The sequence below is a fragment of the Cimex lectularius genome, unplaced genomic scaffold, assembly GCF_000648675.2.
Source record: "Cimex lectularius strain Harlan isolate CLEC.00 unplaced genomic scaffold, Clec_2.1 scaffold44, whole genome shotgun sequence".
In the NCBI taxonomy this organism is placed as follows: Eukaryota; Metazoa; Arthropoda; class Insecta; order Hemiptera; family Cimicidae; genus Cimex; species Cimex lectularius.
In genome coordinates, this window is record NW_019392639.1 from 859776 (window position 1) to 931864 (window position 72089).

General features: G+C 34.0%; 2 protein-coding genes across 5 annotated transcripts; both read left to right on the forward strand.

Annotated features, from left to right (window-relative positions):
- The first annotated feature begins 6832 nt into the window (after window positions 1-6832).
- Window positions 6833-15013, forward strand: LOC106663135 (U1 small nuclear ribonucleoprotein 70 kDa-like). The gene is made up of 10 exons (XM_014387734.1): window positions 6833-7159; window positions 9491-9608; window positions 9684-9748; window positions 9823-9885; window positions 9948-10029; window positions 12538-12639; window positions 12915-13176; window positions 13241-13462; window positions 13535-13620; window positions 13689-15013. Exons 1-10 carry the CDS (start codon window positions 7016-7018, stop codon window positions 13880-13882), a joined length of 1338 nt encoding a protein of 445 aa, XP_014243220.1. The 5' UTR covers window positions 6833-7015; the 3' UTR covers window positions 13883-15013.
- A 2652-nt stretch (window positions 15014-17665) lies between these two features.
- Window positions 17666-49707, forward strand: LOC106661764 (carnitine O-palmitoyltransferase 1, liver isoform). 4 transcript variants are annotated; one of them, XM_014385400.2, is made up of 19 exons: window positions 17666-17965; window positions 32961-33122; window positions 36659-36789; window positions 36862-36971; window positions 37035-37201; window positions 38807-38928; window positions 39010-39211; window positions 39269-39468; window positions 39536-39740; window positions 39808-39915; window positions 39988-40013; window positions 44230-44295; window positions 44526-44582; window positions 46102-46216; window positions 46310-46444; window positions 46512-46646; window positions 46705-46854; window positions 48641-48850; window positions 48909-49707. In XM_014385400.2, exons 2-19 carry the CDS (start codon window positions 32982-32984, stop codon window positions 48999-49001), a joined length of 2373 nt encoding a protein of 790 aa, XP_014240886.1. In that variant the 5' UTR covers window positions 17666-17965; window positions 32961-32981; the 3' UTR covers window positions 49002-49707. The 4 variants fall into 4 exon arrangements, with proteins under 4 accessions (XP_014240886.1, XP_014240868.1, XP_014240877.1 ...); XM_014385382.2 differs by lacking the exon at window positions 44526-44582; XM_014385391.2 differs by lacking the exon at window positions 44230-44295.
- The last annotated feature ends 22382 nt before the right edge of the window (window positions 49708-72089 follow it).

The following is a 72089-nucleotide window of genomic DNA, read 5'->3' on the forward strand; positions in this document are numbered from 1 at the left end:
ACTAGTTTTCGTGGTCCGCTTGACCAATTAATATCTTTCAATTAATTAAGGTTTTTAGTTGGGATAAAAAAGTCAATGTCACGGACCTTCTGAAGGTTTTAATCGATAGAAAAATTTGGGAAGTTTTTTGTACGCAAACTTTTCCAGTGCCAAATTTAGCACCTAACGTATTATTCTACTTTGAAATTTTCGCAAACATAATTTTCATTTTTACTCTAAAACTTCATTTTTCTTATGTCTAAAAAGCCTGCTTGCTGCTCGAAGAGATCCGCTGAGATAGTGAGTGAACTTAAATTTTTTCCGGAATTTACAGTTAAGTTTGTTGGGTGAAAAATATGACCTTCACACCTCCCTCCTGGGGACAAATTTGGCGTAGTTTAAAAAAAAATCTTTTATCAAGCATGTCAAGCAATTCTGTGTGTCTGTTCTAAATGCTTAATGTGAGCTGAACCCCACCTTTTGAATTTGGAATTTGAAAAATGGCAAAAAGGAGAGAAAATTCAAAATAATTCAATTGAGATGGGAAGTTAGGGTCCGAGTAGATCGAGGTCATGAAAGCGCAAGTGGTAAAGCAGCGGCGTATTTAGCCGAAGATCGTGGGTTCGAATCCCGCTCGTGACACTGACTTTTTTACCTCAACTAAAAACCTTAATTAATTGTATTGAAAATGTTATCAGAAGAAAAGGATTTTTAAAAATAATAGTTTTTATTCGTCCGTGGAGAAGTTTATTTATGACCTATTTCATGCAATGTGGACGAGCTTTTTTGAACTTTTCTCTGTTGAAGGACACTGATAAATTATTATCCCCATATTATTAAATTACCTCCATATTTCGAATATGAAGAGATTATTTAAATATTTTTATTTATTGTTTTTTCAAAGTAATTGCCTAATTATGACCGATTATTTTTAGTAAGTATAGGCTAGACTATAATGGATTAGTCTTTTGCCTACGTCTGTCCTAGGGTGTGTTCCACCAAGAATGAGTGTATAGCATTCTTCTTTTTTTTCTGACAGTTTATAACTTTACAGAAGTGTTCTTAGGATCAATTGCTATTTTGACTTCCTATATTTTTGTATCACACCCTGCAGAAAAAATAGCATTACTTTGAAATCTGCTTTTTCTTCAGTCGCGGGCATAAACGCCGTGGGACAGCAATACAACTCAGTATTGCGGGTTTAGCATTACTTTACTTTTTCATTTGTTCTTCTATTAAAATACTGAACATTTGTAAATTTAGAGTTTAAAATCATAATAATATACATTATTATGTAAGCTCAACAATTATAAAATACATGATTATAAAAACTAACGTTGGTTTTATTCTTACAAACTGATTAAAGGCAGCCCATGGTAGAGTACATTCGACGCCTTTGGACACACATAAAACCTATCCTCTAGTATTAAAACTCTACCTAGGATGGTAAAATAAAATAACACATTGTATACTTTATTCTAGTATAATTTTTGTATAAACACAAAAATCAGGCGAAACATACAAAAAAAAAGTTAATAGGTGAAAATTCTCAATATCATAGGCCGTAACGATTATTTGGAGATCGTGAGATTAGGGCTGATGTGACGTAGGTTTTAGAAAAACATTTTCTTTATCGTGCCAACGTTTCGATATTTATTGAGATCATCTTCAGGGCCTGGGATTTATAAACATTGTTTAAATTTTACAAATAAAAGTAGGATGTGAAAAAAATTAATTTATACAATGCTAGAAATTTTAGAATCAATCAAAGTTGTTTTCTGTGTAGATGTGTCATTCTTGCGTGTGCCAGTGAGATATTGATGTTTTATGTTTATACATGTTGGATTTTGAAGGGGTGGGGAAGGAAGTCGGGATAGAAAGACTTTTTTTTTTATATGGGAAGTCGGCTTCTTTGAGGTGAAAGGAGCCGACAATGGGAAAAATGAGTAATTTCTGAGACAATGTTTCGGCTTGATTATCCTTTCAGGATTATAGACGGGGATAATTAAGGGAGGGAAAGCCAAATTCTTGAAGAATTAGACTATGTAGAAATGTTTGATGTGTGGAATGTAATGATAGTTTTATATGTTACATATATCTTTTGTGTGATGTGATGATGATATATGTATGTTATCGATATTGAATTTGATTAATAAATCCCAGGCCCTGAAGATGATCTCAATAAAGATCGAAACGTTGGCACGATAAAGAAAATGTTTTTCTAAAACCTGCATCACACCAGAATGCATCTCATGATATACAAATAATCATTAACTAACGGTCTCTAAACATCACACATAGGACATAACTTTCATAACATAAGTACTGTTAATAATGCAATTGAATCGGCCCAACATAATAGAGACTCTCAATTTTAGGCAATATGAACAAAATCGCTGTTTCACGAGCTGTAAGGATCCACCTAAAGGCCATGCTGCAAAGGAACTCCTGCACTTGCATGTTTTTTATTTAAAGCCACGAGCCCCCGCAAGAATGTACCTAAGCCCATTAGCAAGGTTGAATTTAGTCCTGAAGCCCTCCAGAATAAACCAGTACATATTTTCATCCAGTGAGAGGTTTGAGCCCAATTCACTAATGTGGTGACAGGCTCCAATAGCTAATCATCATAAAAACGAGCAATTCAGGTTTCGGGAGGAATATACTTAGAGCATACAGATGACCCTAACACCGACAATTGGTCAGTAACTGGAACATGCCATTGTCTTTCAAGAAAAGATGGTGGCTATTGCACACTGTGCCAAGGAGATTAGTCATAAAGTCGTTTGGGGTTGCATTAAGGTCATGTCAGATATTGAAGAAAACAACGAAATCACCATTCTTTTAGACACTAGGTTAAACAGGGGAGGACTATAAATTGTCCAAGGAAAATTCGAGTAGGACACATATCGGCCCTGAAGCCTATACCAAAATGCCAAAAATATAAATACACCAGAGAATGGGTTAAAAAGAAGTACTCGGTTCAAGCGGATTGTATCCCAGGAGAGAGATGCGTATAAGTCATTAAATCGCTGAAAATATCGGCACGACTACTAAATCTAAGTGTTAGGGACTACTGGAATGAGAGTAGGACTGCCGAGTGGATACGGCAGAATCTGGGGACATATGTGCAGACTCGAAGCAACAGACAAAAGGGTTGTTGATTCGGCACTGGGTCGCTTATTGTGTTCTTAAGTTACTCATACGCGTTTCGGCTTTTCCCAATCTTCGGTGAGACCTCGATGTCCTCTGGTGCCTATCAAAAGCCAAGGCCTAAAAGATGCAATCGTGAGTTTTGGGACCTGGTAAAAAACCTTAAGCTGAACGAACAGCTTTAGACAATAATGGAAATTGCACAGTAGGCCAATGGTCATAGATAGGACGTCTCTTTTTTAACTTTTAATTAGCTTTATTTTTATAAACATAAAACTGAGGAGAATCCTACTAAAATAAAACAGAATTGACGGAAATTCTTAATAACATAAACTGTAACTTTAAATTTAAGGATACTTTAGTAAATGTTTGGGCAATTTAACAGAAACTTTCTAACAAATATGAAGAATAATAACAAATCGGTATGAAACATGATTCTATGATAAAAGCGGGCAAAGAAGTAATGCGAAAATGCGTCCGTGGTTTTAAACAGGTGAATCTCTCGAAGCCTGTAATTACTCCCCGTTTTCCCCAGTCCTCGGAATTGGAACTCGTGACTCCCGGGCCATTTCGATCAGAAACCAAGGACCAGGGAGATAATTGTTGTTAAAAAGTAGCAACTATTTATTACGCGGTCCGCTCAGTGACAGTGGGCGTACGGGGAATTTCGCGGGTACGTACGCTTGACATATCTGGGCCAACGCGGACATGATAGCCCAAGGTGATCCGACGTCAATTGTGAAACTGAAATATATTCAGAGATCTTTATGGAAGTGCAATACCGCTTCTGAATACGACACGAGATTGATCGACTCGTAAACTCGTTCAATTTATCAATGCAAATCCATTCGAGTCAGTTTCATCTGATCTTTTGTAAATATTTTTATTAAAATCATAAAACAAAAAGCATAAAATACTATGCTTTATATACATGTTAAATAAATCATATCAGAACAAGATTGACTAGTTTAAAGATAAAAAGGATCATCAGTGGCTAAAATAATTAGGGTAATCAGAATTTGAATTAGACATGTTTTGACGAACGGTGAGTATCACCTAATCCAGGGATGAGAATCCGACATGGGCCCTGTCTATTTGTATTAAAGCTCCGGGGCTATCGATAAGCAGGTCATTTCAGCCCCGAACGTACAAATTATAAACTAAACAAACACCATTGTTAACTACACCTGCATGGCGATTAAGTCCTCTAGGTCTATCACTCAATACACTAAGTACATAGCTAATCTAACCTACCACTTACTTTGCAGATATACAGGAAGTATGGTACAAGACATCATAAATCGGCCAAACAATGTAAATAATACGTCAACGTGAATTGTCAATTTATCTCGACCTAAACTGGATCACAACCTCACCTCGTTATCGAAACTATCCCCATCCACGTCAAGCGCCTGATTTAGCTATATATGGCCAACTGCCAGTTCGATTGATGGACATCAGATTCTCAAAACAATAAAGTACAAACAATAAAGATCAGCCTCTTCGAATGGGCGATGGCAAAATGAGCTGAGCTCACCGCTACCTGAGGTAGGAGGAATGCCCGCCAATCCCGGATGTAAAAAGAACCGGCCAAAGAGAAGTGAGCTTTTTGCTCCGTAAGAGGACCTGAATTGACCAGAAGACACAGAGTTGCACGACTCGCATTTGCTCAAGAACACAACCATTGGTCTTTAGACGACGGTCTGCTGTACTTTTTTTTATCGATGAGTGTAAATTTGCTCTACGATCTCCAGCTGGGCGTGAAAGAGTGTGAAGAAGGCGAAATGAAAGGTACGAAGCCTGTAATTTTTCCCAGAGCCAACCTTTTCAACGTACCACAGTGATGGTGTGAGCGGGAATTTCAATGGAGAGTCGGACAAAGTCGTAGTTTTTTTTTTTTTTTTTTTTTTTTAACATAGTCTAAGAGAGATTTCTGCGAAACAAACGCGATAAAGCAATTTTAATTAAATTCTATATTTAGCCGTACTAAATTGCATATTCATTATGGTATATGCTGGGGAGACGCATATAAAAATATAACTAACTAATTTAAAAAAAAAATTGAAAACCATGTTTCACTGTCGTAAAGAGGAACCCTTCCTGCCTTTATTTTTTTTACCATAAACTTTTTCCATTATACATTTTTATTTTTCAGGAGGCTTCGTGAATTATTCAATAGAGGCAATTATATTGATAAATTCAAAAACATAAATTACAAATTAAGGAATCCTGCTAATGTTAAATATCCACAGCCTAAATATACACTTATGATTTTTTTTTTTTTTTTTTTAACGAGGGTTCGCAACAGCATAGGTCATATTAACCCTCGGGGTGCTGGTGTTTTTGAAAAAAGCCCATTTGTAAGTATGTCGGGTTCGATTGCAAGGCCGCTGGATTCGAACCCGAGACCTTTACCTTACAGTGATGAGCGCCGTGTCAACGCCTAAACCGTTGCGGCCACCGACGCCCCCAATTGGTTGTTCGTAGAGGGTCTTTGACGGCCATTCGCTATGTGAATGAAATTTTGGAACAATATGCGTTGTCTATCCTCGATGAAATCAGCGACAACCCTATTCTAATGCACGATAATGCCCGTCCACATGTCGCTCTCCTGGTATAAACGTAATTTCAACAGCATAACATCAGGGTCTTAGCCTTGCCAGCCCGTTCTCTGGACTTGAACCCCATCTAACTTTTATGGGATAACCTCGAAACACGAGTATGATCACGTCCATCGCTTCCAGATACAATCCACCATCTTGAAAGCACTCTTCGTGAAGAATGGACTAGCCTCCAGCAAAGAGACATTTCCAGATGGTATAAAGTATGCCGAGGTGTCTACGAGTTCATTAAGGCATGAGGACGATATTGAAATTTTAATTAAAAATCTAAAACAAATTTTATTTCTCCTTCTTTAATTTTTCGTTTTCCTTAACAATTTACATTTTTTTAAAACTTTTTTACACAAAGACTCAATTATTAAACGTTAGAAAAGGTACAAAAATATATACAAATCAAGTTATATTACAAGTGGGTGGAATTTTTTGCCTGTCAGTTTATATGATTGTTATAGTCTACAATATTTAAAATTTTAACCAATTCAGCGTTATTTTCGTAGGATTCGCCTCATTTTTGTGTTTACAAAAAATATGTCAAGTATAAAGTATGCAATGTGTTAATCTTTTTTACCATCGTAGATATAGTTTTAATAATATGTAGAGATAGGTTTTATGTTCCCGGAAGACATCGAACGTACTCTACCATAGGCTGCCTTTAATCAATTTTGTAGAGATAAAACCAACGTTAGGTTTTATGATTATGTTTTTTTTGTAACTGTTGAGCTTACATAATAACGCACATTATTATTTTTTTTACTCTAAATTTACAAATGTCCAATATTTTAATAAATAGAAGAACAAATCAAAAAGTAAAATAATACTAAACCCGCAATACTGAGATGTGTTGCGGTAAACGGCGTTTACAATACAACCCTGTAAGGGGTACCCCTCCTCGATTTTGCATTTTCAGTGACATTGCTTTTTTAATATAATTGTATACAAATTCTAAATGTATATGTCACTATTTATTATATTTCAATTAAAAATAAATCATTATTTAAAGTATTGTCGTGTTTAATCGTTTAAATTGTTGCGAAATTATGATGCGTAAGTTGGCTAGCTTGATTAGTTTTACTTCGTTCTGATTTGTCAATATGGCCGACTGCCAGGGCCGTACTGCTACCCGACGGTTGTAATCGACGGACTCGGCTCGGCGTGTTTTTTCCTCCAGTTTGTGCCGCTTTCGGCGAGTTTTTTCGCTTTTTAACCGGCTTTGACTCTTCGCGAAGAAAAAAAAGGCCGGAGCCAGGCTCGTTTCATGAGAGAAAATGACACAGTTTTTACCACCGAACCTTTTGGCGCTTTTCGCCCCGAGGGAGCCGATCCCGTTCCTGCCACCGGCGGCCAAGCTACCGCACGAAAAGAAAAACAGGGGATACCTCGGCGTGGGCACCTTCCTCGAATTCTTTGAGGTTTTTATTTATTTAATTTTACCTTATTCATGCATGTATTTCGTTATTGTTTTGTTCAATATTCATTTTTGAAAATTGACTTAAAAAAACAAGCTCTTCATAGCTTCAGGGTTTTGTGTACTTTCTCTAGATTTTCGTTGTTGCAAATAATCGATTAAACCAGATTATTTAAATCCTTCACAACATTAGATGCTATTATTACCTTTAAAACTTTTACAAGAGGCAAAAAAATAACCTATTTACTTATTTACTACGCATGTGAAAAATAAGTTTTTTTTCTTTGCCGGTCTCATTGAGTACCTGAAGTGCCATCAATAATGTTCATCCATATCCATAAAACTGGGATGTGAGGTTTTTACATATAAATTCAGCTGTGTGGAATATGAGTGGCTTTGGTATTTCTCCCTAGGCAATTCTGTGGTCTTTTTCACGTTTTGGCTTAGTGCTCGATTTTGTGTGAGATTTGGTACTTAAGCTGGGTTTCCACTGCACGAAAAAAAGTCACGAAACGCTATCTTGGGTTAACCATTTTCATGAGGCGAAACAACGTAAAGACATCATTTGCCTGAGAGTATGCGTTTATAACTATACAAACTACTGCATCGGTGTATGCTATCGTGGCGATTCTTTATGTAAAAAAGAAAAACAAACGAAGTTGAGTTGAATTTTATTATTTTTTATTATGAGTTTTTGGCCTCTCAGATGAGGCGGTTTGCTTGATTGAACTAAGTTGCCCGGTTGACTAACAACTAATTTACTACTGTGTAAAGGCTTTTTTTTTGCTGGTTTCACATCAGGCAACTTGTGAACTCAGCCTCTCTTCCCGAGAGGTCCGTACGATGTAAGAGAGGAAGCAGGAGCACTTCTTGTGCTTGCTCTTCTGCAAAAAGAGAAGCAAAAAAAGAAGGAAATCCAGTAAAGATTAAAGTGGGTTTATCCGTTGTTGTAAAATTGAGAAACAGGCACTTTTTCTCAAAAATCTAATCCTCTACTGCGTACCGCAAATCATTAAGTGCTTCATGCAATCGGATGAGTCAATTTCATTGATCAAAGTACTATTGTATGTTGTTGAATAATTACTAGGAAATGCATAGCAAAAGAAAAGTAAATTAATTTTTGTCATACAAGAAAGCCTGCACAACAGGTTACAGGGTATCATGGACGAGAGATCCAATCACATTATGATACTTTTTCAAAATTAATTTCAATTAAAATTCTATGAGCCCAGAAACAAAAACAAAAAAAACGCATTATGTATATATATCATGCTCCTTGGCTAATGTGCAAAGTTCATAAGGCCAAACATATTAATAGTTATATATGTAACTATTAATGCAGTTGGAAACATTTTTTCATTGCCACTCTTATTAATACAAAATTGTAATATTAGAGGCTGATATCAATATGCCGAGATAAATTTTTCTAATGTGAGAAAGAAATTGGAAATATTTTATGATACTTTTAAATATGTATGAAGAGTAAGGCTTAGTACACAAGGTGTGTTGAATCCTGTGATCACGTGTAAACAGGCTTGGGCAAGAGCAGTTCTATGATGGAAGTCAAAGAAGTCGTTCGTCTGTATCGCCGCTATAAACTAGGAAGATTCACTAATACTATGTTCGTTTCACTCTAACCAAAATTTTTCAATTGTTTTAGAATGTCAATTATCTCTTGATGATTTTTTGCACTTGATTAAGGGTGATATTTCGTCAAGACCTCAGTCTTTGAGGTATTCCATGCTGTCAGAGTTAAAACATCCATTATGTTGACATTGCAGAACAAGAGTTCATAAGCTTTGGACATTTTGGATCAAAAAGACATTGGAGAACAAGTTAAAAGCTCTAGACATTAAGGAAATTTAGAAAAGCTCTAGAACTTCCGTATCTTGATGCAATGCTGAACTGCTCGATGGTAAAACCACCTCTAAATCATTGGAATATGAAGAAAGATGTGATGTGATATAGATATTTCTGACGGTTGTGACATATGAAGGAGCTATAATAAATATAATAATCGCTACACTACACGTTCCACAATAGAGAGTTTTTTTCGATTAGGAGATCGGTGTCAACAAGGATTATTTCCCTAATGATGATCGAGAAAAAAAAAATCTCTGGTAAAACTCGTGTTGATCTCAATAGGCCGATTAGTTACTTTGTATCTTGACTCATGCGGTAAAATGTGCATAGTGGGGGGAATCTCGAATCTCGCATTACTATGTGTACGCTCTGCTTTGAACTAAAGTACTTCACTAATGCCTAAGTCAAAAGGGGTTGAAGACTATTGAGAAAAATTGTGACATGTAAAACTGATAGTTTGAACTTATTTTAGGATCCAACAGAAACACCACCGCCTAAGAAAGTTGAAACCAGGGAGGAAAGATTGGAGAGGAGACGTCGAGAAAGGGCTGAACAAGTTGCTTACAAACTTGAACAAGAAATAGCTGTTTGTAAGTTTTAACCTAGTTTTCTAATTACTTCTTCCATGCATATTTTTGTTTAACAAATCCTTATTCTTTTCTCAGGGGATCCTCACAGTATTTCAACAGCTACAGTGGACCCATTTAAGACTCTGTTTGTAGCTCGAATTGTAAGTTGTACCATTCTATAAATTGTAATTTGATCTCATGAATCAAGAATATTAATAATAATAATTTTTATTAGAACTATGACACATCCGAATCCAAGCTCAGGAGAGAATTTGAAATGTACGGACCGATAAAGAAGGTATATTTATTTAATATAAATGATTAAATTAAATATTGAAAGTTTGTCCATTTTGTTTATAGATAGTTCTTATTCATAACACCGAGAATGGTAAACCTCGAGGATATGCATTTATAGAATATGAACATGAAAGGGATATGCATTGTAAGTAAACATTAAGTACTGTTTATATTTGAAGTATGTCATTATTATTTGAAACATCCTTTTTATTTAAAATAACTTGCACTTATCCAAATATCATTACACCCATGTTTTATGCAGAAATTTAATATTGATATTGATGTAATTGTGGTGAATAAATTTGGGAATTGGTTGAGACACCATCAGGTAACACCGGTTATTCTTTAAAGTTTAAAATCTTCTATTATTTAAATTAATTAAAGTAAATATTTCGCCTAACATAATTTTCTTGTTCTGGGTCCAGTTTGGCGAGCAGTTGGCAACTAAAATGCCTTCTCGAACTCTGTGATATGATCACGCTTTGATAGGTTTGTATGTCTGGTAAGACCCAACATACAACAATTTTTGGGTAAATTTGATAGCTTAATATTAACACAAAAATTCATTTTTTTGATTAAATGAAAAGAAAAGAAAAAGTAAATTTAGAGAAAACCCCTTGATTTATTCAATCAGTAATGTATGTAAATGAATATCGGTTTTAAGTTTAAATGGTGGATACGAAAGAAGTAAAATTTTATTATGATTGTTTGGAAGTCATTAATCTAAAACAATGTCCTCATCCTGTGGATAGTTTTTTTTTATCACACTTTCTTTGGATTTGTTTCATGTGCCATGAGTCTTTTCATCATAAAACATCAGTTTGGTTGGTGAAAGCTGAAGTAAAACAAAAATATTACATATATTTTACTATGAAGGAAACACTTTTTTATCCCAAATAATCAAGCGAAATTTGAATAGCACAATCTTAAAGTACAGTTTTATGATATAAACTACCCCTCTGTCTTTTGAATTAAGATTTCTTTTCAAAACACTTGTTTTTTTATCTTCTGACATCGGGTCAGATTGATGTGCAGTATACGCTAGAAATAACAGTTTGGCTGGGGAAGATCTTAACAAAACACCCCTTCTAATCTTGCCAAATGCACAACATTCACGGGTAATCTGGCTTTTGGAGTTGTTAATTTGCCGCGATTTCTTCAGGAGTTTCCTCTCTGAATATTGTTGTTTAGGACCCACTTTTGGACACCATTTATAAATTTACATTTGGTCCAATTGTCTCGTTTGGTTAAAGAACGACCAGAGCGTTTTGTACCTTCCAAATTAAAATGCCTGCTTCTGAACCAAATGAACCATTTATGAACATTACTTCCTCGTATCGTCAACGCCTACACATCAGAAATTTTCCTAGATAACTGGGCATTGTTGATATACAAGCCATTGAGTGGCAAAAATGCACTAGTTTTTCCTCTATTTTAAATGAGCAAAACTTCCTGTAAAAATTCGAGATTCAAAAAACAACAATTCTTTTTAGAGTGTGTAAACAATAATTACTGGATAAACAATGTTTCAAAACACAAAAGGAATAAAATTGAATTATTGATAAACGTTAAGGACTTTATTTTATAACTTAATTTTAATTATTTTGGGTAGGTTTTTTATTATTTTATGCACACATAATATGGTTAATGTGGAATTGTTTGACAAGGGAACATTACAAGGAAAGCGTTAATATTATTAATACAATTTGTATGGATAAGGCGACAATTTTAAGAAAACAGTTGGAAAATCGGGCTGAAGTTTTAAAAATGTCTGAATTTCTCTGGCATATTTTATGTCAGAGTTCCGGAAATTTGTGAAAATGAAATTACTATATAAACTTGTTTAAATGCATATTAGTTGTTATTGGTTGCACACTGCTCGCAAAACGACTAAAATATGTAAGATATGCTTTAGTTGTCATCAACCAAACTAATAATTTATGATGCATGATAATGGCGAAGCTTAAAGGATGATTTTGTGTTAATGAATTGAAACACAGTCAAATCAAAGGTACCTTTTTTTAATTTAATAAAGATGTTATTAAATTTACCTTCTGGGAAGTTTATTTCAAGTTGGAATTTATTTTCAAAAATAAAAGTTCAGTAAATTGATTTAAAAAAAAAAAAATGCGCGAAAGTCGTAAGTAAATTATGCGCACCAGGTAAAAAATATGGTTCTAAAAATCAAGGAGTGGAAAGAAGGATGTGTTATTCTCCTGGTTTCTCAGATTCAAACCGAGGTTGTCAGTCATTCCCCCTTATCGGTAGGTACATGCATTTACCTTACCTACTTTAAATGTATTTTTATCATCGTTTTCATAAAAAAAAGTCGTTAATTAGACTAACAGAATGTTGGCAGTTTGAAAAAAACGTGACCGTAAGAACAAAAACATCATTGGGTTGGGCAAACCATGACATACACTTTTGGTTGTACGATTTAAATATATTTTTTTCAATAAGTGACTATTATATTAAATTGCCAATCTTTGTCACAAAAAAAATTTATTTAAACGAACCCAATGCAAACATTGTTAACATTCCGTTTATTTTTTTTGTCCCCTAACAGGTAAGTATGCCCGGAAATCTTAGGGCTTGAATATTATTTATGAAAAATTATTTATTATTTGTAAATAAAAATAATGTTATTTTACAGCCGCGTATAAACATGCAGATGGAAAAAAAATTGACGGAAGGAGAGTGCTTGTCGATGTTGAAAGAGGAAGAACAGTTAAAGGGTGGCTGCCGAGGAGATTGGGTAAATATCTTGAATTATTATTTAAACCAGATTTAGCGTACACGCGATGTTGTTATACAAAATCACAGATATCCCAGATCGAGTTTGTTCTAGTTTAAAATTAGTGATCAAACTGAAATATTTAGGTAATTAAATAATTAAGCAGTGGTATTCCCTTATTTTTCCTTTTCTTATTAATTTCATACACCCAGGTTAAGACTAAAATGAGTCAGCCTTAACATATAAATTACACTTTTTACAATTTTGTCGAGGGCACAAATTAATTTAATTTACAGGAGGAGGACTTGGCGGCACGCGAAGAGGAGGGCCTGAAGTCAACTTGAAACATTCTGGTAGAGAAGACAACGAACGAGAAAGAGAGAGGTACAGGTTGGAAAGAGAAGCTGCAGAAAGGGATAGGCCGTCAGGGAGAGGGGACAGAGAAAGGGATAGGGGTGAACCTAGGCGTAGATCCAGAAGTAGAGATAGAGACAGGGGAGATAGAGACAGAGATAGGGACCGGGACAGGGATAGAGAAAAGAAACGACGGTCCAGAAGGTAAATATCATCCATGAACGTTGGAAATTTTTAAATTCTGATTAACCTTACTCTGTTACATCAGTCGCTCGAGGGATCGAAAAAGGAGAAGGAGCAGGGACAGAGTTCCAGACGGTGACATTGAGGAAATTGACGAACGTCCTCCAAGAGACAGAGATAGGGATAGGGATAGAGGGGATAGAGATCGCGATCGGGAACGACGAGATAGAGACAGAAAAAGGAGGAGGAGTCGCTCTAAAGACAGAGATCGTAAAAGGGACAGGAGAGACAGAGACAGGGGCGATAGGTTGGTTGCTTACTTTTGGCTCTCGATTTTTTATTAATATGTTATAAAATACTTTAATTTTATTTTTAACAGGGACAAAGATAGAGACAGAAGAGATAGAAATGCTGGAGGTGATGATTATGAAGAAAAGGTCCGGATTAAAATCGAACCCCCCGACGGTAATTTTTTTAAACTAATACTTTTTACCCCAGTGCTTAAATAAAATGTTGTGCTTATGACTTTTCAGATTATCCTGACTATTCGGATAACCATTATAACAGAAATGTAGAAGAATTTAATGAAAGTGTAAAGTATGAAAAAGATGAGGATGACAGGGTGAAATATCTCGAAGATAAAAAACCAGAACATTTAGAGGAAAACGGTAGAGACCGCGATAGAGAAAGAGATGATATGGCGTTTGATGAAGAAGAAAACTATTAACCCCCGGGAAAGGGGAGGTTGTGTACATCTGATGGATATATGAAATTCCTTTAAATTGTCCCTTTTTAGCGGAAAGTTTTCTGTTAAAAATTGATAATTTATTTTTATCGTTCTCAATTTTTTAATGTTTATTCAGAATTACAATTTAACCCCTTTAAGTATATAAATACCATTTTTTTAATTTTTTTTTAAGTCTAGTAATATAGTAAACATTGCAATTGTTTATACTAATCGAATTATTCACTTCGAAAGGTTGGTACACTTTCTTAATATAGTTGTAATGCCCTTTTCTGAATCTGTGATATGCAGTTACATTTAGAATTTTTCCATATTAAAAACATTAATTAAAATTATTTCAGCTATTTATTTTAGTCCTTTGATTGCAGCATGTACCTGATTTGAACTCGTATTTTTAAATTGCAAAATGTGAAGAAATTTGAAATGTAACTGTCGAGCAAGATGAGGAAAAAGTCATATTGTGACATTTTTGGATGTATATAACAATTTTGCGCCATTAGTAAAATACTTAGGAGTTAAAGAGTTTTTTGAAGATTCAATTTTTGTGAATTATTTCAATTATAGTAAGATGAAATATGGGATTCTATTGCCTCTACCTTGTTCTTTATTTTTTATTTTATTATTTTGTTATGTCTGACCAAGTTTAACGTATCTTAAATCAGTTTTAAATTCATAGAGAATCCTAGCCATCCACGGGTTGAAAATAGGATGACTTGAAACATTTCTGATATCTATAAAAAATAATCCATACAGTATTTATTCTCTATTAATATAGTCATATTGCAAGTTACAATTTTCTGTTCGAAATGAAATGTACATAAATATTCTTAAGAGTTTTGAAAATTTTCAAGATCTAAATGCCTATAAATATACAAAAAGATTGACGCATTCTTGACTGTATTTTATTCTAAAACTAGCAGTTTGAAATTTAATGTAAATATTGACTTTATTCTTAAGAACATTAAAACAATAAATATTAGTTGCAAACAATTATGAAATTTATGCTCTTGCACAGTTTTGAATTTACTTTTTTTAGAAAGTATGTTGTGACAATCATACTAGGTAAGAAACAGGTTCTTTTAAATACACATCAAATATATTATTTCATTTTTATTTGTTCCTTTTTTTTCTCATGGAAAATTAATTTAACCATTTTATACCAATGTAATAGTCAAATTTTGTGATCTTGCCTGGCAGGTTTTTATTGTTTAACTATAGAATAACTAATATAACATTATTTTTGTTCAGTGGGTTGTTATTAACAATTTATTTTTTATCTTATTACGCATTCTATTTCACAGTTGGAGACAAACTCTTTAATAAAACCTAATATTTTTATTAATGACTAATATTATTTACAAATGAAAGAGGTATTAAACTACAAGGTCACTAAAGCTACTCATTCCATGTAGAGGGAAAAAAAAACATTTTTATTGCCATTGAAATAACTCATTACATAACGTTTGATAACATTCAATTTAAGGGAATGAGAATTGCACCATGAAACTAGTTAATCGATGTTTAACTGTAGCCAGATTGACATCATCAAAATTGTCAACTATACTAAAAATGTTAGGTTATCTGCATAAAGTAGAAATTAGATGTCATCAAAAGCAGATGTATCATTAATATAGAAAGAAGAGTTCTAAAGGGCTGAAATTTCAACAGTGCATTCCTACAATGACTCGGATAGACGCTAAGAAAGGATTTTTTGAAATTCCATCCCTTAAACTGACAGGCAAGAATTTCCATCAGGTTGATTTTTTTTTTCATTTTCTCCTTAAAAGAAAATTGTGCTCTTGATTTGTCTCATGTTTTACCAATAAATATTTGATTATGCTGTTTTAAATTGGGAATATCAATCAGACATAAACACAATCCTTAAGCCAAAACAAGGATAAAAGATGTTTCAATGATTACTTTTTACAGAATTTAAAATGTTTATTCAGTCTCATTTGAATTCTTGTTTCTGTTCTCATTTGAATAATTAGTTTTCATCTTTGTTTACTTAATTTCAATTTTTTAAACTTAAAAATGCCACTTAGTGCTGAGGATTTTGTGTGTGGTGTGGCACTTACTGATGATGGTCGTTCCATCAGGTATGTGGCTATTGCCATCAGAGTTTCCTACAAAACTGCAAGACGCTGTTAGACATTTTCCAGAAACTGGGTAGGGGGTCCTACCATAGAAGGGCCAGTTCTGGACAACCTAGAGTAGCAGTACCATAGTTTGACTGAGAATTTGTGAAACCGGCACCTTACTCTTGTTCAAGTGATTCATCAGCTCCAGGAAGTTCAAGGTGTCCAAATTTCTGAACAAACATTTGAAAAAGATTAAATCAGTACGGACTGATACATTATCATGCCGTAAGAGGACCAGAACACACAGTGTTGCACAGTTCGCATTTGCTTGAGAACAGCTATATCTTTAGAGGATTGATCTGTACTTTTTACAGATGAGTGTAGATTTGCTCTGCAATCTCCAGATGGACATGAAAGAGTGTCAAGAAGGCAAAACGAAAGGTACAATTTTTCTCAGAGCGAACCTTTTCAACATAGCTCAGTGATGGTGTAGGCGGGAATTTCAATGGAGAGTCACACAGACTTGGTTGTTCGTGGAGGGTCTTTGACGGGCTTCGTTATGCAGATGAAATTTTAGAACATTATGCATTGCCTATCCTCGATGAAATCAGCGACAATCTTGGATAATAATGCACATCCTTATGTTGCTCGCAAGGTACCTTCATTAGCATAACATCAGGGAATTAGTCTCACCAGCTTGTTCTTCAGACTTGAACCCCATCGAACATTTATGGGATAACCTCAAAAGTGAATATGAGCACTTCCTGCTACACTCCTTGTTCTTGAAAGGTCTATTTGTGAAGAATGGGATAACCTCCAGAATTCGAATTCTTTGAGATGTAATTAAGGCAAGAGGAGAAATTACGCGATATTGAAATGTTCATGAAAAATATAAAACAATTAAATCAAATTGTATGTAATTAATGTATACAAATCAAGTTATATTACAAGTGGTTTTTGCCTGTCAGTGTATATAAAACAGTTCTGTTACTGACGAAAACGCACAGACCAAACCACTGGATATAAAGCGTTGAACTTTTGCCAGTGCATTTCTATGACATGGTAGCCACTAAGAAATGATTTTTTGAAATAAAAAACAGTTCCGTGACTGACTGCCAGACAATGCATAGACCAAACCACTGGATCTAAAGGGCTGAAATTTCGACAGTACATTCCTATAATGACATGGATAGCCACTAAAAGGATTTTTTGAAAATTCCATCCCTATGATTAACAATTTTTTACCATGTATGGACCGAAGTGAACTGAAGAAGAGAATTTGAGAAATGATACGTTAATATTAGAAAGCCATACTAGGCCTACACGGCATTAGAAAGGTACATTAAATCATAGTCTGGCGAAGTCGCGGGTTCGTTTAGCTAGTTTTAATAAAAAAGGTCAAAAGAAAAGTTTTGGTAATTTATGCCAAATTGGTCAAGGTGGTTGGATATTGGTTTTTCTGTCCTTTTCAGCTGCCTATCTCTTCATGTATTTGCGTCAAGGAAGGAATTTTTTTTTAATGTTTATTTTCGTAAGTCCACGACTTGTTATTGAAAACGTCCTTGACCTTAAAATTAATATGTTTGGAAGGAAAAGAGAAAAAAGAGACTTCCTGTCCGTGGGCAACTCCTACTTCTTACGGTTTGGAGGGGAGGCGTCACTAGCGCCGACCCCTTAGCGTAACCCGTCGGCCGTCTTCCCAGCTGCCAGTGTTTGGTTTGCGTTCGTCGAGTCGCTCCTCGGTCTGTCGGACATCCGATCGCATTCGTTCTCATCGCACAAGGCGAATTTCGCACAAGGCGAATTTCGCACAAGTGCGCGCCCTTCGTCCATCCGACTCCGTGGCCAGGTCGGACACAAACGACCTCACGACTTTTCTTCCATTCGGATAATGCCCTTATCCACTTGTATGCTTTAAAGTGGAACCTTTTAAAACTATAAAACCCCTGGGAAATTTCTCATTTAAAGGATCCTCTTGTTAAAGGTAAGGACTGACCATTTCACCTTATTGTACATATTTCTTTTAAAGAAAGTAAACCCCGGATCGATTTTAGCTCTAAAATCGCCCTAGCACACGATGAAAGTAAACAAGTTCAAAGGACGTTATCGCACCGTTGAACAATAAACGTACCAGATACTATTTTCCAGATATGACAGATTCGATCTGCTAGTCATTAATGACGGTTTTGTTTATAAAAAAAAGAGTCATTCATAGCCAATTTAAACTATGAAACCACAGAAAGGTCGTGGAATTGATCATTTCCTGCCTGGTTTTATACAGTTAGTTTTATTATTTTCTTAATACTGCGATAAGATTTTATCTGATGTTTCTTTCTACCTTTCTTAAAGTAAACAGCGCGTAGTTAAAAGAGCTGGATAATTTAAGACGATTCGCAAATTTATTTTTACCTAGGGTTTCACCATTTTATGGAGTTTTTCCAGCCAAAGATGTAAAAATAATCAAGTGGCTTATATAAATTTAAATAGCCGCTGTAACAAATGTAAGTTATTTAATTATTACCATAACATCTTTCCCTGGAAAAACTCCAATCCAAAAACTAAAATCGTGAAACCTAAAATAATTGAAATTTCAACATCACCGATTTTATTTTTTTCTCTGTATGCTTTTTCTGTAACATTTCTGTGTGAATTATTTGGGTTTACGCCTTGTGGATTGCCAAGCGAAAATAATTCTCTCGGTATAACTAATTGTCCTAATTAAATGTACATTAATGACAGTAATATTTTCTACACGATGATTTCAGAACAAGTGGCTAATTAAAAATAAATAAAATATTTGATAGGTCTTTCTTCGGTTTATGACATAAACACATACAAAAAATATCGATATATTTTCTGGAAGTGGTGAGGATAATGAACTTCATCGTTGTCCTCAACCATTTCCTGAAAATAAAAATGAAAAACAACTAAATAATAAGGAAAGAAGAAAACTTGATATATCTATATAATTTATATCAACCTTCAATATTATGATTTTGTAATACAAAAAAAGAAAAAAATCAGGGTAAGGCCAAATTGGAAGAAAAGCACACAGAGTTCCTTGAGCAAGCTTTCGAGGACTTTATCTGGACTATTTTTTTATAATTTACAAGTTTAATAATGAACATTATTTACATAACTGAAACTTCTTTTCTTTCAAATTGCCCTTATCTCTCTGAAATTTTTGCTACAAAATGACTAATATTCGCATAAAATCAAAAAATATATATGAAAATTGTATTTTTCGTCTTTGTTGTCATTCTGTTTTTTCCCTTTTAATTATTCGTATTTATAGGCCTTCTTGAAGGTGGTTTTAGTAAATTGAAATTTTTTAACCACTTCAAGAAATTCTATAAATAAGAAAAATTAAAATTTTGTCTTCACAGATTTGTAAATTTTGGAAGACGAAAATTCACACAAATTTTAACGGGGGAGGGGTCTCAAATTGAGTCCGAATTTATTATAATTATCAATTTGTAATTTGGTCGTTACTGGTCATTTTAATCTGGGCTTTTCTGCCCGTCTTGTTTCTGCTTAATACGAAAAAACCCCAGTTCCTCGTCAGGATTTCGAGTACTTCATCAGGGATTTAAATTTTTTTATTAAATAATTCACAAAGTTAAGGTACATCTATTTACAGAACTGAAACTTATGGTTTTGGAAAAGTACGATTTTTAAACATAGATGTTCAGTGTTTATGTTTGTTAACCTTGAGAATAATTAATAATGGTTTGACAGTTATGATGAAAACGATTTATTTCTCGAAAGCTTGTCCAAGGAACTGACTAATTTTCTTTTCTTTCAACTTCGCCTTATCTCGGATTATTTTAATACGAAACACTAATATTTGTAAGAAAACAAAATATGTATTTGTAAATTTCGTAGGAAAGAAGAAAATTCACGCAAATTTTTTAACAGAGAGCCTCAGAAATAATTAACAATTTGTAATTTGGTTGTTATTGATTATTTTGTTCTTCCTAGCTGGGTTGGTCTACCTGCTCACAAAGGGAGACTACGGAGCACTTTTCTGGGTAATACTAGAATACTAGATCGAATAATAGTTGACAAAATGTACTTTTCAGTTGGCAGTGGTAGTTAGGAGACGAGAACATAAGTTTTCTGCCTTTGTATATGTATTTCAAGGTTATTGTATGAGTCGATTTAAAAAAAAAAGAAAAAAAAAGATCCTAGCAGAATCGTATAAAATGAAATTGATTATTGTATAAAAAATTAGGACCATTTTAATTTCATTTCGAATTTCAGTAAAATACTCCAGAAAATCAATAACAAATAATTTAGATTCGTTTTGAGCACCCTTTAAAGCCCTTAAATACGAATTTTCAGTTTTTTTTATTTTTTTTATTCGCTAGGGGTGTCTTAACCACATATTCAGGGTTCCGGGCTTAGAAATGCATAATTCCTAAGGGTCTTATCCAAAGTCAACATTATACAACCCTTGGTTTGGTGAATGTTTCTTCTTTCATGCTTCATCAATAATGTTAGTTATTATGTCTTTATAACTGAGAAAAATAAGATTGAAATCAATAAAAACACTTCAACTGTTTTATTTTTTATTTTTTTATATCCGGATCTAATTTATTCACGGAGGCTGCTATGTTTCATTCATAAAAGTGTAGTTTATATGATCCTAAACTCATTTAAAGACTCACGCGGATCGGTGGAACCGTTTCAAAGTTACAATTATTTTTGTGATTTATAAAAATTCTTCAGTGGAAGGCGAAAATTTTAATATAAATTTTTTTAACCAAATTTGTCTTCCGGGTTTTTCCGGGTGGGGACAGAATATAAACTTCGTTTCTTGGTAAAAAATTGTTTTAACATATTTTCCTTTTTGATTATTGTCAAGTTATGTTTTTATCTACGATACCTATAACAATAATTCCCGCGCCATAAAAAACATTTTGGTCCATCCTAAAAAATTTATTGTAGTCTGCTAAGAAAATTTCTATTTAAGGGCTGTAAATGTATCTTAAAACGAATCCAAATTGTCTGTATAAAAAAGGTTTTCCAATGTACTTTACTGCAAGCGTAAAAACCAATTCAGCTGATATACAAAAATATTGAAATATATGCACAACAAAGGCAGAAAAACATAAATGTAATTTAAATTTCTTAAAAAAATTGTTTTTAGTTGGTCCTATTAACCACAGTAATTACTATTAAGCAAAGTTGATTGAGTTGAAAACGGGGTACTGATACTGCGGTCGTGGGTTCGAGTCCTGCTCGTGATACTAATTTTTCAACTCTACCATATTTTGCATTATAATTAAAGTAATTGCTTTAATTTTTTTCTTGGCTCCTGGAACGCACTGATTAGGAACGCTCGGACACGTGTCTGTTATTTTTGGTGTACTATAACAAGAAAAAGTTTCATAAAATTGGTCCCACGCTTGTTTTTCCTTTTTTTCGGTTGAGAAGAGTACAAATAGATAGGATAGAGATAAAAAATAAATTTTTTGTTTAAATATCATTTGTTTGCTTTAATGTGTTATTTCGTGTTGCATTTTCTGTTTTGGCAGTTCGGCCTTTATTAATTTAAGTAGTTATTATCTGGCTTTCGTGTTCAAACACTTGTTTATCGTCTTTTTTTTTTTTAAATGGAAATTTCAAGGTTTACTTAAAGCATTCTTCACAGCAGTATATCGTATAAAACAATTTATTTGTAGTTTTCTTTTTTTAAAATCCTATTGTTAGTCCACGGGTTCAGGTAAATATTTAAACCAACTGCTATAAAACCTACACACTAATAGCAGTTTTATGTTAATTTAATTTATTTTTATAACGTTGCTTTTAACAGTCTATAATTATCAAGTAGGAAAGCTGAAGTATGCTGAAGTATTTTACTTTCAAGTGTCAAATAATTTGACATACAGAAGAAACAACTAACCGTTCAAACATTCTGAAAACGGGTTCAGGCCTAAAAGTTACCCCTAAGGGACAGCACTTATACCTGGCTGTAGGATCCACCCCTATTTTCCGACCCTCCGGTAATTCAAAACCGAAAACACTTCATTCCTCATCATAAGTAAGCGTAATAAGTTCACTAGTATTTTTTAAGCAAAATTGTAAGGAATTTTATCGTCAGATCTAAATGCTTAAGCGCAACTAATTAGATTAAAAGCTCATTACGTTTGTTTTCTAATAACCCAGATGTATTTTCCCGTCAAAATACTCGTTAATTATCTCTATTACGATATCAACAATTCGAGTGGTTCTTATCGGCCTTCGTTATCTCAACGTAATAAACCTATTTGCCCTGGGCAAAGTCCCCTTCGACTTTGTTTATCCGGTGTTTGCTACTTTTCGTCGGTGTTTTCCTCGTTTCTCCTCAAGGTGAAGCAGGGCGGTTCCTGCTTGGTCATCCCGTATAATTGGTTAAGCGTTTGTTCCTATTTCCTACTTGGGAGTTTTCGATTGGTTTATTAACATAAAGGGTGAAAAACTAACGAAACTGACAAATTTTTATCTATTTACTGGAGTGTAACTAAATGAACAAATAACATTGTGATAATGTACATGATAAGACCACGAGAAAACACTATTGCAGATGGTTTTTATTTTAGTGCGAACTGTTGATTGTTGATTTTTTTTTACTCTTATGTTTTCAATTGGTATGTTGAGATGGGAAAAACCGATCAAATCTTTAACATTTTTCATATTAATTTTAAAGGTAGATACGATACAATTTAATTTTAAATACTACGCAGCTGTTTCTGACGTCTTTACACTCCTCCCTCCTTACGTCTCAAACCTTTTCTTACTTAATAAATTAAATGAATAATTAAAAACTTACCGTCCCGAAAAGCACAAGGATATGACTTGATACAGCATACGCACTGCAAAAATTAAAATAAGGTCAACTTTTTGTGATATACATACAAAACGCTATACTAAGAACAACATTTTCCACAATACAATTCAATTTAGAGGAAAGATGAATTAGTTTGTGAAAAATTGATTTGGGTCGGAAAAAGATGTTTGGATAATAAAAAGCAGGTTTTGTTATGGAAAAAGTGAAATTTTGTATGAAAGCAAGGAAATTTGATATGAAAACACCGAAATTGATATGGATAGTTTAATTTGGTTTGGAATTATTAGCGTTTCATTTGGGAAAAATTGATTTGGGTTGTGGAAATGTTGAATTTGACACAGAATTATTAGAATTTAATGTGGAATTATTAACATTTGGTTTGGGGAAATGTTAAGTGAAATTATTGGAGTGTAATTAGGAATTATTAGAATTTGATATGGAATTATTAGCATTTGGGTTGAGAAAAAGCTTAAGTTTAGTAATATTAGAATTATGTTTGGAAAAAGTGGTTAGTTTGGTTTGGGATTACTAGGATTCGATTTGCGAAAAATTAATTTGGGCGGGGAAAAGGGTAAATTTTATTTGGAATAATTACAGTTTGGTTGGTAAAAAGTTGAATTTTGTATGGAAAAAATATACTTGAGTAGGATTTAGATTATGCACTAGAATATGGTTTGGAAAAAATACTTGAATTTGATTTTGGTTGAGAAAAATATTAAATGGGTTTGGTATTATTACATTTTGGTTGGTGAAAATGGGGCTTTGCGTCATTACCATTCGATTTGGAAAAAAGGTGAATTTGGTTTGTGAAAAATTAATTTAGATTGGGAAAACGTTGGATTTGGAAGAGAATTGCTATGGCAAAAGTGAGATTTGGAATAAAAAAAGTGAAATTTTGTATTAAAAAAGGAGTATTTGATATGAAAAAAAGGTCGATATAGAAAAGTTTAATTTGGTTTGGGATTATTAGCGTTTCGTCGGAGAAAAATTAATTTGGTTAGGGAACAGTTGAAGTGGGCCATAGAATTATAAGGATTCGATTTGGGTATGAAATTATTAAAATTTTATTTAGAATTATTAGCCCTTGGTTGGTTGAATGGAAGTGGAATTATTGGAATGGATTTGCGTATAGAATTGTTAAAATTTGACTTGGATTGGAAAAAAGTTGATCTTGGTTTGAAAATGTTAGAATCTAGTTGGGGGAATGCTGAATTTAGGTTGGGAAATTAGTTCGGTTACGACTGAAAAGAAAAAATTCAAATTTTATTTGGAAAATAGCAAATTCGACTTTGGAAAATGTATATGTATAAAACGTTGACCGATAATTTGACCAAATCAAACTATCGTAACTTAGAAATATCTTTACAAGGAGATTTCTCAATCGAATGTGATTTATTAGGTGTAATTTCCAGACGGTCATTGTTTTGCTTTATTGTTTTTTGTACAATTTTTTTCGTCGGATTTTAACTGTTTGTTTTGATCGAATCGGTTAAAAAAAGAGTTCAATGTTCAACTGATTGTAACCAGACGAGTACGTCGGTGTTCGTTTTTTCAAGCAAGATTCATAAATACAGAGGACTCTTACGCAATTGCCATTTTCGAGGTCGAATGAATTTTATACAAACAAGAAGGAATTCCTGATTATCGTACTCGATTTGTGTTTTTATTACAACGTGAAAGTGACGTTAAAAAATATTAGGAACGATAGTTTTTAAAAATGCAGGGCAGATATTTAAATAAATTATTTTAAAATTCATAGTCTTTAGAAAGTTAGAAAATAGAAGCTAGAAGAAGTGGGACTATTCATTGACCTAGTTCATCGGTTGCATGGAATTAATGTTTTTTTTTGCTTTATGTTCTACCTATTCAATTTTTATTTTCAAGCAAAACGCTTCGTTTTCCTATTTTGCCCTTGTTATAATATATTCCGAGATAAAATTGTCAAAGTTTTTCTTTATCTCCTGCGTCCGTTCTTCCCTTGAAAGGGTCGACCTGGCACAGATTATCTTAAGCCTTGGTATCTGAATTATTTATTTATGTTCTAATTTTTTTAAATTATTTAAAGTTTGTGCACACAAATACAAAACGAAGATTCACTGTTCAACAAATCAAGTTAAATACGATTTGTTTCTTACAGTTCAAGTGTAACAAGACATTTATACACAAATTTATTATTTATTATTTCATTCTTTAGTACGCAGCGACTTGGTTTAATTATTTAATGTGGTTATCAGCAGCATAATTTTAATTATATAATAAAGAATCCATAATTTGTTTTGACGGTTGATTTGCACTTCAATGCAGGTGGTGCATATTCAAGAAGAATTGTTTTGTCTGCTTTTACCCACCGAATTGTTGTTTGACGATAGAATAAATGTACCTATTCAACCAATTTAATTAACATAATGATGTTTGGGAATTGAATAATTTAAAATACATTAGGAATTCGACTCTCGGAATATGGGACAATGCTTGTTAAAATATTGACTATCATCGTTCCAAAATCTAATTTGTTTTCCCTGTGAAATGTTATAACTAATCCATTGATTTATTTTTTTTTAATGTATTTACTTATAGGCTCAAATAAAAAATACTACCGTATTAAAAATTACATATATAATTCACAAACACCTTTGTTATTTTTGTACACTTACAAGCGGATGAGCTTATGTTTATTGCGAGCAAAATTGATATGGGTGGGGAAAAATTACAATTCGGTTTGGAATTATTAGAATGGTGTCGATTAATGGTAGAATTGGGTTTGGAATTATAAGCATTTGGTTTGTAAAAAAATTGATTTGGGCCGGGAAAAAGTAAGATAGGGTTTGTAAAATTGAAAAGTTTAATTAGGTTTGGAAATATTAGAATGCGGTTGATAAAAAGTAAAATTTGATTTGGAATTATTAGCATTTGGTTTATGAAATGTTTATTTGTACCGGGAAAAAGGAAAATTGGATTTGGAATTATCACAATTGGACTAGGAAAAAGTTTAATTGTGTCGGGGCGTTTAAATTTTGTTTGAAATGGTTAGAATTTGTTTTACTGGCTACTTATAACTTTTTTATATTAAAATTCGGTATGATTACATTAGAAGTTAGTAATATATTTGACTGGGTAAAAGTTAAATTGGGTTAAAAAAAGATTGAAATTTGGTTCATTTCATTTGTCAAAAATTGATTTAAGTTTGGAAAAAGTTCAATTGTGTTCGCAAATACTAAAATTTAATAAAATATTACAATTTGTTTTAAAAAATGTTGAAATCGGTGTGGCGATGTTTGAATTAAATTAAGAAATATTCGAATTGGCTTAGAATAAGTGGAATTTGGTTAAGATTTATTATTATTTGGTTTGCAAAAATGTTGCTTTCTGTTTTGGACTAATTTAATTTTTGATATAATTTTTAATTTCGAAACTTTTTAATATCGACTGTCATCGTTTCAAAACATTAATATTTTTGTCCTTATGAAATATTGTAAGTATTGTTCACTTATGGGCTTAAATAAAAAAAATAGTACAGTATTAAAAAGTACGTTTAGAATGATAACGAAATACCTTTGTTACGTTCGTTTGTTTAGAACAGGATGTGCTCGATGGGAATGTCGTAAACAACTTTTACTTCATCGCCATCTTTAGTTCTAGCTTTCACCTTACTAAATAGTTGTTATTGGAATAGTTCGAAATTGGTTTGAATATGAGGAAAGTCGTATATTTATTAAATTTCAGCAGGGCAAAACTATTTTAATATTGACGGACTTATTCAAGTTTTGGCGAAGGGTATTAACGAGAATCAGTTCCTTGCTGCCTTTTGTGACATAAACATTGAAATAGTTTCACATTTCGTAACTAATACCGCCACTATTATATCTGCATGGAAATACAAACGTGTGAAATAAATTATTTGTCGTCCTTTTAATAAAAATAACACGCAGTTCCATTGTTTCACCATTGCCTTCACGAAATTGGGTGTCTGTTGGTAACACAGGAAAAGAAAATTTTTCGTTTCGTCACGAACCTTTCGTAATAAGTTTGATCAAAAAAACATATTTTTCCCTTATTACAAAACTCATATATAATCATCGAGGTATGTAATTAATTAATTAACACATTAAGCTCTCCGTGGCTATTTCATTTGTCGCCGAGAATCGAATTGATTACACATTTGAAAAATGGCAAAAAGGAGGGAAAATTCAAAAAAGGTGTGGTTGAGGTGGAAGCTGGTGTCGGAGTGGATCGAGGCCACGATAGCTCAAGTGGTAGAGCAGCGGCGTATCAAGCCGAAGATCGTGGGTTCGAATCCCGCTCGTGTCATTGACTTTTTTATCTCAATTGAAAACCTTAATTAATTGGAAGATATTAATTGGTCAAACGGACCTCGAAATTAGTGTCTTGAATATGTAATTAATCTTTCTTAATATGAACGATATTAATAAAAAATGTAATACACAAGCTAATAATCGATTAACGGTCACTAACACCACGCAGTAATACACAAGGTGTATTCCTAGTATGTAAAGAAAAGTTGTATCACAAAATTGATGTCATTCCGTGGCTCCATATAGAGAGCGAGTAGGAATGTCACCCGATAAGATAATTTTGCAAGCATTTGGGTCGTCTGTTTAGATTTTTTATTGTATTTAGTACATGATAGATATTTATTTTTTGTGTATATTGAGAGTGACTGTATTTATTGGCGTGAATGCTTAATGCGAGAACGCCTATGGTGGAAGAGGAGACTTCTTGCTCAAATTGGATGGAGGAATATCAAATACACTATCCTAAATTGAGTGAATGATATTTAAATAGGAAAGATTGCATTTAAGAGGACTGAATGGGTTAGGCACTTAGTCTAGACAAGTTATCAATATTTTTTTAAAGCAGTACTTTCAGTGTTTTAAAAAATGGATTTGACTGGCATGATTGTTTTGTCTTTCTTCCGCGATAAAATTGTGAAAAGCAGAGTTTTAATTTTGTCCTTTCTTTGTAGACAAAGAACGGGAAGTGTAGAAGGAAAACACAGGTGACCTACTTGTTAAAGCTCTGCGTGTCTACTTTCAATCATTTCCCATGAACAGCACGTGTTTTTAATTATTTCTCTTTTTAAAATACGATATAAAGAACTGGTATTCCCTTCGAGTGTATTGATATTCACGGTAGTGACTCGATATTCAATTAGTTCATTGTTACAATTGGTTTTAATGGTGGGATTTGATTGAGAAAGCAGGCCGCAGGGTCGAGGAATTTTGATGAAAACGATGATATTCATTCTGGGCCGTTCGCGTCTTCTGACCTTATAAATCCGTTTTTATTATATTCTCGAAAATAAACCACGATTTTGATTGATTTTTCTAAATTGTGGTATTTGGCCAAGCGTGTTTCTCATTCATTCCAAAATAATCAACAGCTTATCTTCCGGCTGATAAGGCGACAATTACACCATAACGTGACATTGCCCATTCATTCCATGACACACGCGTACGCAAAAATACATTTAATTTCTTCTTGGAGTGCTATAAAATATAATAAAATGCAACTTAAAAGATTCCCCGTCTCTTATCCTTGGAAGTAGTGAAGTGAAAGTTCTCCAGTACTAGTTGAATAACCACGCCTTCCGTTTACAGGTTCCGTGAATTACCACGTGTAGTTGGTTATTTTAAAACTTTTCAAGTATGCCGTCATCGTTAAGCATTAACCCGAATCTAATCTAATTTTGGCCTTTAAAATTTAAAAAATAATTAAAATTAACTGGAATGTGTCGAAGATATATCGTTCATTTATTCCACTGTCAATTATGAAAATAAAGGTACAGTTAATTGCTAGGCCAGGTTTAAAAATCTTGGTTTGTGGAAAATTGATTTGGATGTGTGGTGATTAGTCTCACGATTTCCGAATAATCATTGATTTGGATTAGGAAAAAGTTGAATTGGGTTTTGAATTAATAACTAACATCTGGTTAGTGCAAATTTAATTTGGGTTGATCGGGTTTGGAATTATCAGCATTTGGTTTGTGAAAAATTGGTTTGACAAAGAAAAATTGAATTGGGTTTGGAATTATTAGAGTTTGTTTTGTGGAAAATTGATATGGATTACAAAAAAATTGAATCAGGTTTGGAATAATCACGATTTGGTTTGTGAAAAAATTGGTTTGACAAAAAAAATTGAACTGGGTTTGGAATTAAATTGAAATTAAAATTTGGTTTGTGGAAAATTGATTTGGATGTATGGTGATTAGTCTCACGATTTCCGAATAATCATTGATTTGGATTAGGAAAAAGTTGAATTGGGTTTTGAATTAATAAAATTTGGGTAGTGCAGATTTGTTTTGGATTACAAAAAATTTCAATCGGGTTTAGAATTATCAGCATTTGGTTTCTGAAAAATTGGTTTGACAAAAAAAATTGAACTACATTTGGAATTATTAGAATCTGCTTTGAGGAAAATTGATATGGATTACAAAAAAGTTGAATCGGATTTGGAATTATCAGCATTTGGTTTGTGAAAAAATTGGTTTGACAAAAAAAATTGAACTTGGTTTGGAATTATTAGAACTAGGTTTGTGGAAAATTGATTTGGATTACGAAAATGTTGAATCGGGTTCAACATTTTATTTGCATTTGGTTTGTGAAAAAATGATTTAGCTTTGGAAATATTAGAATGCGATTGATTAAAAAAAATAGAAATGGGTTTGGAATGATTAAAATTTCGCCTCCGAAAAATTGATTAATGCTGGGAAAATTTAATTGGAGTTGGAATTAATAGGTTTAGATTCGTAAAAAATTAATTTGTTAAGAAAAATTGAATTAGCTTTGGAAATATTCGATTGTGGTTCATAAAACGTAGAATTGGATTTGGAATTCTTAGCAAGTGGTTTATGAAAAATTAATTTGATTTGGAAAAAAGTTGAAGTGGGTTGAAGTATGCCGTTGAAAAAAAGTATAATTGGGTTTGAATTGTTGATTTCCGTTGATTGGATCCCGAATTATTACAATTGGGCAAGTAAAAGTTTGATTCTGTTTCGAGACATGAACTTGTGGTTGAAATTGTTAGAACTTGGTTTAGGGATATTAATAATATGGGAGACTGGGAAAAGTAAAATTATGTTTAAAAATATTAGAATTTGGTTTGGGAAAAGTTGAATTTGGGTTGGTATTACCATTTCATTTGTGAAAAATTGATTTATATTTTGAAAAATTTCAGTTGAGTTCGGAAATATTAAATTTAAAATACAATTTGTTATATAAAATGTTGAAATAGGTTTGGCGATATTTGAATTAAGGTAAGAAATATTCGAATCGGCCTGAATTTGTTTAAGAATTATTATAACATCGTTTGAAAAACAAATTGCATTTGGTTTTGGAATAGTTTCATTTTTAATACAAATCAACTTGTTCTGGAAATTTTTATGTTTAGTAGGAAATTTTATGTAAAATGTAGATCCAGAACATGTCAAAATCGACGTCAGTTGGAATGTGGTCATTATAAGGCGATTGCTCAATCGAATGATTAACTGCGATTAATTTCCCAAACGTCATGGTTTTGCTCCATGTATTTTTATCACTTTATTAACTTCAATTTCTATTCAGTTTTATCGTTTTCGATTCCACCGTCCATTGTGAAAATACAGTCATAGTTGATTCGTAAAGGTCTAAAATGTGTAAAATACAATAGACTAAAAACAATGACGGCTTGTGTTTGGCAATTCTCTAGGCGAATCTTTACTTTGTTTTTTGTCCTATATTTTTCTACTGTAAGAGTTTCAGTTTCGTGTGTTAAAATCAGTTAATTGGCAGGTATAAAGGGATATGACGGAGAACCATAATAACACACATTACGAGCGGTTTATTTCAAGTCTTGTCAAACAAACGCTACTCCTGCATCCTATGTTAAAGCCTTTTTATAAATCTAGCTCCTGAAAAAGATATGTCATACTTGAGAGTAGAACAAAAAAAAGTGTAAATAGAATATTTCTGTTCTTGATTAAACAAGGCCTACAATATCAAAGCTTATCTATTAGTTTGTTTTTTTGATAACATCAATATATTTAGATTGAGATATTTGTCTTTAAAAAATAATCTAGCCTATTTTCATTAAAACTGAAGGAAAATATATTTCTCTCTACTCTAACAATTTGATTTTTGTTCTTTTCTTTTTGTGATAATAGAGTTTTTATGTCTATTAGATTTTAAAACGTGAGATTTCCTATTGAGGTCTAAGGGGCGATTAACGTGTAGTCATTTACGATTATCCTAGTATGACGGGCCGAAGGTCTCAGGGAGAAATGTCGGAATTTGTTATCCTTTAATTTTTATTCTTATTGAGAAGGTTGTTGGAGATTTATCTCAAATATTTTATCTTCGAAAACAACGAAGTGCGTCTTTGTAGGCATCAACACTTTCTCGTACGTTGATGTTTATTTATAAGGCCGAATGTCTAGATGCGTCGTATAACGGCCGTCTGGCTCGAGCCCATTGAAATGCCAACGGTTTGAACCCTGAAATACTTTTCTATTTGTGTTGCACTACCGGGTCGTCACATTCTTCCGCCCACCCAAAAAGGAGACATCGCATTTCTCCACGAATGGGTTTATAAAATATTGGGAAAATGTTGACCGGTTGGTTTACGGAATTACTCGGGCAAAGAATGTGTCACAGTTCAATCTGTCCGTCGGTTCTCTCTCTGTATCATACCCTAGTGTGTTGATAATAAGGTCTTCGTCTGCATTAGATCACCAAAAAACCAGTTTTATAACAAAAAAGATCATTTTTCTATCTCAAAAACAGTTAGTACGTTGGGTCAATTTGTTATCATGATTCACTAGTGTTTATTTGGAGATCGTGAGGCGCGATCTGGTGTGACGTAGGTTTTAGAAAAACATTTTCTTTATAATGCCAACGTTTTGATCTTTATTGAGCCCTGAAGATGATCTCAATAAAGATCGAAATGTTGGCACAATAAAAAAAATGTTTTTCTAAAACCTATGTCACACCAGACCGCATCTCACGCTATCCAAATAATCTAGAGCTTAATGTTTTCGAGGTAGAAAAATGATCCTTTTTGTCATATAAATTTTTTTTGTGTGTGATCAGAAGTCCCTATTATCAACACACTAGTGGATGATAACAAAGAGACCCACCTACGTACATATATTCTTGTACGTGGGTGGGTCAATTTGTTATCATACACTAGTGTGTTGATAATAGGATCTTCCTCTACATTAGATCACCAAAACAATAAAAATTAATTTAAAAAATTCATTTTTTTAATCTCGAAAACAGTTTAATTAAGTAAATCAAAGTCAGAATATGTACGGTCTTATGTATGTTCTTCGGTGGGACTCTCACACCCTAGTGTATCCATAGTAGTGTCTTCTTCTGTATTAGATCACCAAAAAACCAGTTTTATAACAAAAAAAGATCATTTTTGTATCAAGAAAACAGTTTGATTAAGCTCAAGCCAAAACAAGAATTACGTCATGTGGGTGGGTCTCTTTGTTATCATCCACTAGCGTGATGATAATAGGGCCTTCTTCTGATCACACACAAAAAAAAATTATATGACAAAAGGGATCATTTTTCTACCTCGAAACATTAAGCTCTAGATTATTTGGAGATCGTGAGATGCGGTCTGGTGTGAAGTATGTTTTAGAAAAACATTTTCTTTATTGTGCCAACGTTTCGATCTTTATTGAGATCATCTTCAGAGCCTGGGATTTATAACCATTGTTTAAGTTATACAAACACATGTATGATATGGAAAAAAATGAATTTCTAGCATTGTATAATGTTTTTTTATTGTATCCTATTTTAATACAGATTTAAATTTGTTCTATCAGACAAAATGGGCACGATGACCGGAAAAGAACAAACCAAAAGGTCAATACACGTAAAAGCTCTAAAGTAAACTTAACTGTTTTCGCATTTTCTCATAAGTCCTATTTTACATATTTTTCTTTCAAACATGTAAACATGCAGCCTGTTTGTTCTAAAAACAAATTATGACGTACGAGGCCAATTAGAATGTTTTTTCTTCCTCGGCTGTGTTTGGCATTGAATTTCATCTCGAAAAATAAAAATCTGATCAGATATATTTAACGACGAGAGTTATTGAATAATGAAAATTGCTAGCAGCTCAATTTTTGTTTTGTTTTCAGATTTGATTTGGTGAAACTGCGATGGCGGAAGCCCATTCGGCCGTTGCCTTTTCCTTTTCGATCACCCACGAAGGATGGGACGTCAACTTCGACCGGGAAGTTCTTCACCTGGTCTGGGCGTCCGGTGTAAGGTCTTGGAAGAAGCGTTTAGCGAGGTTCAAGGTAAGCTGGCGATTATTAAAATTTTCCATTACCAGTCTGTTGAGCCATTCACGGTACTTTGAGAGGAATTTAATATTCCCTGCTCGTCGTGAATGCCATTACAGGGCGTATTTTTCATTTACCCCCTTTTACCAAATTGTAATTTCGACTGTCATCCAAAGTTTGGCGCGTAAATATAATAAATTATCTTTTAACATGATTCTCCTATCTGCTTCATTTTTGTTTTAATTTCGATGCCCTCAACGTTGTACTTACACTGATATAAAGTTGTATAAATATGTGTACTTAAAAAAAAAAAAAAAAAAATGTCTGAGTACCCAGACATATAGGTCTGGAGGGTAACCAAAAGGTGGATGAAGACTAGGACATCCCAACCTCTGGACTTAACCACCCTGATGCTAAAAACGCGCAATAATAAACATGATTAAAAGCAAGTGGCAGTGGCTGGATCGGCAGAGAAACTCTCCTGAATCAAGAGCCCTTAAGGGTGGCCCTCAGAGGATCTGACTTGTAGAAGGGTCATCCTCACCCGATTAAGTATAGGCCATGTGAGATTGACATACGGACACTTACTTTTGGGCCAAAGCCCCCCCGTATACAGAGAAATGTTGCTCAATGTGTCCCAACTAATTGAAGGATGCAATTACTTGGCTCCATATAGAGAGCTTGTAGGATGCCACCTGTTAAGGTTAATACTGTATATTTTCCAATTGAAATACATATAAACCAAGCAAAATATATACAGATTTGTCGATTATTTACATCCTTTTGCTATCATTGGGGTACTCCAATAATTGTAATTTATTCTTGTTGGTTAGCCTATTTCTTTGAGTATTTTAAAAAATGGAATGCTAATATTTGTTAGAACAGTAAAAATACACTTCATTTTGCCGTGAGGAAATAATCAAAAGAAATTAAATTTTTAATTAATTTCTGTAAAAGTTGCAAAATTACTATTGTTTAAACAATTAACACATAATGTTGCAACAAGTTGTTATCTTATTATTCCCATATTATCAAAAATCACATCTTGTTTGTTTTGTTGTGAGCCTTAACTACTTTTGTTTTGGCACTAATGAATTTCTATTTTGATACAAGATTAAGGAAGTGCGTTTTTTATTGTAGAAAAAAATTATATAAATTAAATTTTGGTTTGTAAAGTTATTAAATTTAGATTTTCTTTGGGGATGTAAGATTACGTACTGATTGATAATTTCATTCCCATACTCGTATTAACAGTTAATTTGTTTTTAAATTTCTGTTAATTCTGTTTTTCCAATTGATTTGTTTACCAACACAGTTTCAGGACTTCCATGTTCTTATTCAATAGTAAATTTAATTAAATTATATTAATACACTGTTAGTATAATGTAAATGATGACAGAAAGGACTTTGTAGGGCACAGAAGGAAGGTTAGTAGATCGATGATGGAGATTAGGTGTATTGTCAGTGACCTGAGATGTAGACTTTCTTCAAATATAAAAACACTTTTCATAATGATGTCATTGAAAATGTGATTGTCTTGGCAATGATACATTTTGATGTATTATTGTATGCAGAACAGCCAAAATGTCTATGACTACCATCAGTCTGTTTTAATGCAGAAAATACACACAATTTCAAAGGAGTACCGATTTACTAAATCACTTCTAGTAGCTCATTGGCAACTCCACCATTTGTAATTTACAATAAATTACCGGAGGCCTTGAGAATTACCTAACCGGCATGTTAAAAGTCCAGGTTCAGATCTCGGTCTTATCCATCCAGCTACCAAGGTTGGGCTACAGGGCTATCAACAGCCAGATCGTTTCAACCCTCAGTGCAATCAGTTCCTAAATCCAAATCCATTCCACTTTTACTCACTCTTAAATTCATTCTTATTTACCATTCACTCAATTGTCGAAGTATTCAATATTCTTCCATTTCAACACACACTAGGGACACAAAACTATCATTACTATGTACAATACAATAAAACAACACTTTCCTCCAAGAATCGAAACAAGGGACGCAGATACTTGCTGCGGTGCTCAAACCCAGTCTCATATCGGGTGGCATCCCTCTATATGGAGCCAAGAAATTGCACCCTTCAATTAGATTGGACACATCGAGCAAACCTTTCTCCACATATGCAGGCTTCGGCCTAAAAGTGTCCATGTCAACATTGCATGGCCTATTCTTAATTTCTTCTATGAGTCAGGTCCTCTCGTAAGATTTTTGCTGATCCAGCCCACTGACACTCCACTTTATTATATTCATGTTTTTATTGGATTTTTGATGTCAGGAGGCTCATGGTGGTTAAGGCCGGAGGTTGGGATGTCCCGGCCTTAGCCGCCAAGTACACCTTTTCATTACCTTCCAGACCTAAGTGCCTTGTCCGGGTACCCAGACAACCACTGTTTTGCCAAGATGCTCTAGTTCAAGGTATCTTTCCAACAAGACCCCTACGAGAGGGTCGACGGAAGACCTGTTACAAACAGCAACAACTGCGTTGAGGGAGTCGGTGTAGACTAGGTAGTCAGAGCCACCATTGTCTCGAATAACCCCAAGCGTGTCCCAATTTGCAAACAATTCTGCTGTGCAAATGCTACAATGAGGGGGAGCGACCATGAAATGGATGCACCCTTACAATACAGGTGCACCCCACACCTTCACCAGTCTTAGATCTATCTGTGAAGCCAAGCCAAAAACCGGCATAGTTCTTGGAACTTAGATTGGTAAATGTATGGCAGAGTTGACGATTTGGCTAACTCAGCGGTATTGTCCAGGATGAGTAAGGCCAGAAGTACCCAGGCGGAGTCAGCTGGTTGCCCAGCTCTAATATCATTCCCAGTATCATCCCTACCCTCCCAAAGGTTTTTGTCCCAGTCTGATGCCGCTTGTATTTTCTACTGTAATTTCATTTGAGTAGTTCATTTGGAATTTAAAATTATAAATTTTTTTGTAAGTTTTATTATTCACGGCACTCTCAACACGACACGCATGAATGGTACAATGTCACAGAAGACAAACACTTTGAGCCCTGAAGATGATTTCAATAAAGATTGAACGTTGGCACGATAAAGAAAATGTTTTTCTGAAACCTACATCACACCAGACCGCATCACACGATTGCTGAATAATTATCGATTAATGGTCACTAATCACCACACATAAAGTTTTAATTGTGAATAATATGGAGAAAGTATTGTATAGTGGTTGACCAATTGTCCAAGACACTCGACCTGTAGTTGGACATTATATTTATAAGGAAATTCTGCAAATGTACAGAGTTGAACTGAATTCTCACGGCCTGCTGGCAATACCTGCTTTTTTTGTATTGTACAATTACCAGCAAGCCAGGAGAAACACCCAACTCGGATTTTGGCAGTCAGGGGCATGCTGAAGTTGCGCTACAAGAGCTGTCAACATCTAGGTCATTTTAGCCCCCATCACTTTTTTTAATCTAGGCCCACTCACCACTCCTAAAAATAGATTACTTCCCATTTCTAGATAATTTAAATGTGAGTAGATTTTTATTTTATTTTTCCTTTCAGAATAACTTAAAAAGTGGACTGTTTCCATCTCCTGTTAACAGTCTATGGGCGACTGTTGCTGTTATGACAGGATGCCATTTTGCAGGAGTTAAAATCCCTTATATAGAAGAGCTTCTGTTATATATGCCAGAGTATGTATATGTTTATTCCCTACAGAAAATATTCATTATAATAAAACTAAACGTTTATAAAATATTTCTTAGAAAGTCAACAAAGAATCAAATAATGGCGTGCTGCGGATTTTCAGTTGCGTGTTGGTTGGGCGTGACATATTCTTTAAGATATGCATTGAAGTTGCTTTTCATGTACAAAGGTGTGTTTTAATTATATAAAATCATTATTCTGTTCAGAAAATAATTTAATGAATTATGCTTAGGTTGGATGTATGAAGAAAGAGGACCTGGAAGCAAAATATCACTGAAAACCCGTCTTTGGGTTATGGCTGTGAAAACACTGACAGGCCCAAGTAAACCGATGTTGTACAGTTTTCAGGGCTCACTTCCCAGATTGCCACTTCCCAGTGTACCTGAAACGATGTGTCGTGTATGTATATCACTGTTACTTATTTTAAGGGGTTAAATGAAAATATTAAATACAGAGCGTCATTCTTTAGAAGACCTGGATTTTCCCTTGGACAGATATCATTATAAAAAATTTAAAAAAAAGAAAAAATATTTAATGTTTCAATTCAGATGAAAATTGCTACTTGCTTTTTTTTCTTGGTAATCACCACAGTGCTACTTGCTTTTGAAAAANTATATATATATATATACTAGGGTTCAGGATGAGTACAACTTTAAAATTTCAGAATTTCAGATATAACCCTGTATCATCCAGCACATCAATTTAAAGGACTGGAATCAATGCCTCAATTTGATTTTAAATTGGTAAATAATAACATAATTTTGGAAAAAAGCGCATCATTTTGTTAGCAATTTGTTTAATTTTTTACCAAGATAACTTTTTGTTTAAAGATAAGAAATTGTTGAAAATATCTTATGGACAAAATAAAATAATTTAAAAAAATTCATTACAGTTCAAACTGCCTGCCCTGATTTATGGTGCAAAGAATGCTCTTTTTAACCACCCCTATGAGGTCTCTCAAACTGGAGATCATTCTTTGTTGTTGTTGCAAAGGAGATCATCGAGCAAATTTGGAGGTTTGAAAATTCCACTGATTCAGTATACCATTTGTAGTGAACCTCGTTTTAGTCCTTCTATTAAATTATTTTTTCCTTCAGTATCCCAAATCAGCATTTCTGCAATGAACACCTGTCATAATCAGTGTCCCAAAACACTTGGACAAATGAGAGCGATACACCTTAAAATTGTACGTTTGGAGTACTTTTCAAATTTTTTGTTTAAAAAACTCAAAAACCCTTCCAGTATTATGGAAAGAGGAATTTTGATTTTAATAAAATCTGCAGCTCCCTTGTTGAAATCATTGAAATCACTATTTTTAAAAAATGTAATGTTTTCACTACAGTAAGAAAGCAAATTATTGGAATTGATAATGAAACAAACTAAATAACCAAATTTGTACCATAATTTTGTTATTTTTATGACCAGTTTAAAATCAAATGCAGCATTGATTTCAGCATAAAAATCTTTTAAAATAACATGCCAGTAGGTTTAGGAATTATTGAACATTTGAATTATTGAAGCTGTACTGGTCCTGAATTTTTAAAATTATCCCTATAATTTTTTAAACAAATTTTCAACTAGACTGAAAAATGTTAAATACTTTTTTGGTGGGTAAAGTTTTCTGTTCAAGAGAAATTTAGCCGAGCCATCTAAAAAGAAAGGACACCCTGTATATTTTGCGATTTTTTCCTGAAGTCTGCGAGGTGAACATGCAGTTTATTTCTGATCATTGTGATCTAGGTTTTGGTTTAAAAATGAAAATCATATAAATTCACCTCCGAAGATGTTTAAATGTTGAATTGTGAGAACAGACCATAACAGAGATCAGGATAACCAGAAACAAAGAAAATTCGGTCTGCCTATAGTTGTTTTCGTCTGTCAGATGAAGGTTTCTCGCAATCTTCATTGCTCGGTCTATCATAAAATGGTTCATCACCCCTCAGACCCCAAGAGGAAGTCTCACAACAAATTGCTTGGTTTTTACAATATAAAATAATTTTCTAGTATTTAAGAAGTGTCCGTCCTCTACTAAATGATGAACAATACATTCGTATGGAAAAGTTAGCTAAAGAATTTCAAAATGGAATCGGCAAGAAATTGCAAAGATACCTCGCTCTAAAATCATGGTAATTTTCTTTTATATCGATCACAGTAAAGATTTACTTTTTCATTTTAAATTAATGTTTTTTTTTAAATATATATTTTAGGTGGTCTAGCAACTATGTGTCTGATTGGTGGGAGGAGTACGTTTATCTCCGTGGTAGATCTCCTTTAGTCGTTAATTCAAATTTCTACGGAATAGATACATTACTCATGTTTCACACAAACAACCAGGCAGCCAGAGCTGCTACTGTCATTCATACGATACTCCAGTACAGGAGATTAATAGAAAGACAGGAATTAGAACCTGTAAGAATATCTAAAAAAATTTTGATTTAAAAAATAAAATAATTATGTACGTTGTAGATATTACTTCAAGGGATAGTTCCATTGTGTTCATGGCAATACGAAAGAGTATTCAATACAACAAGGGAACCAGGAGTGGAAACAGATAAAATTGTTCACTACTCCGATTCAAAGCATATTGTCGTTTATCACAAAGGGAGATATTTTAAGGTCCTAATTTACTACAAAAATAGAATTCTTTTGCCTTGTGAAATTGAAATGTAAGGGTCCCATATTTAGCTATTAATAATTGTGAATGTTTTTGTTAACTTTTTGTCCATTTTTCAGTCAGATAAATATGATTTTGGAGGACAAATCTGAACCTGTTGAAGGAGAAGAAAAGCTTGCTGCTCTCACTGCAGGTGAGAGGACGCATTGGGCCAATACGAGGCAGGAGCACTTTTTCAAAGGCACCAATCGACACAGTCTTGATGCTATTGAGAAATCTGCTTTTGTCGTTGCCTTGGATGACATTCCTTATGAATTTGATGAGGTAGATTTTATTTTTCAATCTGACTGCACTTATTATTGAATGAATTCTTTACAAAATGGCATTTCAGAAGGAACCACACAAATTAGACATCTATGGAAGAAATTTACTTCATGGAAAGGGTTATGACAGATGGTTTGACAAATCTTTCACCTTGTGTGTTGGAAACAATGGAAGGGTAAGAGTTTGTACATTTGTATCAATTTGAACTTGAGAATATTTTTACAATATACTATGGTTTTTGTTGTAGATTGGCTTCAATTCTGAGCATTCTTGGTAAGTTAAAAGTGGTTTGATTTTTTTTTTTTTCCCCCCCCAGTAGTAGTACTTTATTAGTTCATAAGGCAGACAAATATCTAATGATAATTGGCAGCCCTCTGCGCATAAAATGGAAAATTTTGTGTTATTTTCTTTCTCGCTGACTCTCTCATAATTTGTTTCCTGTTATCTTTGCTTGTTAACTTATTGCTACCTCAAGTCGTCATATTACTAAAATAATTGTCTAATGAAATAAGACACGTTATACATATACAGATTTTCACCCTTCCTGAAGCATCAGTAGCGATAACAACTGTTCTCGGCTGAAATCTGGACAATGTTGCCTGCAATGTCTCAGTGAAAAGCCAGCAGTAGGAGAACCAAGAGTGCCCATCTGGCATCATGGTTTTGGACATTACTGAATATTTACTCTTCCATCTATTCCCACTGGCAACCGGACTGTCTCGACCCAGACACTGGTACACATATTGATTTAAGTACTGGAAGTTTTAGTGCGATTGACCTGTTGATAGGCTTGTCCTCCCTGGCAACAATGGTAGAGTGACGAACCCCCACTTGAGTGACCACGTCCTGACAGTCCTGAGGAGTTTTGTTGCAAGATAGATGTACCATGTTGCAGCTAGATGGGCCTTTAAACAAGCGAATTGTCTGCTTTTCTCCATGTCATTGATGTTTTCTACCCTCACAGGAGACGTGAACAGAGTTCTTCGATTTATTGAGAAGGAGATCAACTGGGCTGCAGGCTTATTGATCCCTCAGACACGTGGGTCTACCTGTAGGTCTGCACATGAGTGCACGTGAAGAAATAGTCAGCTTTTCAATGCTTCAGAAGGCATCTGACAAAGGAAAATCTGATTATGTATAAAGTAAAATGAGCCAGGCATGTGTATACTGTCCCAAGTCAAAAGGGAATCCCTAGCAAAGCACATGAAAGAAATCAACTTTAATACTTTGTCTGGGGAAGCCTGGTGGAAGGATCAGGGCTCTCTCTGCCTGAATAGGTTGATGCTGGTACTTGGTTCAGAGCATGGGATCATAATCAAGGCTTCGGATGTCACTGGGGAATTGGCACACCTTGCAGCTTGGTCAATTTCCACAGCTTACTTTGACAATTTCTGTAGAATGAAAACTGAAACAGAAAGAATCCAGTGTGATTTTGATGGCCGTGTGAGAGAGAGGTGTATAACCATCCGCCGATGATTGGAGAATTGGAAGCTGTGTTGGGACGCACCTGGAATTCAAGCCCCAGGTGCGATGGTATCCCAAAATGCTGCGAAACCTTCCCCAGAGTGCGGGAAACAACATAGAGGCATGGGCTCCTATCCTGACTGTTGGCATGAGGTACTGATCATTCCTGCCCTTAAGGTTGGCACAAGTTACAGGCTGATCCCCCTGACAACCTGAGTGAAGTACATGATACACAGTTTTTTTACCTGGTGTCTGGAAGCAAAAGAGTTTTACAGCCAGTATCAGGTGGGATTCTGTAGACATTTTGCAGTCGATCATGCTTACCTTCTCAAGAGTGATATTCAGATTTCATTTCTGAATAGAGAGCACACTCTAAGTGTGTTCTTTGACCTCAAGAAAGCGTATGATACGACATGGAGATATTGTTATTGTGGAATGTTGAGATATCGGATTTAAAGGCAAATTACTCCATTTTCTTGAGGCTTTTTTTACGAACCGTAGATTGTGTGGGAGATTTGGGTCCGTGCTCTCCGGGACTTTGTTCAAAGAAATGGATTCCCTCAGGGTTCAGTGATAAGCATTACACTATTCATGGTGAACGGTATCATGACGGTGTCTTCTACCAATCACTGTACATCGATGACCTCTTCTTTTTCCTTTTGGGGAAAGACCTAGCAGAGTTCAAAGGGGTGATGCAGTCAGCAATAAACGTTGTGGCTGGAAGTACCTAGGAAACAGGATTCACCTTCTCTGCGATGAAAACCGTATGTCTGTAGATGCCCATTTTTACAGGCTGAGGAGGGCCCACAGCCTTCTGTGGCTCTGCCTGAGGGATGCTGCTATGAGTTGGTGAGCTTCCTCATCCTCACTCTTGATTAGAACCTTTGATGGCAGACACTCATTGACGCCGCCAAGGTGAAGGGAAGGAAAGTAATAACATTATTAAAGCTCATTAGTCACTTCAGGTGGGGAGACCCTCTTGAAAATAATTGACTTGCTGCTGTGCTTGATTTTGTTTTATCAACACATATCCGGGACTTGCACTTTCCAGTGCGATCTTTAGATGTCAGTACAGTAGAATAAGCAACTTTAGACCTGGACATGACCTCTAGGAATATGCCTCAGCGAATCCTTAGGGAGGAAAAACTTAGGGACACTTGAAACGGTTCTTGAGCAGGCAACCGGCTAACTCCGCCCTGAGTCCTTCCTGCCGTATTCATCCAGAAAGATCTCAATGCATTAGCCAAGGCATACTGGTTTTTGGCTTGTCTTTATAGACAGGTCAAGATTGACGAAGGTGTGGTGTGTTCTGTGAATCGCGAGGGTGCGTGCATCCACCTTGTGGTCACTCCTGCCACACAGTAGCATTTACACAGCAGAACTTTATGCAAATGGGCACACACTTGGGGTGATTCGAAACGATGCGGCTCTGCTGTAGTAGTGCTTTTGAACTACGAACTGGTCTCGGAAAACAGTGGTTGTTGTCTGGGTTACAGATCTGAAGGGTAATGTAATGGACAAGGCGGCTAAGGCTGGGTTGCCTCAATCTCCAAACTTAACCACCACAATCCGGCCCTCTGATGCTATGAATGCAATTAAAAACATGATTATAAGAAGTGGCATCAATGGGCCAGGTCGACAGAGAAGCTCTTGCTTATCAAGAACAATGTTGATGTGTGAACCTTAGAGGACCTCACTTATAGAAGAATGGTCATCCTCACCCAATTAAGTATAGACCATGCGAGATTGGCACACACAAATTTACGTTTGGGTCATAGCCATGTGTAGAGGAATTGCTTGATGTGTCCCACTTAAATGAAGGGTGCAATTCCTTGGCTCCAGAGAGCCGTATACAGGAATGCTGCCCAATTTGAGAATTGTGCTTGAGAACAGCAGCCAGTATTTGGGTTTCCTGTTCCGATTCTTAGAATAAATTCAGTTGTTCTTTTGTATATAGTCTAAATAATAGTTTTATGTACCTAGCTTGTGTTGTGAGTAAAAATATTTATTAGTATGAAAATGTTTATTAGCATGAATGTATGATGTAAGAGGGTCGATGACAGAATATCGTGTATCCCACTACTCTAATTGAATGAAAGATATTTAAAGGATTGAATGTATTTAAGAATGAACGCGAGTATGAATGGGTTTGGAACTGCAAACTTTGGGAGCTAAATTGACCTAGCTGTTAACAGCCTTCAGGGTCCAACTTTGGTGGCTGGACGGATAAGAGTGAGCACTGCCAACACTTGGGGTGGGCAATTCTCGAGTTAACGGTGAATTACAAGGGGCGAATAGGCACATGTTTGTATGTATGTACATACATCTATGGATTTGAGCCTATATAAATCCGAATCCATTACACACCCCAGAGGATCCAGTCCCCAGGGATCTCCCTCATCTACACTAATAATTTACACTTGAAACCTCGAGGTACTTGAACAGCAAGTGCACACTGCTGAGTTGTAATGCACGTATAAACCGGCAGGGATTGTATTACTAATTTTTATTTTAACTTTTTATAATGTAGTCTTTTATTTAATTAAATTTTAATTAATTAATTATTTTGTTATTACTCTGTAAACTTTTAAAAATTAATTGTTTAAATAATTTTTTATTCTTATACTATACTACTCACACTATGCTTCTTAAATAAATGTGATATTTTACATAAAACAATATAAATTTGTATTTAAAAATTATTATATTATAATATTGTTTCAAATTTTTTATAATTTTAGCATCATTCTTATTTCTACTGATGTAAGAATAAAATAATCTAACCTCAGTGGTCCTCTAATTCTCTGATCCTTAAATAATATGAAATTTCTTTTACAACTTATTGCTATTGAAGATGTTAATCATGCTAAAGCTTCGATTCAGATAAACTCAAACAAATAATGATGTTTTGTTTATTCTGAAATAAGCGTTAAAGCATTAAATTAAACATCCATGTCTACAAGGAAGTAAACTGGTCAGTTGTGTGCTAAATGATATGTATGTTGAGCATTAACATGATTTCCAGGGCGGATGCAGCCATAATGTCACACCTTTGGGAGTTCGCTGTTTCAGATGAAGCAGGACAAGAATGGTAATTGGGAAAGGAAGAAAGAGCACATATTCAACAAGCATCCATAAACATTTTCCATTTAATCGCTGTATATTGCTACCATTTGCCTGTTAACTTATATTACTTCATAAATTTTGTTTTTCCAGCACAGGATATTTCACAATTGTAGTTTAATGTGTACTAATGTAATATTTTGATTTTTTTATGTATCTTTTTCTTGCATCTTTTTTATTTTTTTGAACTTGGTGTAGGGCTGATGCTCCGGTGATGGGCCACATGTGGGAATATGTGGCAGCAGATTTTGATGGGTAATTTCATGAGATACAAAAGATTTTTTATTTTATGTCCTACGTTAATTTGCGATAACAATGTGTCCTTTATATGGAGTTTGCATATAAAATTGTGATGTTGAATTTTTTAAAGTAAATTTTCAGTTTTTCTAATATGGGCTATTTTATTTTATTTTTTAAATTAATTAACTAATATGTGTTTTATTTCTATTTGAAATCTCATTCTATTGAGGGAGGTGTTTTTATTTCCTGCTAATATTAATATATCAATAATTTAGTTGATAAAATTGAACATTTTCCTTTAACATATGCTGTTTATAATTAAATGTTTAAAATAAATTTTTATGTAAATGTTCAAAATTATAAAATGCGCTATTGTTTTATGGTCCGTCAAGTGTGTTGAGTGCTAATAATTGTATATGAAGGTATTTATTTAAAAAAAAAAATCTATTTTCATGGCTAAGATATAAATCCTAACAAGAGTATTCTTTATTTTTTAAAAAATGCAAACGTGCTTGTGACAAGGGAAGGCTATGGTCGTGGGATCATTAGATTCCAATAAACTTTTTTTAATGATATACAGTTGAAAAATATTAAATCCATATACGAGGATTTCATCCAATTGGCTCTAGGAGCCAAGAAAAAACAAAAAAAAAAAACAATTAGGAGTAAATATGACAATGCGTTAACAGAGCAGGCACTGTTCACAGCTCTCAATGAATGTTAGAACTAAAAAAAAGTGTTAGATGTGTATATAAAAATATGGCGAAATTAGTGCCAGGAAGCTGGTAATAAAATGTTAAATATTGCGGTGTACACTGGCCCTAGTTAATTTCAAAATGTCTTAATTGATAAAAAGATTCCAAATTTAATTTCTTACTTCATACATACATTTTAAAACTTCAGGCACACAACACAATCAATAAAATGAGCCATTCTAAGAAATAGGGACTGACTAAACAATCCCGGAAACACTTTTTACATCCTACAATGTCTCAACAGACTACGAAGGAGAAGAAGAATTCAAGAGAACATCAGATGTAATACCTAAAAACCTAAACTTCAAAATTTTTTTCTTGGCTCCTGGGGGCCCATTCGATGGAACCTTCGCACACATGTCTAATATTTTTCGACCAAGTTGTCAGTAAAAAAGTTGCATTGAAATCGGTGACCCCATGACAGTAGCCTATTCTTATTAGATATCATATTGAAAATCTGCAGTATGCATCAGTTTTTTGTACCTTGCATGGAGTTGGTATAATTTTCCTTTGCATGGATTTAATATCATAAACAATTTAGAAGTATTGAGAATTATTTAATTCGTTAGTGTTTGTGTCTGTTTGTACTGTAACATTTACATGCTTTTTGTTTATAAGTTCTGCATGAGATAATGTCATTGAAAGATAAATGTTTGTACTCTTTTAAAATTGGTGCATTGTATTGCCTCAACCAACTAAACAGCTTTTCTTGAGATAAATATACAGTTCAAATTGTTATTTCATAACAGGAGTAATAATATATAAATTTATTAATGTAGGTACGGTCCGGACGGACGCACTCTTGGAGTGCCTGAGTTCAAACCTCCTGCGCCAATCAGGTTGCATTGGGATTTCAAGCCTGGCTGTCTCAATGCTATTGACAGCGCAAATCAAGTTAGTTTAATTTTGACATATAATATTAAGCTGAAGTATTGAGTTCTGTGTGTCTTAATGTCTTAAGAAACCTTATTTAAATGTAAATTTCAGGTGGTCCAAAAAATTATTAGTGATGTTGACTTAAGAATCTACATGCACACAAATTATGGCAAAGGTTTTATGAAGACTTGTCGTCTTAGCCCGGATGCTTATATCCAAATGGCACTCCAGCTTGCATATTATAGAGTCTGTACTATTCTTAATATATACAATTTTAAGCTTTTTTTTTTTTAATTTCTTCTGTTTGTTTTAGAATGCTGGAAAATTCAGCTTGACATATGAAGCATCAATGACACGACTTTATCGAGAAGGACGGACTGAAACTGTACGCCCCTGTACAGTTGAATCTTCTGCATGGGTTAAAGCCATGGAAGATAAATCGAAAACGGTAAACATATTTGATTTTTAAACATCAGCGCTGACATTCATTGTAATTAATTTCTCAGACGCAAGAAAAAGTAGCCCTTCTGCAGAAAGCTTGCAAACAACATCAACTCGCATACCAAGATGCGATGTGTGGAAAAGGAATTGACAGACACCTCTTTTGCCTCTATGTGGTTTCGAAATATTTAGAAGTTGATTCTCCATTCTTAAAAGTAACTATACAATTTACAATCAAAGTCAAAAACCAGACTCGAATTTTGTTGTTTATTTCAGTCTTTTTATTGCTATATTACAAAATACTTATTTTAATGTAAACCACCAAATGAGATCAGAAATTCATGAATTAAAAATATAATTATGTTAGTTTGAAAGAAATTTTACCAAAACACCTGAAAATCGTTTGATGATGATGATGGATACTAGGAAGCGGATTTTATTATTTATGGTTGTGAACCTGAATTGATTAGTTCCCATCCAATTTGATTGTTTTTAGAGCCTCAATGAGCTTTTCGTTGCTTCTCTTTGTAATGAATGTTTCCAGTGGAGGTAGGTTTAACAGAGTTTCTAGTGCACTTGTAGGGTTGTTCTCATTACCCATGTGATACATGGTTTGATCATCTTTGTATGCTGCTTTGTGTTTGGGTAGCTAGTTTTTTGTTGAGCTTTGGTCCAATATTAGTGATCCACCCACATAAGCTTTGAGAAGGTGGAAAGTCGGAGTTGAATATTAGAGGCTATTAGAGACACATAGTATCCAATCATACCCCACAAAATCATTTGTGTTAGATTAAATTTTAACTAAAAATTTATTATATGATTTTGCTATTAAAAACGCATATTACCTCCTCTGGCATCCTGGCGAGTCTTAAGTCTCCTAGGCATTGATTAAATAAGCAACCGGATTTTGTCTTGTGAAATATCATACTATTCTTCAACAAGTGTGGTTTGAAGCTGTTCAATGCTTGTTGGAGGTGGCAAATCATGTCTAACACACTTTACTATGTCCAGAGTGCTTGCTGGCCAATCCATTGTTGTAATCCCTACATCCTCCAAAAAATGGGTGTCAATTCAACCTAAATGTAGGCCCTAATAAACAGAGTGAATGGGTCATCTACCTGAACTTCCTCAATGTACTTTTGCGCAGTCAAAATTCCATTCAGCATCATAATCAATTCGGTATTGACTGGTTTTTTGATTCCCCCCATGCCATAACTGACTGTCTTTGAAAAGGCTGGGACTCACGTTCATACATGGCATGTGAAGCAAAACATTCTCCAAACAGTCCTGATTATCTGATTGCCACAAACCAAGCTTAACAGCTTATAACAGCCCCTTGTTAAAGTGTCCAAGGCAGATGCTGATTTGCAAATAGTCGCCTTGTTCTATCGATGCCTCTCCAGTAGTAGAAAAACTGGATGTCTAGAGACTATGCTATTCTCATGAATGACTGAGAGTTCACCCCTTCATTACAAACAATTTTGAGTTGGCTTCCTATCAAGGAAGCTTACTTTCTCTTCTATCGATACTTCCGGTAGACCTAAACCTCTCTAGACCATTGTGGATGGTAGAGCACTGCACACCCAGGACTTAGGCTAAGGGATGCTGCTCACTGGCCAAAGCATCTGGGCAAGATCTCAACATGCTTTTGAGAGAAAAAAAATTGAGTATTTTACTCAAATTTATTTTTCATCAAAGTAAACAGTTTAAAAAACTAATTTTTAATTAATTAACTCATTTTACAAGTTGGCTCTGAAAATGATAAAATTGAACAGATTTCTTTATTTTTAATCTAAAGAGTGTAAAAGGATTAGTAACTTTGTAATGGTAACTACTTTATAAACATAAACAAAAGTCATTAATGTTGTGTTTATGCTTTAAATCAACTGTTAATCTTCATACCTAGTTACCATAGAAAATAAACTAATAAATAAAAGTGTTTGGTTTTGTCTTTGAGTGCACATTTAAAAAATTGGGCATTTATTTTATATATAATTGTAGGAGGTGCTAAGTGAACCATGGAGGCTTTCTACATCACAAACGCCACACGGCCAAACATCAAAATTAGACCTGAAAAAATTTCCAAGGTGTATTTCTGCAGGTGGTGGTTTTGGACCTGTGGCCGATGACGGCTACGGTGTATCATATATAGTCGCTGGAGAAGATATTTTATTTTTTCACATTTCTAGCAAGAAAAGTTGCCCAGAGACTGTAAGCTGATAAATTTAACATTTAACTTATGCTTTTACTTATGATTCTTGTTTTTCAGGACTCGAGCAAGTTTGCTTTAGACATCGAACAGGCTTTGAAAGACATTCAAACATTGTTTGTACAATATAAAAAGGAGACTCAAAAGAAATAGTAGCTGAATTTGAATTTAAATAAGGAAATTGAGTATGCATTACTCATGAGTGGACAACATTATAGTTTCACTATAAATGAGTGATGACTATGTATAGATATTTATGCTCATATCTTTTTACATAATGTTAAGTTTTAGGAAAGATTTTTGTCTTAAATTGAATTGTAAACAGTCTTAAGAGATATTTGATTTTTTTGTTGAACTAATAGTGATATTTTAATTGTGTGAGAGATTTTTCAACTTGTATTTTATTTATTATCATTCACAGAAACCAAACTTTCAATTTTTCAAAGGAGCCTTATCTAATACTATAGTAAAAAATTCTGTATTTTTGATAAAAAGCTTTTGTAATATTTATAACAGCAAAATCAAAACCTAAAAAGTATATTCATAACAATAAGTAAATAGCAATATCATGGGACAAATAAAAAGTTTTTTTTTAATTATATAAAAAGTCTGAATTAGTTCGTTTGTGGAAATTGTTGATTTTATTACTTTACACTTTAGTTAATTAGTTGTTATGTGCGAGTTGTTATTGTTTTTGATGAAATATTGGTTTATATATAGTTATTTAGCCAATTTGTTACAATTAAAGACTGTATATATAAATTTATATTTTAAAATAAAATATTTATAACATTAAAAAAACAAAACAATTAAGCATCTGTGCTCCCAATTACCTTAATAAACAATATTTTAAATTGCTTATTTTTGATTAATTATCATTGTGCTTGCTTTTACACTCTTTAGATTAAAAGTAAAGAAAATAAGTTCTATTTCATCCTTTCCTGAGCCAACTTGTTGAGTGAGTCAATTTAAAAAAAATATTGTTTTCTTTGATGAAATAAATTAATAATTTTTTCTTTCTTAAAAGCATGGTTTTGATTTGTGAAAATCTCGCTCAGCCAGAGGCTGTGGCCAATGATGGACATAGCATCTGTTACATACATGACCTGGGTGTGCTTTGTTTTACTATCCACGATGGTTTAGAGCCACTGGCTTAATCGAAGAGAAGGTAGTGGTTGACCGCAATGTACAATGGCAAGAGATGATCGTTTTAATGTTCTTACAGTCATTTAATGGCTTCCTTGGTAGGTAATCTCCAAATGGTCTGTAAAGTAATTGATCTCTTAAACAGGCTTTGTAAGAATAGTCTAGTCTCTAGATGTCCCTTATAAGCTTCTCTAGCATTGAAGAGGTAGCAAGTTAAAAGGCACAAATTGTACACTTCAACAATCGGGCTTTCACGGATGAGTGCCGGCTTAGTTTGGGATAATCAGATGACCGGGACCATATGAGGAGAACGCTTTGTGTTATGCAAGAGTCACAGCCTTTTCAGACAGTATGTTATAATATTGGGTGGAATCAACTTCCATGCCCCTACCAAACTGATTATCATACAGAATGGATCTTTGACTGCAAAAAGGTATGTTAGGCCTGTGATCCTATTCATTCCTTTTATTGGGGACAACTTTGTGTTAATGCTCTACAGCAGGTAGGGCTAGTTGTCAGCCATTACTTGAGGATGTAGAAATTACCAGAATGAATTTGCCAGCACGCTCTCCTGACACGATAAAGATGGGTTAGACAACATTTACTGCCTCTAAGTGTTGAATAACCTCAAACTGCTCTTGTTGGAGAATAGAATTCTGTTCATAAGCCGAAATTGCTTATTTCTCAATGCCTAAGGTACTTGAGCAAGGAACAAAATGCAATGCAACGTGACCCAAAACCACCCGACACCAATCTGATGTACAGCGCTATCCTACCCTGCGATGCTACTAAGTTCTCCACTGTCCAGATTTTCATAGAGTTCAGTCGAAGAGAAAAGAACCAGACATTCATATTGTTTGTTGTTTATTTAAAACTATATGTATTTTTGCCGTTATGGTAATCATAACATGCTTATTAAATTATAAACCAAATGAAACTACATCATAAATTGATGTTTTAATAACAAAATATTTAATTATGATGGTTTAACAGAAAATTTGTCAAAACACCAGATTACCATTTATTGATAGAATGAATTTAACTAACAATTTATTACCTGGTTTTGCTCGTACATTAAGAGCAAACAAGGCGAGGTGCTTGTAATACGGATTTGTGATACAGAGAAAATTTGTGATACAATCTGTGGCGTGTGCTTGAAAACGAACATATGTGCACACACTACCAAAATGAGACACAGCATTGGTTAAGTGGGTTAGATGAGATTATATACGAGCTGGCCTCTTTACAACCTGTGCACCGTGACTATTGGTCTGTGCATTTCCATTCTATTTTGTCTAGAGCTACTCTTAAGCTTAAGGCATGTTTTCAGACCACAAAGCTTTTTCAAGGGCTCCTGAGTGTATCCTTTAGACCCTGGCTTTTCATCTCCCAAGATCAGGAATCTCAGACTACATAGGCCTTCGCACCAACAGACGACATGTACCGCTGTATCTTCTTGGCAATATCTGCACAGGCTTGTTTCTGCCAAATCTATACATATGCCATTTGGAGTATGCTAGTATTGTTTGGTCGCCCAGATCAAACAGCAGCTCACTCATGATTGAGAGGGTACAAAGGAGGGCATGTAAATATTCAAAATGAATATACATGTCAAAGTCTCTTTGTAAGATAGAACAATTGCAGCTTCGGCCTTGCTCTTGTGGAAGATATTTAACAGTAGGATTGACTTCCCAGAGATCTTACTGCATCAGTATTAGAGACCCCCAGCACCAACTCAGCTCCCATGAGCTATTTTACATGGTAGAAATTATGGTTCAGAATGTTGTCATGTTGTCTATCGCAGATAGTTTGGATCATTAGTCGGTACGGAGATGTCCCAGATCCTTTCTCAGACTCCTTGTCGGTTTTCAAAAAGATATATGTATATATATTGTATTTGTATTTATTTTATTTTTTTCCTTGGGCACAAGTTTTTATTGCTATCTATTGAAGTTATTATCTACTTGCAATCTGTTTTTTATCTAATGTTAAGTTTTTAAATTCTAAATTATTATGTATGTTCTCGTATTCTTAACTGTTCATTTGGGGTAATTTGACCTATTTGAACTGTAATAAAATGAGTGGTGAATAATCATTTTCTAGTGTGTTGGCGAATTTTCTTTCAAACCACCCTAATTAAATATTTTTATTAAAACTAATGAATTTCTGATCTTGTTTAGTTTGGTTTACATCAAAATATGTATGTTTTAACTAGTATAATGATTTTAAAAAAAACATATAGCTTAAAATAAACAAATGTTTTGTTTGACTGTTTATACAGTTGTACTTTCTTTCTATGAAAATTGCTTTGTTAGTATTTATTTTCTGAGATGTTGGACCACTTTTTCTAATTGTAAAATTAGACTATTCTTTATGATTTGTTTCTCCTGGAAAAACACTGCTGAAAACTAAAGGCCAAACAAGCACGAAATTTTATAAATTAAAGGTTGGACACTCAATGTCTTTTAATTTGTCATTATCCTTGGATGTATACATTTGACTTTGTGTAACATTTTATTTAAATTAATTATTCTTTTGGTGCAAGATCTTGGTTGAGGTGAAAAAGTTTGTGTCATGAGCGGGATTTGAATCCACGACTTTCGGTATAGGTTTTTTCGAATCCCGCTCATGGCACTAACTTTTTCATCTCATCCAAGACCTTACATAAAAAGAATAATTAATTGAAATAATTAATATGGTCAATTAGACCACTAAACGTAAATGGAGTAATATTTTATATTGATTTTTATGATCAGAGATGTGGTCCAAGAATGACCATTATTGCACTACTGCCAAGTTTTGCCATTTATTATTGTCATCCTTGGACCACTTCGCTGATCCCAAAACATCAATTTGCAACAGCCAGTCGATCATGACGCCTGAGATAATACACTGACAGGCAAACAATTCCACCCATTTGACTTTTTTCATTTTCTCGATAAAAGAAAATTCTGCCCTTAATTTGTCACATTGTTTTTATCAATAAATATTTGTTTATGATGTTTTAAATTGGTAATACGAATTAGAGGTAAGCCCACTTAATCCTTAATCCAAAGCAAGGATAAAGGATTTTTCAATCCTTACTTTACGAAATTTCAAATGTTTATTCAGTCTCGTTTGAATTCTGAAGCAATAAACTAACCAACTAACTGAAGCAATAACCCTAACCATCCCTAAACTGTTTAGTTTTCATCTTTGTTTTCTTAATTTCAATTTTTAAACTTCAAAATGCCACTTAGTGCTATTGATGATGGACATTCCATCAGGTATGAGTCTGCTCCCATCAGAGTTCCGTACAAAACATTGTGAGACACAGTTAGACCTTTTCGAGAACGTGGGTCCTCCTACCATAGAAGGCCCAATCCTGGACGCCCTAGAGTAACCAGGATGACCGTATTTTGACTTTGAGAATTTTGCAAACCTGTCACCCTACTTTGTCCAAATTTCTGAACGCAGCAGGCACCATTTTGAACGTAACAGGCACCTTTCTGAACGCAGCAAGCACCTTACTACTGTTTAAGCGATTCATCAGCTTCAGAAAGTTCAAATTGTCCAAATTTCTGAACACACTGCGTGGAGGTGATCAAATCAGTATGGACAGATGGCTTTTCGTCCTGTAAGAGGACCAGAACACACAGAATTGCACAGCTCGCATTTGGTCAAGAACACCATTGGTCTTTGAACGATTGGTCTGCTGTACTTTTTACAGATGAGTGTAGATTTGCTCTACAATCTCCAGATGGGCGTGAAAGAGTATGGAGAAGGCGAAATGAACGGTACGGAGCCTGTAATTTTTCCCAGAGCCAACCTTTCAACGTAGCTCAGTGATGGTGCGAGCGGGAATTTCAATGGAGAGTCGCACTGAGTTGGTTGTTGTTCATGGAGGGTTTGACGGCCATTCTGTGGATGAAATTTTGGAACATCATGCATTGCCTATCGTCGATGAAATCTGCGACAATCCTAGCCTGGCCAGCCCGTTCTCCATACTTGAACCTCATCGAACATTTATGGGCTAACCTCAAAAGACAAATAACTGCACCTCCATCACTTCCTGTTACATTCCACTTTCTTTTTCGAAATTGAATTAAGGAAGAGGGGGAAATACACGATATTGAAATGTTAATTAAAAATCTAAAATAAATTTTATCTGTTCGTCTTTTTTTTTCATTTTCCTTAGCAATTTACATTTTTTTAAACTTTTCTATACAAAGACTCAATTATTAAACGTTAAAATTTGATTAATATATAGAAATATTTACAAATTAAGTCTTTTCAACAAGTGGGTGGAATTTTTGCCTGTCAGTACATTTTATAATTTCTTTTTTTTCACTTAATTTACTTTTATGTACGACTGTATATTTATAATATACAATCAACCGATTGAATTTCGATTTGTGATTATGACATTACGGGCATTATAGAAAAAATTACCTGTTAAAGCCGGCGAATTGTTTCATAAAAGCTGCTAATGATACTCGTGCGGTACTGTCCTTCGCGCCGGGGTGGGGTGGCTTGTCTCCCTCCGCACTGCTCACCTCACCACAGGGTGTCTACACCCATGGTGTGATTAAAAAAAAAAGAAAAAAGAAAAAAAAGAAAAAAATTGAAAAGAAAAAGAAAAAAAACGTATATGCGTGTGTGCATAAGTAAGAATAACAATAATGAATAAATAAAGAGAGGAAAAAATGTAAAATAGTTCAAAGCTGGCATGACCTTCAAAAAAAAAATTCTTCTCGCTCCCCTCTAATACTCCATTTTTTTCGTCTCCGCCATTTTTGATTTTTCACAGTCCGTTTGGCTCCGGTTCGGCCACCATCGCCAAATTTCTTCCGTTTATATTCCTTCTCGTTATTTCACTGCTTCCTTTTAAATTCAATCCTTTTTAACATTGTTTTATCCTTACTATTCCCGATTTTCCTTCGTACAATCCGCTTGTCTCAAATCCCTTCCAATTTCATAACTTCCTTCGAGTAGTTTTCTTTTGATTTCCTGAGACGTTTCCTTTCGGTTTATTTGTATCCGTGAGTGATTAAAACCGTTAACAAAGTGTCGCGAGTGCCGTGAGAACCCTTCTGCAGCGGACGCATCGCACCGGGTCGCCCTCAAGGTAAGTAAAGCTCGGATAAATTTCCGTTTTCTCCTTTGGCCAAATAATAGGTTGAAATTTGTTCTAGGAGCAGTTCTCTTTCACGAGCAGGGCGCTAAAGGTAAGTCCTTTTTTTATTTTATTTTCCCCTCATTTCTATTATTTGTCTACTCGGACCGACCAGCGCGTATATAATTTTTTAGTCCACGGGCCATGATCCGATCTCAAGATCATTGCGCAATTGGAATAATTCCTTCATGCTCCAACAAGCGGTCACCTCGTTTATCGCTTCTTGCTAATCCCTCAGCTCTTCAATTATCAAAACCCCAAGATTTACCTCTTTTTGTAATAGTTGGTAATAATTACAAATTTAATTTCAAGCTTAAGGCTCATCATGGGGATGAAAAGAGTTGTTGCTAGGCGCTTCTCAAGGTCATGAATTTTAGGCGGGAACCCGCCGATTCCCGCCAGCGCGACGTTCCAACGAGAAGCTGGTTTTTATTGGTGCTCAATTTTGAAATCGAAAAACCGTTAATTACAACACAACTAAATATCTTAATAAATATTGTAAGACAATCATTTTAAATTAGTGATTAATTTGAATGACTTTTTATTAATTGATTAATACAATGAAAAATAATAAAAATAATGGTAAAAATTTAATTAATTAATTTATTCGTCAAATATTATTTAGGCACATGATTGGGAATTTGTTAGGGTGGCGGCCAGAGAATGAACTACTCAGCAGTTTATGACTTTTTCATTCATTCTGTTTAGTAGATGGAGTACTCAATATTCCTCCATCAACCTGCATACAATAACAAACTATTATAATTGGGGCCGATGGGATAGTTTTATAAATATTCCGCCATCGACCAAAGTCGAGGCGCGATGGGGTTGCTATTTCACCATCAGCCATCCCCCCATTCACTCTAATAAATACACTCACTCATACAAAACACATCTTTTGACGTCTATGTACAATAAAAAAATTCCCAATTACCCTAAAAAGCGGAACAGGGGAACCTGAAACTCGCTACCGAGTCCGAGAGCCATTGTTAAATCCGGCGGCATACCTACACGCTCTCTGTATGGCGCCAAGGCATGACCCGCTTCTATTATATGGGACAGATCGAGCGTTTCCCCTGCGTAAGGGCCTGTTTCGGACTTATTCTTTATCTGGCAAAACATTTAGGATAAGGAGATTGCGAAAATGAAAAGATGTTTGTGCAAGTTACTAATTCAAATTTAGAAATTGAAGTATAAAAAGTATAAAATGATAATAGATTTTAAATTGAAACAATAACATGGCCCCCCTATTTTAACTTTTTATATAAGTCTTCACCATTAAATATATTGAAAAATTCCCATACTTATAATTTGGCCTTCGCAAAACATCTCATTATTAGTTCTTTTAATATGGGGCATTCTGCAATAAAGTGGTCTTCCTTTTTTCATATTACACATCGAATATTCTTGACTGTAGTCTGATCTACCATATGAGTAGTACAGTGGGAGGAGTTCTCGAACCCCCATGATCAGACTTATTAAATGCGACCTACAATCATCTCGTTTTTAAATTCTGCACTAAGGAATCTAGAAGTTTATTTATTTTCTCTCCAACACTTTATGTATAAATGTTCAGCATTCTCGATATTACATTTTTGACATAAGGGTGACATTTGTTTAGACCAATACGAGTCTTTGTTTATCACATATTCTGCCAGTTTCCTAGGAATGAGGATTTCTTTCTGCGATAACACTTAATTTACGTACTCACTGTGTTACCTAAAAGTTTGAATAAACATTGGTTTCAGGCTAGTTTCTAAGAAGACCACATAATCTGGACAGTTTCTTTGGAAAACTAAATAATTTTTTTGTGTTTTACACTTCTCTATACCTCCTAAATCCCCAAAGCTGCAAAGCACATGAGAAGACACGAAATTGAATTGAACCTCATCTTAGATGTCACTTGTATGTTATCATTCCTAAAAAAATATATTCCATGTGAAATTCAGTCCAAATATGCACGCTGTTAGTTTTTCTTAGAAATGTTTCACAAGTGCCTTATGCCTAGATACTTATATTCGTTAAAATTTCAACATTTTCTCAGCATATGACTCGCTCCTACTCAATTTCCCCTTTCCTAAATAATTATTTTGGAATTAGACAAATTAACAACTAAATTACACATGTCACAATAACCATTTAATCTGTTTATCATTCTTTGTAGCAATTATGAGTCGTTTACTAAAATGATTATGCCATCCGCATACATGTGAAGATTATTATATTATTTATGCATTTTTATCCATGTTTAATTTTAAATTTTTTAATTTCAAATTTCTCAAACTAATCTGGTTACCGCCCTTTGTGGAAACTGTGTAATATTGTTGTATTTAAATTCAAATTGAAATTGTTTAGTTTCATTCAGATGTTTCTTAAATTCCGAACAGTGTTACACAGATTCAACAAAGGGCGGGAACTAGATTGGTTTGGGAAATTTGAAATTAAAATATTTAAAATTAAATATGGAGAACAATGTTTAAATAATATAAAAGGTTTTGATTTACCTCCTCTTTTAAATATACACCTAAATAATATATGACGTACAAATTAATCAATTTAATTTTTATTCTTAATTTATTATTATTAATTTTTAAGGGCGTTTTAACGTTCTTAATTTATTAATTTTACCTTTGTTAATTTAACGAAAAGCATACAAATTAATCAATAATTGAACTTCTCACAACCAAATACCATAATCATATATGTATTCTATCTCGCTCCCTAACCATCCCTAAAATTCCTTTGCCCCGATTTAGCGACGAATTGCGAATCAGTGTCCAAATTCCAGACCCAATTTAATGAGGTTCAGGACGAGATACTAGAACATGACAGTCTTCTGTCTGAAAAGAACATAGTTGAAACCATTGAAACAGTTTCGATGAAATGGTAACATAAGGGCGATTTTATTGAATTCTCAGTAATTTAATTTCAGTACCTAAAAGAAGACGCAGTCGCCACCATTTCCGGCTTTCAGCTAACCTTAAAAACTACCCCCTTGTCTACGATGCGTTACATCAACCCTGTCAAAGTGCACGTAGAATCTGTCAAAAATAATGAATTGCAAATCCTTAACTGCTTGAAAGTTCAGTGATGTCGGGGATTCTTAAACATACATCAAACCAGTGTAAATACAATGAAGGCCCAGAGATATTAAAGTCTTGGTTGTCTTCCTACTTTTGACTTAGCTTTAATAAACCCATACCCCTCGTGCTTTCGAATCCAGGCAAGCGCCCGACACCATCCACAGATTCGAAGAATTAATTAAATTTGTCTCAAGTAAAAGTACTTGAACTCTCAGAGCGTGTTACGAATAGCATCCCTCAAACTTAGATTTCTGACGGTTTGTCAGAATTCTAAGATTCGAAAAAATTCTCCGAATCGTTCCAAACGATTTGAGCATTTCATTTGTACGTTTTTTCGAGCCTACTGGTTTTTAATGCTATGTCCGAAATTGAACGAAAAATTTAATCTTTTAAACAGACACGGTCGATATGTTGGCTTTCCTTCCTACAATTCCTATAGTCCGCTAGCTTCAAATCGCTTTCAATTCCATTACTCTAATTACATACGTTACCACTAAAAAGAATGGAGTTTTTGTATTACTTGAGGCTTTGTTGTTTCCGACTATTGGCGGTTTTGGTGTGAAAGGGGTTTCAACTTTCCATCACGATTTTTTTGTTGAGTTCTGACCTAATTTACCTACGGAGGGACCTACACTTATGATGGCTCAAACCCAAAATGCACATTACAGACCAAAACAATGAGGATAGGTAAAAGAAATGATTGAAAATAATCAGTACACAGTAGATCTCAGGAGAAAATTCACCATTTAACATTTAATTTACTCTTCAGTCCAAACGGCAGGTGTAGTCTAAATTTAATTTTTCCCAAACACATAATCATAATAAATTAATCAAGTATAAAATTATGTCTAAACTTCTAACATTTCTTGCCTTGAAACGAAATTTTGTTAGGAGTTAGGAGAACTACGAAACAAGAAATTAGAAGAAAGATCAAAAATTTAAATGAGAAAACCCTGTTGACTCCCTCTCTTTCTCACGCTCTCGTTCTCTCTCTCTTCTTATTTTTCTTTTCTCCCTCTCCTTACGTTCCCTCCCCAGAAATATCCATTTTTATGTTATCAGACAAATAATGATTACTAGATTTATAAAAAGACTTTAAAAAATGAATCACTTATTGAATTAATATTAAATTAATTTTTATATAGAAAATTTAAATTATTTTTTGCAACATTTCATCCAACTATAATCAGTTTTGCCCATTTTTGTACTTTCATACAAATGGTATTAACTATAATCACAAATCACAAAAAAATGCTAGCAAATTACTTTTGATGTTAGCTTCAAACTATAGTCAAATACACCAGTCATTTTTCGTAATATATTATCTGATGCAATAAGATCATTTTTATGGAAAAAATACCTAATTTTTTTGTAAGCTTAGCTTTTATTAAACAGTTATTTAACCACTACAATTTGTGAAAAGACAAAAAAATATCTTAAAAATATTGTTGTCCGGAATAAATAAGTTATATAAGAATGAATAAAGCAAATAAATGTTTGTAACTTGTTCTCTTCAGATAAAAAGAGAGAATGGGTTTTATAATAGATAAATGCCTAACATTTTGTAAGGCTATGTGGAGATAAATGCTAACTATTCCAGAGGGTTGATGTAAACAGATGGTTAGAAGCAACAGGGAGAGGACGTGAGGGAGCTACCAATTGCCCTGGTAACAGTGGCCATTCCGTACATCTCGGAGCCAGCGGTGGAGCACAGGGCCGAAAACCCCTTTCCTTCTTACTTTACCCCGCACAAAAGAAAATCAGAGGCAAAGAAAAGCGATATCCGAAGGCTGGGCCTTTTCAGATCGACACCCTTCAATAAAGCTCTCTTGAATATATAGAAAGTTCATTCAGATTTGATATAGAATAACTCGAGTTATTTACAGCGAAGTCGGAAGTTAAGATAATTTTAGTTTAATAAGAACGTTCCTTATAGATGCTTCGAGTAAACACACAATTTGAGGAAAAACATTTAATTTTAAAACCTTGAAATCATGATTAATTGAATTTTGTTTGTAAAGATTGGATGGGATAGAAACTTAGTATATTCAAAGGGGTCGCAGTCTTGACTTAGTTGATTTTTGTTGGCCAAATCAGATTTCGGCCCTAAAATTCTTCATCTTAAGTAGGTTTTCTGTTGTCTCTTAAGTTTAGGGTAGGGATTCCACGCCATCCTGCCCTCTAGATACAGTTCTAAAAGCCTAAAATTACAGGATAAGGCAGTAAAAGGCGAGTAGGAAGAATTTAAGTTTATAAAGGATTAAAAAAACGTAACAAAATGATATTTGGTTTGACCATTTCCGATAATTTTGGTCTGCTTATACTCGATGATTTGGTCTGTCATATTAGAACGACGACAATGACCATAGTTTTTTCAGGCAGTGATGATAACTAAATAAAAACTATAAGGATTAGTATTGGTCCAATTTGAATTGCCACACTCAGCCTTTGGTTATTTCTAAAATTAATATTTTTAAAAACTAACATTGAATTTAACCTAATACAATCTCAACTTTCACTACTAAGATCGAGCCATTCTTCTTTTGGGATTGATGAGGTCGATGATGAGAACGAAATAAAGCAGATGTTTTCTAATGAGGACATTGGGAGTTATTATAGTATTTGGTCTTTCTAGAATATAATTGAAGGCTTATATTTTGTCGAATGTTAGAAAATAAGTAGTAAAAAAAATATTTTTCAATATAGTTAGTTTAATTATTATATATAACAATTGTCGTTTTTAATGGATAAAAAACTCACTGTTATGTGTGGTGATTAGTGACCGTTAATCGATAATTATTCAGAAATCGTGAGATGTGGTCTGGTGTGATGTAGGTTTCAGAAAAACATTTTCTTTATCGTGCCAACGTTTCGATCTTTATTGAGATCATCTTCAGGGCCTTGTGTTGTCTGCATTTCACCAAAAAAGTTCTCTGGTTGATAGCCGATGCGAGTTTCTTCTCATTGTTGGAGAAGAAACTCGCATCGGCTATCAACCAGAGAACTTTTTTGCTGAAATGCAGACAACCCAAGGCTCTGAAGATGATCTCAATAAAGATCGAAACGTTGGCACGATAAAGAAAATGTTTTTCTGAAACCTACATCACACCAGACCGCATCTCACGATTTCTGAATAATTACTCATTGTTATATTGAAGATTCTTGACATAAACAGGATTTTGTAACACAAAGTTTCAACGGCATAAAGCTTCTACTTTATCAAATGTTCAAATGGAACAATTGAGTGCATTCCAATCCAGTTACTATTTCTTCGGACATTTAGAGTTGCTGTAACTTTATACAAAATTAAGTGTATAACTTAGTTATTAAGTTTGGTTTCTGTAGGGTTGTGGTATTGCCCGCCGTGTTTATCTTGTTCTCTACTTGATAGGCATGCTAAGACGTTATAAATAACTCTTGGTGCTTTGCAAGTTTGTAGCATGCAAACATTTATCGTAGAACAGGTGTCATTGACTCTAAGTTTTGCAGAATTATTTTACTTGGAAACTCACTTCGAGTAAGATTAACGATGCTGTGCGGTTTTCTTTTGATTAAAAAAATCTAAATAACCATAGGACAGTAGAAAACCCGTATAAATGCTAGATGATTTGATGTTTTGGGTCACAGTTCACCAGTTTACGATGTCTTTTTTTAAGTTTATATTTTGTACAGTTCAAAGTATGTTTCTCCCATTATTGGTCCTATTAAATGTTTCGTTTGTTTTTTATAGGGAGTATCATGTGGGAAATTGTATTGTAGTGCCTTTTATTATGCAATTATTTTTCTCTGACTCCATTAAACGAGATAATCATCGCGGGTTTGGAGTTGAACAAGGTCGAAATTTACGCTTCAAATATTTTATTCAACAAGCTCTAATTTCGTGTAGCTCTTAAATTAAAGCTAACAGGGAAAATCCCTTCGTGGTTTTGTTCCAGGGAGAAATCTTACAATTAGGTATAAACCGAGGACGGATTAGGCTGAATTGGATGATGCATTTATAAACACTGTCATGTATTATATAATAGAGAGTGAAGATTGGAGTTTTTCTAACTTGGTTCCTTTCCTTTTCTTTCTTTCTTTTCCTGACTTTTTATGCTAAGCACTGGTCCTTCATGTATCAGTAAACAGTTCTGTTTATGTGCCTATTCGCCAAGTAATTAAAGCGTTATAAGTGACATACAATTATGGGGAAACAGTGGTGGTGTCGTCGAGGTGATGAGCCTGTAGCATCTACCTATTTGTCTTCTATAGATCAAAATGTACACCACACAGATAAATATTTGCTTGCATATTGTAAAAAACAGTTGATAAAAATGGGTTTAATCACCACCAGTCAAAAGTGATTATACATCAAGTTTAAATGATGCACCATAATTAAACAACTTGCTATCGAAGTTGTAAAATGATTGTGCATACTTTTACAATATCAAAGACAATGTTTTGTCCCATTCAAATTGGTTCTACTACGTTAATGTAATGAATGTTATTTCATTTAAAATTTCTTGTTTGTAGGAAATATTACGAAAACCCTATAAAAATTGACTTTTGAACTCAGAAAACGAGTTTTTAGAAAATTCCTAACACAGGAGATAAACCTTGCGGCTTCTTCATTTGAATTCAACTTTTTCTAAATTAAACGTAAATTTCCTCAACGAAAATTAAACGTAAATTTCCTAAACGAAAATTAAACTTTTTCAACACAATTTAAACATTGGCTCACCATGATTATATTTGTCTAAATAAAATAAGAACTTTTCTGTCTCAAATTGAACTTTTTAAAAATTAATTTGATCTTTTCATATATGTAGTTGGTTTTTTCTAACTAAAAATGAGCTTTCCTACATAAAATCTGAACTTTTTAAAAATTAAATGAGTTTTTATGATGTCAAATTGATTTTCTTTCTCACAAACATTGAGCTTTATTACCGAATGCAATTTTTCCATCTCATTGAACTTTTTCGTGTTAAATTGAGATTTCTCAATTCAAATTTAACTTTTACAACTAAAATTGATCTTTCCCAAATATAATCTGAACTTTTTAAAAATTAAATTGAGATTTTTTTAAAACTCAAGTCGATCTTTTTCCATATAACATTGAAAATAAACAAATACAATCTTCACTTTTAAATCTCAAATTGAACTTTTTTCAAATTAAATTAAGCTTTTCTTCAATTAAACTGATCTTTTTCTAACACTGAACTTTACCAAGCATAACCTGAACTTTGCCATATCTAATTGAACTTATTCGTATTAATTTAAGATTTTTTCAGGTCAAATCGTACTTTTCCAACTAAAATGAAACATTTACAAATAAAATTTGAACTTTTCCGTTTTATATCTTATTATTATTGCTATATTTTATAACTTTCCATATCATAAATTTTTAAACATACGGTTTACCTAAGTTAAGATTTTATACATCAATAATCTCAGAAATGTTTCGTACTATATGTTAATTAATAAATAATATTATCTTGCGTTATGGATAAAATGCCATATTTTTCAACTTCTGTTGCAGACCAAGTTTTACAATAATTTACCTATTTTCAATTTTGTTTAATTTTACAACTATTATTGATTTTTACTTAAAAGAGGACATTTCATGTCACAAACCTTTAATTATAAAAAAAAATTAGGTGGCTGTATTGAATCTGAGCAACTGTTAGATTATTAATCCACGATTATGTTTTAAAGTAAAAGAAGAAATTTATGACCAAGTCCCATTTATCTTCAAAATACAATAGATCGCCATTTGATTTATGGTCGAGGGAAACTTGGTCGTAGAAAATTAGTTTGCTGCTTCAAGTAATGCAGTAACCGGATAATAAAAATCAATAACACTAATTCTCGATTATAAAAATCAAACTGGTAAATAATTATGATTTATTGAAAATAAAAAGTCATATAATCTTGGGGTACATCGTACATCAAAGTTCTACTTTTAGCGGGGTTGAGGTACAACGCCTTTGCTTTTAAACCTCCTTTCTGCAGATATATCAGGAGTGTAACTGACGGCCTCAATTGAAGTTGGATTAAAAATGTTTTATTATAATTAAAAAAAAAGAAGAAAAAAATGTCTTTATGAACTCATATTAACCCTCCAATGGTAAGAGTTTCGAACAACGATGTAACAAAATAAATTGTGCAGAGTGCAATTCAATTCACTTTTTACTATTGTTATAATAATTTCGTTAAGTACGTTTTAATTTTTAAAATCTAATGAATTGCTGCGGATCGGTCACACACGTGCGACTCATGGCACCTGTAGGTCGGTGCTAGTAGTTAAAGGAAAACTGTTTAGGTTTTTGAGAGATATTGGGATAATGGGTTGTATACAGTGGAGTTTTTATTTTATAGGTTAAAGTTTAGGTTAAGTTTATGTTAGAATGGGTATGCTGGAGGTGCAGCTTATCACAAGGCTCCACCGCTGCTCCGCCAAGCCGGGTCGTGGCCGAATAACGAGTACCCTTCGACCCGGATTCTAGACAGAGGATATGCATGTGTGATTGGGTTTGTATGTAGGAGTATGTATGTATTTATTGTGTGAATGAGTGTGAGAATGACGTATTAGTCACTAGGGGAACGGAAGGGCGCCGAAATGACCAAAGAAGTCGATGACGCCCGATCAGAGCCCGACCTCGGAGTCGCTCTGACCAAGGTGGTTGACTTCCCTGATCCATCACGGAGAGGCTAGAGGCCTCCTAGACGGTCTCGTAATTCTATTCTAATGAATTGCTATATAATTGAACTTTTGTTCGAACAAGATCTGTTTTGTAAAACCACCTAATTGTGAAAAAATATTCTATTCCTTTTCAATGTCTGTTGTATTGCATTGACACATGCTTTTGTAATATAATCCCTTTATGTTTTTTTAAAACTCGGCATAAAAGAGGCCCATTTAGTTCTATTTGAACGTTCTTTGGACTCAAGTTTATCAATCAATCAATCACAGCATAACTGAAGACTTAGTGTGCACCATGACAAAGAGTAAAATCGACAACTTTATTCAAACCGGCAAAACAATTCTCTTTGACATAACAAACGTACACCCCTTCTTTCAATCTCTCTCTCTCTCTCTCTCTCTCTCTCTCTCTCTCTCTCTCTCTCTCACATTCTCACTATGATTTCAAGAGTAAGTCTTTTATAATTCTCTATTTTTAATCCGTTTCAATTATCGCTGGCCAAAGAAGGTAACCGGGGCACGTACATTTCGAAATGTAGGAGGATTTATTGTTATTCCAGTAATTCCATAGTCGTTTTTATCCGGCTGGTATCGGCCATTTCAATATAAATGATTTATTATTAGAAATATACTAATTAACATCGGTTTTTTAAACAAACTGAAAAATTGTTATTTTTTTAATTACCAAAAACTGTACAAATGTTTTTGTTTAATTGATAAAAAATTAAGAATAGGATTCACCTGAATGAAATAATGTTTAAAAAAATTACTATTTACTATTTATCAAAAACTTTATTTGTAATTAGATAAAATGTAATGATAAAATTATTGTTTTAGATAAAGATAATTGTAAAAAGTTGGCAGAAGAATTAATTACGTAATTACAATATGATTAATTTTTCTATTATCTTCATAAAAAAATAAATTCTATATGATTTATTTGTGTGGATTCACTTTTAAACGGCCTTTTGATGCTGAAGATATGCTCGGGCGGAAAGGTTGATAACATTAATTATTCGTTCGGGGAACAAGCTCCACGTTTTTAATGAAAGTAATTTGAACAACATTAAGCAGCATGCAATTTTTAGCTTTGGGTGCATGAGTTGTTAGGCCGAATTTGCATAACTTTACCGATTAACACTTTACTGTAGAGTTTTGAAGGGAAATTCAGAATAACTTTCGATGAGGTTATAGAACAATATAACTTTTTTCATTTTGAATAGGATGAAAAACGTTTATATGAACTAAAAATAAGTGAGTGTCACAAGCGGGATTCGAACCCACGACCTTCGGCTAGATATGCCGCTGCTCTACCACTTGAGCTATCGTGACTTCGATCCACTCGGACACTAACTTCCCATCTCAACCCATCTTTTGAATTTTCCCTCCTTTTTGCCACTTTTCAATGTGTAATCTATTTGATTCTCGGCGACAAATGAAATGGCCACGGAGAGCTTTAGTGAAGATATACTTTATTGCGCTTATTAAATCCATTAGATTTCGTGGTCTGATTGACCAAATAACCTCTTTCAATTAATTAATCTTTATGTATGGTATTGATTGATTGGGAAGTTGGTGTCCAAGTGGATCGAAGTCACGATAGATCAAGTGGTAGAGCAGCGGCGTATTTAGCCGAAGGTCGTGGGTTCGAATCCCGCTCGTGACACTGACTTTTTTATCTCAACCATTACCTTACATAAAGAATTGAAAGAGGTTATTTGATAATCGGACCACGAAATCTAATGGATTTATATGAACGTTCGCAGAATCTGTTAAAACATACCGTTGATTTTACAATTTCATTAGATAAACATTATATTATTCATTACCACTGCAAAATTAACTAAGTTTTTTTACGGGGGTTCCCAACAACCGAGGTCATATTTCCTGGCTTCGATGTTTTTGAATAAATGCCCATTTGTATAAATAAAGTTGTAAAGTTGAAAGATTTTTTTAGATGTATAAAATATATTAATCAAGCACAATTCCTTCGGTCGATTTTCATTCCCCAGTTGTACCATTTATAATTCTACCCGTTAGAATTAATCCGAAATTGTCTCTATTCCAAGCCTGAAAGCCGAAAAGCCACCTGGGGCTTCCGCTATTCCCGAAAGTGTTAGAAAAACTTTCAATACACTTCCAATCACTTTCACGATTCCACGTGGGAATTCGACGGGCAGAATACTGGAGTTTGTAATGATCGAAATTTTCCATATACTGTAAAAATTCGCCCATAAAGCAAGGGATTGGATTTCCTTGGGAATTAGAAAATAATGATTTGTTGTGGAGTTGTTTTGGGTTGTATGCGAATCGTTGAAAATCATGGTCTGTCCGTTTCTCAATTAATTTTCACAGGTTAAAAGTATAATTTATCATTTTTTATATACGTTATAACAATTTTATTCTCTTTTTTCGTACTTTTTGTTGCTCCTCGTTTATTTTCATTAATTTTAATTTTATATTGGGGACCTCATTCACTTCATTATTGATCTCTTTATTAAAGTTACACCCCTTCTATCATTACTCCTTATTTTCTTTCCCAGCCTTCGTTCTTAGATTGGGAAAGCAAAGGCAAAGCAGCACCAAAGGGTAAATAAAAGAGGGTTTACGAACTGAGACAAAAAAAGCGAACTGGGGTAGGATAAAAGAACACTGAGGTATGACGATAGAAGACAGCTCCAATTTGTGAGATCCAAGGGCAGAGAGAAAATGAATGAAGAAAATGCAAGACGGCAAAATTAATCATTTTTGTAATCCAACATGCCAGCATTAGTTGACAAAAGATACAACTAAAAGCCAATAGTGGCTTAAGAAACCTCCAAGGACCGTCTCTCCTGTTCAGGATCAGACTCACCGATACCTAATCCCAGCAAATAACCTTCACACTACGATCAATTACAAATTCCTTTCCTAGCAACCAATCTCGCACGCTATTTGTGGCTTTACATCGACAAAATACTTGGAACCTCTCTAGACTCAAAAGAATAAAACTGAACGGACGATATAAACTTCTCAAAAGACTAACTGTCAACAGATCGAATTTTTCAGTACGAACAAAATTAGAAGTGCATTTAAAAGATTATTTCTTCGCTCCGGGGGGCAGCAGTGGCCGAGAGGTTAGGGTGTCGGTATTTGCCGAGATAACGGTTCTGCGTACTAATCCTGGCGTAACCTTTTTTTTTTAAATTGAAAATATGGAAAATGTACTGTGAAGTGGTTTGGCCCATCATCCCTGACTAACGGGCAGTTGGACGTTAATCCCTCAAGACAATTACGTTACTTTACTTTAATTATTCATTCTTATAAACTTTATGTAAGGTATTGGTTGAGGTAAAAAAGTCAGCGTGACGAGCAGGATTCGAACCCACGACCTTCGGCTAAATACGCCGCTGCTCTACCACTTGAGCTATCGTGACTTCGATCCACTCGGACACCAACTGCCCATCTCAACCCCACCTTTCGAATTTTCCCTTCTTTTTGCCATTTTTCGAATCCCGCTCGTCACCCTGACTTTTTTATCTCAACCAATACCTTACATAATGATTAATTAATTGAAAAAACTTAACCGGTCAATCGGACCACGAACTCTAATGAATTCTTATATAGTGTTTTCTTTTTATAATATAAAATCCATAAAACGGTTGCTTGAAGCGCTCCAGCCACTTTTAACGTAATAATTTTTAAAAAGTTTTTGAAAAAGCACACTGATGTTAACATCCCAGCCTGCGGATGATGATACGGCTTTAAGTTTCAAATTAGCACACTTTTGTATCACCAAACTTATTCAATTTAACTCACTTAACACGATTTGATCAGTTTGCCTGAATACCCTTTTAATATGGAAACGTATGTCATTATAAACTAAGGCATTTCTTGCAGTATTGCCAAGAATCGTGGTAGTTTTTAAATGCTTTTTTTTATAGACTATTCATCGTTATTAATATTTTGTTTTAAAATTATATCAAGTTATATTTACAAAAATGTATAATTTACGACCAACACCAACAAACAAGTGGATACTGAGTAATCCGCTGCCATAATTCGATAATGTAAGAACATCAAAATACGTTCAAGGATTTTCTTTGCCCCTGGAGGACATGTAAGGCCACTCAAATTACCAAAGGGGCTTCTTGAAGTAAAAGCTTTATGCGGAGGTATACGACCATAAAGTCCTTCCATGCCATTACCTTTTATTGCAAAAGACATAGGCGATTTTTGAAATCAATTTTTGATCGCTTCTTACTTAGGCTCTGTGACAATTTTCATAAATCGACAATAAAATGTGTACTAGTAATCCTTGATAAAGAGATAAATTATTGTTTGCCTTTATGATTATTATTTATGATTTATGCTTTGATTATTAAAAGGAAGAGGCTTTCGTAGGTAATGAACTACTTACATGCTGTTGTAATGTTAATTTATGCTTGAAGATTGTAATAATCTTCGTTGTATTGGAAAATTGGAATGTCTGCAGTACTTTAAATTTTCCTAAAACCCTACTGAACTGTAATGTTCGTAATTTTAATAGAAACACCTATATAATCATTAGATTTAATTGCCTTATCTTTGTACAAGGTTCTTAAAAAATCAAAAGATAGGGGCTTTTAATGTCGTACTTTCTAATGAATAGCTTTCTATGTTAATTATATTGAATGTTAAGGCTTAAATTTCACAGAATTTACTGTTGAAAGTGTTTCCATTTATGTTCGTGTTCAAATGTCATTCGTCGTAATGGATAAATGAGTTGTCGTTTTAGATGTGTCAGGTGAAAAGTGACAGTCCTCTCTTGTATGACAAACAACTTTGGTGGTCAAAGAGGGTTCGAGGGCAGTTCCTGTGTCCGCCTTGATGGATTAATTGCCAGAAAAATTATGCTGATGTAATACGGTTGTCTACAATTGTACTTGTAATTGGGGTTTTGATCAATTAGTTATTTTTTAGATGGGCGCAATCCGGTTAAAATAACATACGTAAAATAAATTGATACTAGTTATTAAATATAAATTCTAATCGGAATGTATTTCAAATGTCGCCAATATTTTTTTGTAGTAGGATTTTTTGCTTATTTATTTATTTTGAAAATATTTCCATATACACAAGACAAACAAAGCGTGGTAAAAAAAACGATGGTTCGCTAAAGACGCTATTTGGGGTTCGCGGATAGCCGGTGGTCAGCGTGATCGACTTTCGGCTTGCAGAGGTATGCGGTTCAATTCCCACCGTCGTCTGGCCTTTTTTTTCCTCCTACATCAATACATCGTCAAATATGGAATACACATCGTTCTTGGGAAATATGAAAACATAAAGCCATTAAAAATAATAATAGGAAAATGTGTAATTTACGTCTGTACAATTTTAGTGAGATTTCTGCAAGTGGAATAGTTGCTAGTTTTGCTAATTCTTAACTTTGTTAAAAATGATAAAAGATGTGGACAAGGTAATAACTAGACCAATGTTATTATTAACGGATCTGTAGAAACGTTTCCAATTTTGTAGGTAATCTTAAATTCATCGTGGGTACTATTCCACTATATGCGGACCAATCGGTCTCAAGAATACACAATGCGTCAAATAATGCCAGTGAGTTCATTGAAATTACATAAACTTGATTAGATTAAATTTTACACCTTAAAAAATAAAAGTAAATATAAGTACATATAAAAATAAAAAGTAAAAATAATGGGGATAGGCCTGGAGAGTGCAGACGGTTGGACCAAGCTTCATTATCACCTCCTTTTGACTATATGAGTTCTCGTGTTGTCCTGCTGAAAAACGACACCTTTTCTATTCCCGAAAGCAATATTTTTTTAGTTGTTTGGTCAGTGCAAGAGATATCCGTTGCAGTTGGCAAGTGGCCTTCTGCAGTGATGATCTTGCCAAGTGGCAGGAGTTCGCAATGCCTACCGTACCCCACCAAACACAATAGCCTTGTGTGAATATTTGGTTTCGTTTGATATGGAGAGTTTTGGCAGTAAGCATTACATAGTTCTAAAGATAAGTTAAAGGGCGAACTTTACGAATTTATCCTAATAACTATCCAAAGACTGTTAGTTATTAATTCAAGGAAATTAATAGCGAATGAACCGATAGAAATGTTAACAACCCTTTCACATTCAAGAGTATAACGTATGTCCTAATGATTTCATCCAAGTTAAACGATTCGATAAATTTTTGCTACAGGTACAATGAAGTGAGGTTTTCCATAATAAACTGAAGGATAAAGAAGATTCGAATTTATGGAATGACATAGGATTTCTCGTATGAATGTCCAATAGAATAAATTGGTCAAACAAAACTGAGAATTAAAAGTATAATTTATAGTCGTTTTTCTGATTGTGGTAACTGATCCAGAAATGGAACTGGACTCTCGAAACATTCACGAACGAGTGCGGATCAATTTGACTTTTAGAATGTTGACGTAATTGACAAAGAATCACGATTATCCAGAAGAAGAATCATTTTATGAAGTCCTTCACAGGGGAGGTTTTTGATAACGAGAGGAGAACCTCTGGGATAAGGATGCGATAGTATTTCAATTTTTGGCAATGTTGAGACTGATTGAGGTCTATTTTTAAGAAATTTGAAACCATTTATTAAAAATTTAATTACGTCAATTTTAGACATCTTTAAGTTTGTTTTGTAAGATCTATATAGTTATACCGACTGTTGAACTAACTGTACTAATATGAATTCGTAAGTTGTAATTGATTAGTTTCATTTTCTTGAAAAATGGTTTCATTTGATTGAAAAAGGTTTCATTTGATTGAAAAAAGGTTTCATTTGATTGAAAAAAAAATTTCATTTGATTGAAAAAAGTTTCATTTGATTGAAAAAAGTTTCATTTGGTTGAAAAAAAGTTTCATTTGACCGAAAAATGCTATATATAAAAATAAAGTATTTTTAGTTTCGTCGAGTCCACGCTCGCGATAATAACAAATATGTGGAATAATGTGCTACCTGAACCTGGCAGGTTGATGATTTACGATGAAGAAACGATATTAATCTGAATTGATTTCGTCAAAAATAAGTAATGATAATAAATGATTTACCTAGAAGCTTTCATACTGATTTTAGATATAGTTTTGGAATTATAATAAATGTGAAAACGTTTGGGTTTTTCGCATAATGAATTCCAGCCCTTAGTTTAAATTTGTTAACGGCAGTAAGTCTTATTC

Excerpts from the sequence above, each read along its gene's own strand:
- LOC106661764 (XM_014385400.2), top strand. The coding sequence starts at position 32,982 with ATGGCGGAAGCCCATTCGGCCGTTGCCTTTTCCTTTTCGATCACCCAC. Across the intron at positions 39,469-39,535 it reads TTGCCTTGTGAAATTGAAAT|TCAGATAAATATGATTTTGG; the intron begins GTAAGGGTCCCA and ends TCCATTTTTCAG. Across the intron at positions 46,445-46,511 it reads TCCAGCTTGCATATTATAGA|AATGCTGGAAAATTCAGCTT; the intron begins GTCTGTACTATT and ends TGTTTGTTTTAG.
- LOC106663135 (XM_014387734.1), top strand. The coding sequence starts at position 7,016 with ATGACACAGTTTTTACCACCGAACCTTTTGGCGCTTTTCGCCCCGAGG. Across the intron at positions 9,609-9,683 it reads TGAACAAGAAATAGCTGTTT|GGGATCCTCACAGTATTTCA; the intron begins GTAAGTTTTAAC and ends TTCTTTTCTCAG. Across the intron at positions 9,886-9,947 it reads TGTACGGACCGATAAAGAAG|ATAGTTCTTATTCATAACAC; the intron begins GTATATTTATTT and ends TTTTGTTTATAG.